This window comes from Neolamprologus brichardi, chromosome 9 (assembly GCF_056152115.1).
Source record: "Neolamprologus brichardi isolate AB-2024 chromosome 9, ASM5615211v1, whole genome shotgun sequence".
Classification (NCBI taxonomy): domain Eukaryota; kingdom Metazoa; phylum Chordata; class Actinopteri; order Cichliformes; family Cichlidae; genus Neolamprologus; species Neolamprologus brichardi.
The window spans coordinates 16,996,529-17,057,476 of NC_142112.1; the positions used below are offsets into that span (position 1 = coordinate 16,996,529).

Below are 60,948 nucleotides of genomic sequence, written 5' to 3' on the forward strand. Positions count from 1 at the left end.
TGACATGTGGGCTCTGGGACAGGACAACAGAGAAAAAAAACAGGAAAACAGTGGCAGCTGCTAAACACATGGAAATTTGTTCTCTCCATGCAGTATATTTCACACTTCTGGAACTGTGCACAAAAGCTCAGTTATATAGTGATAGTGATTATTAAAAGCGAACATAAAATTCATAAATAACAAATAAGCAAATAAGAAAAAAAATACACATTGTAGCTTATACTCATCTGATTCTTTCATGCAAATACTCTGAGTTAGGATATCAAGAGTTGTGCAAAATCATAAAAGAAGGGCAACACGGGTTAGTTCATTAAAAGAAAGCAAGAGAAAGAACCTCAAACGAATAAAAATGATGACAAAACCAATAAGTTAACATGGCATTTACTGTTCGAGATGCCTCATCTCTCCACACAACTTATTAGCATTATCTCAGCTATTCAGTGAAGCTGGAGAGAGTACTGTGAGTGTGTAATGAAGTTTCATCAGCTCCTTTCTGAAAAGTCCTACAATTATATGGCACCTCTTGATAATCCATAGAAATCAGCATTGTAAACCTGGATAATCAAAATCTCAGACATCTCATAGGTTCATAAACTGCGGTTCTCTCCCTTGAGTCGAGAAAAAGTTTGACTTTGCCACTAACATTCTTTTGTAATGAATTGGAAATGTGCACATTGGTTTAAACATCTCCAGAGTGACATTTGATGTCATTGATGTGATGATATTTGGACAAATCAGTTATTCTAGAGCATTATAGGCAAACTCTTACACTCTTATTTTCATGTATTCAACTAACTAGCAACAAATTTTCTCAAGATACCATTTATATTTGGGATTTTGTTTTCCTGGTTCATCACTTTAGTTAGGTGCCTTTTTGTGCTTCAGTCATTCAAGCATAAAAAAGGTGGCTTAACAAACAAAAAGCACATTTCTCTGAAAGTGGTCAGGTGCAATGACTGAAATGAAAATGAGTGATAAAGCAGCTGATGTCCAAAGAAAAGCTTTAAAAGACTTCATAAACTTCCTATCCTAACTTCCTAAACAAGTTAGGAATTGATGCTTTTGTTAAACCTCTGAGTTTAAAGCTGAAAGTCTGCACTTCAGTCGATTGTTTATTCACTGTGGTGGTGTACGGACGCAAAACTGTGTCACTGTCTAACCTACAGTAAATCTTTGCATTCTTTGGTAACCCCCAATGCAATGGACACCTGGCGAATGTCCATAGGTGGGAATGACAAAGTCACACCTGACTCATTCCTGCAGTTTATAATATTGTTGCTGAAGTCAAGTCATCAGGTCAAAACAACCCTTAGGCCACCAGGACCAGGACATGTAGCTTTAAGGATGTTTTGCACATTCACCTTAGAAAGACGCAGCGTTGGTTGTGTGGTTGGTTGCCAACTCATATACTTGTGACGCGAGCAGCGTGCCCCGAGCAACACACTGACATAATAATTTGCCACTAACTGAGCGATATCTCCTCTGTTAAACACGTTTTTATGGATATCATTTGCAGTGTTGTCAATTTCTTTGGTAACATCAGCCAGAAACACACTCACTTCTTTGGGGGTTATTTTTAGTCAAGAGTAGTTGATAGAAAAAAATTGCCATAACACAATGCTAGAAATTGACATCAACCTTGAAAAGCCACAGTTGCTTTGTGCAATGCCAGCATTTCACTCATCACAACAGCGCACGTCTGCTTGGAAGCACAGCCCTCTCACACTTCCTACATTGCTTTTGGTCAAAATCACAGGGTCAACCCACTTCCCAGTATTCTTCTGTCAACTCTGGGAAAAAGCTTTAATATCCTTCCTGCCTCCAAGACGTTGGCTGTCGAGGCCCTGTGAAAAGCCAGTCTTAAGGGCAACAGCACCGCGTCGCATCCCTTCACCGCGGAGTGAACCATTGTCTCCTCTGTCTGTAAACTCTGATGTTTTCAGAGAACAAGAAACAAGAAATTGTTGCTTCATTTCCTGGACAGTTTCAGATGGAGTAAATATTGACAGATATATTGGCATTTGTTTGCCTCGGGTGGAGTCAACAACGATACCATGATTGTTTTGTGGCCATTCTGTTAGTCGCAGCTAGTTTTCTGCATCACAGCCCTGCAAATAAAAGATTAGACTGAGTGTCGACAGCAATGTCAACATCACTGACCATTGCCCGGTGACAGCGATGACTGCATTGTTTGACTCGGAGTTTATTTACATGATGCAGTGGTAAGATTTGAAACCGCACGCCGGCTTTTCTTTGTATTGTTTCAGACGTTCGCTCATAGCAGACTGTCATGGATTCAGCTGTCTGGCTTTCTTCAATCAGTTGAGATAATATTGTTGTCTTAATAAAATAATAATAGGTCATTTTTGATGCACGTACACTCTGCTTCTGTAAACTTTCTTTGGGAACAAAATCAATGCCATGGATGGAAGAAGAAAATCTCTCTGGAAAAATAACACAATTGTTTTTCTGCTCTAAATTTGTGGCATTACGCTGTAGATGCTCTGAAGGCCCCACTTGTACACTGAATACAATAAAATTATTGTAAAGAGTAAGACATCCATGTTTACACTGCTTAAGGCTTGTTGGTGTCATGATTACTCACAGGGATGGTTAGAGGACAGCTAACTTCTACCCTGCTACAAGGAGGCCAATTATAGTCACATGAAAATGAAATTTCTCACAGGCCTCTATCCAGTCCCGAGAAAATCGAAGTACACCTTTATGGCTTCCACTGAAATTAAGTGCTGAACTTACTGTTTGATGATCAGCAAGTGTGAGCACCTCTACGAGCATTCAGGTGTATGTTAGCACTTCTTCCCAGGAGTGGACAACAACAACATTTCTGGAGAGTAAAGTGGAAATATTTGACCACGTTTCACAGCACCACCTTAGCAAAAACCAAACACAGTATCTCAACACAAGCACCTACCACATGCCAACTCACGGCCAAGCACAGTGGTGTAGGGATGATGATTTGGGCACTTTGCAGTCATCGTGTCAACCATGAACTCTACAGTATACCAAAGTATTCTAGAGTCAAATATAAGGCTGTCTGTCTGGCAACTAAAGCTTGGGTCATGCAACAGGATAATGATCTCAAGCACAAAAGCTGCAAAAGGATAAGAAGGTGTGACCGAGTCAAAGTTAAGTCAAGCTGACTGAAATGCTGTGGTGAGACCTTGAGAGAGCTGTGCATAAAAGAATGCACAGAAACCTCAATGAAGTGAAGCACAGTTGCAAAGAAGAGCGGGCCAAAATTCCAACAATGTGTGAGACTGATAAAGTCAGAGAGAAAGTGATTACGTCATATTATTGCTGTTAAAGATGGTTCTACAAAACACTGAATCACTGGGCAAACTTAGTTTTTAACAGGGCTGCATGAATTCAGAAATGCATGTTAAATTATCACCTTAATGGTAAGAAATTTTTAGTGTCATCTGGCTCTTCTGGTATGTGCATTACTTGCTGTGCACAGTATGAAACAATATACATAATACGGTGCACTAATGGGAAGATGAGACCCATCATTGATGTATCATACCAACCAACAGTAGTGGAAAAATTAAGTCAATGCAGAAAACTTACATTCTGTCTGAAGGCCATCAGATAGCAATAATTGTGGCTACTGAAATATTTACATTTCTATAGAAGTGTATTGAAGAGCCAATGAGCATGAAGCAGAGCTTATCACGTTTTTGGGGGGGGGTTTTGCAACCAAAATGGTGACATAGGAAACGCTCATCTCAAGTCTTCAAAACAGATCTTCATTAACCAGTGGGTGGCCTCACAGCAGCTACACCCATACCCACCCTAAAAGACAGATGGATGGATCGTGTGGTTCATGTGTTTCGTCCATATGTTGTCATTTTAATCAGACAAAATTATATCACTTTTATTTTAAAAGTGTATTTGTTTTGCCAGTTGTAAGTCTAAAATGTTTACAGTGGTAAAGCCGCTGCACACTGAAGTTAAGTGTACGGCTTAATGAACTTGCCAAAAAACTTAATTTCATGCCTCTATGGCTTAGAGCACTTTGGATAGAGATGGGATGTGTCAGCAGCTTAGGGAATTCATGTCAGTTTTTCTGTGGTCTGTACTCCAGCTCGCTGCATACTAAAACACCAGTGTGTTCAAAATTAGGAACATCAAACTGGGACAGCATCCAAAGTTCCTACTTTTACTGGAGTTTGTCTTTTTGACCTTGAAGTGTTCCTTTTATCCTAATTTCCAGTTCAATATTTTGATTCTTGGCCTCTAATGAAATTGCATGATTCGCAGTTCAAAATTCTCCTCATTTTTCTTATGGCGTGCCTTGGTGCAGCCTCTCAGTTCATTCTCCAGTCCTTTAAAGTCAATTTTCTTCTGATTGGCTGCTTCTCAGAGAGCGTAGATATAATCAGCAGGCAGGTGTCTTCTTATAGCTACACTATTTTTTCATTATTTGTCTCTGTCACCCTACAGAGCAGAGAGTAGAAAGAATTGCCAGAAGTTGTGTCAGAAAGTCCGAAACCTGAGCTTTGGACTCACAGCCATTACTTGTACATATGCTGAGCTCATTATTTTAAACTGCATACACACATTCAGATCATAGATGACACAAATATATATTTAAAAAAAGACGCATTAAATAATGAAGGCAGGTTTTATTTGGAATCTGGCGCCACACAGACGAGCGGAGCAGCCTCTGCTCAGACTGATGCAACTAAAGATGGATTTATTTCACAGGAGAAAATGTATGTGGACCATGGGATCATTGACAGTGAGAGCGTGTGAAGGTAAAGGGATAAAGATTGTTAAAACAGTCAATTAAAAGAAACATTTAGAGGAAAACTAAAGAGGGAAGATTTAGTCGTGAGGCTGAGGCTTCTTAGAAATCGACTTAAATGTTTGCACTGGGTTTTGTTGTGTTAAAATCATTAAATAGGCCTACACTTTGCACATCATATATTTAGGAAATAAAGACTTCAAAGTCTGGCTTTTTTAGCAGTCAATAAACCGAAAGCAACATAAGTTCACCTGTTCCATCACAAATGTTTTTTAAAAAGATCACACAATAAATGATGAACCAGTTTTCAAGAGAAATTTGAAATTTAATGAAGGGAAGTTTTTGTTTCCACAGACAACAGCTTCAGTGAGACACAGTGTGTAGGTGCTGGCAAAGAGATGCCGCTTTGAAGACAAATAAAACAAGCAGCGTTTTGCTCGGTTTGACTCGAGGCTGGTGAGGACTGTCCAAAAATAGGCAGGTGAAGCAGGTACATTAAATTAAACCCCTATCGAAAAGAATTTAATTCGACGCATCGGTGTGTATTTTCACCAGAGTTGAGCAACGATGGAGAGGAGATGCACATACAGTAGAGAGCACAGGCAGAGAGCATGACTATACAATAAGAGGTCTCAGCATCAGTCCATAGCTTGAGAACCCCTGTTTGTGAATAACAGCTGTATTTTATTCAACAGTATCTGATAAGTTACACTGTTTTAAAACAGTCTTTTAGGGCTCAGCTACACACACAAGAAATTCAAGTCCCACAGTGTCGCCTTCTCTTTGGGCAGTGTATCCTTTCCAGTGGTTAAAGTCCATTCAGATAGTCATCAACAAGCATAAACTTTGTATCTCTTGAAATGACAGTCTGGCCTTCTTCCTTTTTACCTCTTCCAACAAATCACACAGTATCATGTTAATATATTTAACAGCAATGTCCTTGGGGAGTCGTGCGTCCCACCAGTTCAGAGGTCAATCACTGACTTTGATGCTCGTTGGGTGTTTTGGCCTTCAAAAGTGATACAGTGCTGTAACAAGATCAAAAGTCTGGACCCATGAGGTTTAAGAATGCATCCAAGATTTGGTCATTTTTCCCGCTGGTCAAATTACCCCATGCGAACAAAATCCCCTGCATCTCAGAGGAACTGTTCAACGTTTTGGGGAAATGCTTATTTATGTTCTTGTCAAGAATCAGATGTGTTGTCTTAGAATAAAAAAGTTACAGCCATCTACTGGTTAGCTTAGCATAAATACAGGAAACACTCCACACGGATCCACACAAGAACTCTACTTACAAGGCCATGCATCACTCACTACCTCACACACTTCCTTAATCCAGGCAAACTCCAGTGTCAAAGTTGTGGTTTTATTAGGTTTAACTGAATAATATGGTGTTATGTATTAATCACAACTGGATTTTTTTTTCATCCATGTTTGAGCTACACTAAGGTAACCAGCATCCACCTGTACTCACCACGCAGACATGAGAGCGGTATTATCGTTCTCTGGAAGAAAGCAATAAAACACATCCCCTTCAGCTTCTACTCGATATGGACACATTCAACATTGAACAGTTGAATAATAGACGATCCAAAATGTGGGAAAAGTACATATAATATACAAAAATATTAAAGAAAACACTACTTTGCTCTACCATTGGTTCCTTCATTTCTACAACAAGTTGAGGTGGTTTGCAGTGCCACTTACAGGATAATTTGACCAACAGAAACAGTCCTCTGTGCGCTCCTGCGTTGTGTACAGTATTTATTTAGTGAAGAGACTGGGACGTTAAATTCAGTCCATTACTGACTTAAGCCAGGATGTCACTCCGCTTGCTGCACCAGACCACCAGGCCAATCATGGCCAAGGTGAGGAAAACGGGGATGAGGATGAGGATGGTGAGGGTGTCGTCCGGGGGATCCAACCACACCGGCTGGTCTATGGTGCAGTTGGAAAAAAAGTGCTTGTGTATGTGGATGATGTAGCGCTCCACCAGTGGATTGGGCCAGTAGCAGTCGACGATCTGGGACTTTGTCTCTGTGCAGAGGGTGAAGAGGTGGTACTCACTGAGGAGAAAGACAAGAGAAGGAAATGTAAAAGAGGAGGAGAAAGTCATGACTCTTAGTTATAAGCATTGAAATATTAAAAGACATAACACAGATGGCTTCCCTCCTTCCTATCATAGCTCAGAAGTACATTACTTATTCTACTGCTGTTACTCTTAGGAGCGCACCGGCATTTAAACCCTGCTGTGGTTTAGCTGGTAATAACCTGAGCATCAGCAATTTGGTATGTAATCCATCATAGTGATTGGGTACACGCTGCTTTTTCTGGCCCACTACCATCTCTATTTCACCAGCAGCTTTTTAAAAACCAGAGCTCTGCTTTGACGAATACATTGAGCCATTTCTAATCCCTCGTTCTCCATCCTGCATTCTCTATCAAAGAGGTCCAGCTTCTTTTCTCATGACACACTGAGAGCTGCTCCTATCCTCAGCAGGTGAACATTAAACCGAGCGACAGTATTCCCACGCTCCCTGCTGATCCGAAACTGATTTGTCATGTTTCGATGATGTGGATCTGTGGATATTAAAAGTTACAGACTAGCTGGTAAAAAAGACTGTGCAATGGTTCATGAACCAAGCACTATTGTTGTGGTTGCTTCTCAAAATACTGTACGAGCAACTGAGCTGTCATGTCATTAGCTACAGCAGTACCGCGAACAGTTTCATATTTTTGCTTCCTAATTGATGTCACTTTTATAACTATTTTCCACAAAACTTTGTTCTGTCGTTTTGGCACCACTTCTGCTTTGTTCAGATTTATTTTTAAACTGTATAATGCATTAATTATGGCGTCTTATGCAATATTAGCGTGGGACTTGTATAGCCTGGGGAATCATTTGAAATAACTGCACAGGTCATCAGCGATCCTAATGACGAAACTGCACTGCCAGTTACCCACTATATTAAGCTCGTGCTTAATTGTGGTTTTAATATAGAATCAGAATCTTGATGATTTAAGGACAAGTTTTTGTTTTTCATCTGATTTTCTGGGGCCACCAAAGTGTATATATACTCTACACTGCATGTATGTTTAAAGTTGCGAGGCAGCTGAGCTTTCTTTTTCTTGATGTGCAGTCCTGTGAAAAACTCATCGCAGCCATGACAAAGTAGTTTGTAAAGCCACCTTTAGCAGAAAGAAAATGAAGTAAGAGTTCTCCACCATGCTGACAGTCGGTATGAGGTGTCTGTGCTCATGTGTCTTCAGCTTGGTGTTCACCGACTGTGATGTTGGGCATTAGTGTCAAACATCTCCACTTTGGTTTTGTCTGTCCAAAGAACATTCTTCCAGAAGTCTTGCAGTTTGTTCAAATACAGCTTTGCAAACCTAAGCTGTGCTGCCATGGTCTCTTTAGAGGGACTCCTGGCACCCTTTCCAAATAAGCCATACTTTGTTCAGTCTTTTTCTGGTTGTGCTGTCATGAACTTTAACATTTAATATGCTGAGGACTGCAGTCTGAATTGTAGCTCTTGGGTTTTTTGCAATATCTCTGAACATTGCACAGTCTGACCTTTGGGTGAATTTGTTGAAACACTCAGTCCTGGGAAGATTGCACCGTTGCCAAAACATCTGCTCTCATAGAGGTGCTCACACTTGCTAATGATCACCTAATCAAGTGCATTTGATTAGCACCGACTAGCTGCTGCTTACCCTCATAGTTCCTGTGGAATCATGTAGTCACGTAGTGTCCAGTGAATGCTTAGTAGTGCATGTGTGAGTGTGAGTGCATGTGATTTGAGAACATTGAAAGTCCACTGACAAAAACCGAAACACATAAGCATTAGTGCTGACAGTAAATCTCTGAAATACAAGGTAACATCAGCAACATTATGTTAAACTGCTACACAGATTTACCAGCCTGCCATAGGACAACAGCCAAGAGCAGGAACAAGGGCTCATTAATGTGCTATCTAACATTTAGACCGCTTCACCCTGCTGCCCTGTTTATAGCACATATAAGTTCGGTTCTGACGTCAAGCTGCAGCCATTGTTTTCTGAATGCCCTTTGCTTAAGTGCCACAAATCAAATAAGCCCTGCTGTCTGTGTGTTTACACTGTGTATAGATGCATATAGTGCGCTGCACGCAGGGCAAGAAGGCACCACATGTCAGATAAGACGAGTGCCCTGTCAAATCTGAACTCAGCAGCAGTATATTATTGGAGGGCCATAAGCTCATATGTTATGTTTGAAAGTTACTAACTCTTTAGAAATATCTGCAGATGCAGTTATTGTGATTAATGTGGTAAGATACTGGGAGTCATTAAGGCTTACGAAACTGATGCTTTTAAAATAAAATGTGTTTTACGCCACTGGCAGAAGAACCTGAGAACGTGATGGCAAAGAAAAGGCTTTGATGACTGGAGAAAACACAAAGGCAGAGAGTACAAGAGCTATTAGACAGAAGTGATCGAAATGCAGACTGAAACCGTAGGGAACAGCAGACTTTTGAAACTGTTCCCAGATGTAACGCACAGCAACATGTTTTTAAACTCTCATCCACATGGGATCATCAGTTACGAGGGTAGAAAAAAGTTTCACAGCTGATGTCCCAATGATTGCATAACCATGGCGATGACTACACACAAATGTGAATAAACAACATAACCAAACACACTCACATGTGACGATACAGATAGTTGTATACCCACATAACAGTTTTGAGACTGCAGACAGATACTGAAATTGCTGGTAGTTGGTACCAGTTGGAGTATTTTAATGTCAAGACATAAAGCTTCACTAACTGTGTTATTCTAATTCTTTCCCTGAGATATTGTTAAGCCCCGAGAAAAATCCAGGCCCATAAATCAATTTGAGCGTTTAGCTCTGAAAGGCAATAGCTTGTAATTTGTTTAATAGTAAGGAGACTCCACATATTCACATTTCTAAATGTTGTTGCAGGGTTTTTTAATATATTTAATAGTGTGTATTATTACACTCAAGACAAGGAAAGGGAGGGAAAATAGCTTCCAGTAAGTTTTAAACCATTGTAAGTTTTAAGATTTCCTGCTAACTACTTCATCTTACTTTTTAAAACTTCAGGTAGTCTCCCCAAAGCTACACAGGCTGCCAGTTGTTTGACAAAATAAAAGGTATCTCTTACATAATAATGCAATAATTATTGTAGCTTCTAAATGTCCAAAGTGAGCAATAAGCGCGGCAGAGTACCTGCAAACTCTTCAATAAACATAGTTTGAGTCACACAGCTTTCCAGTTACTGGACTTATACAGTTGCTTAGATTTTTGTCACACTTACATTTTTCAGATCATCAAATACATTTTAATATTAGTCAAAGAAAACCTGAGTAAATAGAAAAAAGCAATCCAAAAACACCTGTCCTTGTGTGATCAACGGTGTGTGATTTTTTTTGGGAAAGGTGAGATCAACTGTCACAAGCTGCACGCAGCCCTGATTACTGTCAGACCTGCTGAATCAAGAAATCACTTGAAAACAACCTGTGTGACAAACTGAAGCAGGCTAAAAGCTCTTCAAAACTAAAAAAAATCTCACAAGACATCCAAAGAAACAGCTGTCAGTGACGTCTATCAGTCTGGAAAAGGTTACAAAGCCAATTTTAAGGTTTTGGGACTTTAGTGAACCACAGTGAGAGAAATTATCCACCAATGGAGAATACCCGGAACGATGGTGAACCTACTAACCTAATAAAATTACTTCAAGATCTCAACGACTCATCCAGGAGGGCACAAAGAACCTAGAACAACATCGAAAGAACTGCAAGCCTCACTTTCCTCAGTTAAGATCAGAGTCAGAATTATACAACAGTAAGGAAGAGACTGGGCACAAATGGCGTCAAGGAGAAAAACCACTGCTCACCAAAAAGAACCCAAACGCTCGTCTCACATTTGAAAAAAACATCTTGATGATTCCTCAAGATGTTGGGGGAAATATTGTGTGGACTGATGAGACTTAAGTTCAACTTTTTGGAAGTTTTGACTCCAGTTAAATCTGGAGTAAAACTAAAAGCATTTCAGAAAAGGAACATCATAATAACAGTCGAACATGGTGGCAGTAGCGTGATGGTCTGAGGCTTCTGTGCTGCTTCAGGACTTGGTTGACTTACTGTACTTGATGGAACCGTGAATTCTGCTCTCTGCCTGAAGGACAATGTCCGACTATTAGTTTGTGCAATGAAGCTCAAGCACACTTGGCTTATGCAGCAGGAAAATGATCAAAAACACACCAGCAAGTTGTCAAAGGACTTGCTGGACCTAAAGAGAAGGCTTTAGAGTGGTCCAGTCAAAGTCTGCACTTAAATCAAACTGAGATACTTTGACATCACCTTAAAGAGGCTGTTCAGTGTGGCTGAATTAAAAGAAATCTCCAATGAAGATTTGAATGAAGAAATTCCTCGACAGTGATGTGAAAGATTCATTCCCAGTTATTGCAACACTTAATCGCAGTTCTTGGTGCAAAGGTGGCACAACCCGGTGTTTTGACACAGCATCATGTAGGTTTGGGTAGTTTTTTGTTGTTTTTTTTCCTTAAATGAAATCATCATTTAAAAACAGCATCTTGCATTTACTCAGGTTATCTATGACGAATATTAAAAGGTATTTGATGATCTGAAACATTTAAATGTGACAAACATGAACAAAAGTAAGAAATTGTTTTTTTGTACTTTTTACCTCTCTGCACTTCACACACATATTTGGAGCATAAGAAAACTCTTAAAATATTGCCGTTAACTATTTGTGTAATAATTTTTTTTCTTCCAAATACTGGGATTTTATAATGAGGCATTTCCTTTTTCCAAAAAAAATCCCTAATATGAATTCTTTATTCCTCTGGCTCCATGAAGGATGACTCCTCTGATTAACAATAGCTCACCAGACAATGAAAGTTGACCTTCACCATTTATATGGTCAAATACATGTAATATATGGAAAGGACATCTTTAGGAAATTAATGTTTGATTTTTTTTCCAGAGCCATTTTGATAATATGAAAGGTATTATTATAACCTTCTGGCCAATGTCTTGTTAATAATACACAGCTACAACGACCGCGATTAAAACTTAATCAAGAACCTATTTTGTTGTTTATGCACTGCGAAGGATCCAAAGACTGTTATTAAAGACAGGTGACTGATTCATACTTGGACATTGTGTTGTACAAACATCTAATGCAATGCTGTTTCAACATTCGTAAAAAAAAAAAAAAATTACATTTTTACTGCTGAGTGGTGAATAGTTGCAGTTCTTTGGTGATTTCACAGGAGTGACAAGGTAGCTATTAAATTAAGCAAGAACTTAAAGTCTCAGTGAAACGACAGGCTTGTTCATTTTCTTCATTCAGATGTTTTTAAATCAGGAGAAAAGAGGGAAAAAAGGCAAATCATAGAAATATGACAGTTACATTATTCATGTTTGAACAAAAAGAAGTCTGCACCACCACCTACACATAAAAACACCCTTTTCAACTTAACAAGGTGCAGGAAAGGCTGTTGCTCTTTGTCCACGCTGCCTTACCACAGAGAGGTGGAGATGAGCTACTACTACCTCCACCCCCACCAAAGCCTTAATAAAGAGTCAACAATGAGCCGCCTTTGAAGTGCACAGCTGACACTTTTTCACCTGTCAAATTCATGGCAGATGTTAGAAAATGTGTTTTGTTTCCGTCTTAACACAACTTGACATTTGACTTACATTTTGTAACTTGAGAGCTTCTTTGGTCAAAGGCGAGAAACGATGTAACAATATTTAAACAGCTTCACCTTTTCATGGACTTCAAATAAGTTTAACCGTTCCCAGTCCTCTCTCTTCACTCTCCAGAAGGCTCACAGCTGTTGGTATCAGTGGTGTGTTATGACCACATAACCCACTTAGAATAAGGTTTCCTCATCTAAACGGTCTATCGCTTATCATTAGTAGCAGCCCGGGAAAAAAAGAAAACCTCTGATGACTTTAGAGCAGCATCTGTTCCATACAAAGACCAAACACAACGGTGAATTCATTATTAGAGGTCCAGACCATCACAACAGTAAGTCTTACAATACGGCTTCTCCTGGAGCCGTAAACTGCTCGGGGCAGAAAATTAATATGTTATTAAAAGTAAATGATTGAAGCGCATAAATGCACGCACAGTACACACAGCCTCTCAGTGGTCTATCCATGCCCTTCTCTGTGACCTGACAAGCTTGTGCTGTCTCATTTCAAACAATAACAGTTGTGCTGGCTGAGTGAGTGGCCAGCAGCAATCACTGCAGAGAGGCACGGCTCATTTGTCAAATGGAGGAAGCTCTGCAGGGGTCGCCGCTTGTTTAAACATGAGGCCACTCGCTCTCCGATCTCGATCCCTCTCGCCACTTTCTGGCTCCACTCGCGCTGTCCCTCTCTCCCTCTCTCGCTTTCTCTCTCATTCTTATCGCCTACTTCCAGGCTCCAAAGTACACTGCTGCTGAGAAAGTCATTTTATCCTTCACTGTCATGTAAATGAACTGCCGTACACAAATGAATCGTCTCGTGAAATGTGGACTCACACAGGAAAAGATTATGGAAAGGCGAAATAAGGCAAAGTGGTTTCATCTCTCTATCACTCTTATATGTCAGACATCACTGGCAGATCAGATTTAGGATTAAAGTGGCTTAGACTCTTAAAAAATCAATTTCTACATCCTTCAGTTTAAGTGAGTATGACTGGAACAGCAACGGGTGAGCAAAATAAGAAGAGACCAGACATTACGCCACCCATCCTGCACTTCAGATTTAAAATAGCACTTGAAAAAAAAAAAAAAAAAAAAAAAAAATAGCACTTGAAAGGATCTGCTAAAAAAACACTTTACTATTTAAGCTTTTTTTATTCAGAGACAACTTCCCTGATCAAAACACACAAGCTATTTATAACCTTTAAATAATGAATTTGGCTCGTTTTCAGCCTGTGTTGTATTGTGTCTGGTTTACAGTCAGGAGTTTTCATTGTGAAACCGGTCAGAGGGTTTTGACACTGAGCCAGGGGAGTTGTTAGCTTGACTCACCATTAGGACTTTAATTTAATGGATTTAGATGCAAATGATTATTTTGATCCATCCATTTCCTGCCATTTATGTGGGTTCAGGGTCGGGGGGCGGCAGCCTAAGCAGAGACCCCTAGACCTCCCTATTCCCAGCCACTTTCTCCAGCTCATCCAGGGAGACACCAAATCAAGCAGCTTTGTTGTCCTGGGTATTCACTAGGACTCCTGCCAGTAGTGGTAGAAACATCTTATCTAGGAGCCATCCTGGAAAGATGCCCGAAGCACCTTAGCTGGCTCTTTATTGTGTGGAGGAGTAGCAGCATGAATGATCAAGCTCCTCCCCATATCTCTAAGGAGGAGCCCATCACAGGAATCTAATTTCAGCTGCTTGTATCCAGTCTCCTTCTTTTGGTCACCACCCACAGCTTGTGACTGTGGGTGAGGGTAGGGTGTAGATCAACCTTCTCTTCACAACAACAGACACAACATGCACATTACTGCAGAGGCTTTACTATTCCTATTATCTCCCTTATTCACTCACTTGTAAACAAAACCTCGAGATACTTAAACTCCTCTACCTGGTGCAGCAACTCATTCCCAATAACAAGTGAGCAACAACAAAACCACATCATTGTAAAAAAGAAGAGAACAGATCCTCAACGCCTCAGCTGCACCTAGAAATTCTGTCCATAAAAGTTATGAACAAAATCAGTGACAAAGGGCAGCCTGACAGAGTCCAACACCCATCAAAAAATAGTGACTGAGAGTTATAGCTGGGATTTCAAACCAAGTTCTTGCTACAGTTTAAAAAGAACTAGATCATCTGCAACACACAAAACAGAACTGGTCCAGTGTTTGGGTCTCCCTGAAGTTACAACACACTCTACATGTTATCTTCTAGAACCACCACCCAAGTCTACTAGTCCAGAGGCACCACCCACAACTTCTGTAAGATGGTGCGACCAAGTCAGCCCCACGACATCCAGAGCCTTAAGAAACTCAGGATGAGTCTCGTAAACCCCCGGGGTTCGTTCAGGAGTTGTTTAACTGGGCCTAGACTCTGTTTTCTCTACAGAGGCTATATCAGTGGGAATAAGGAGATCATTAAGTCACCGCCTGGCTATGTCCTCAGGTTATGTCAGCAGCACTCTATCCCCACTGTAGTGTGAGCAAATTATTCATTTAAAATGTTTCTCTTGTTAAACCAGTAAATCCACAGTTTCTAAGTTCTAAATAAAATTAAATTAAATACAGTGTTGGTTTGTTGGTTTTGGTTCTTTAGCTACTAATGGCCACATTGGTATTAAGAACATCAGCAGTCATGTTTTGTCAGTCTGTTAACTGGTGCTGAGCAGTTTATGAGAGCCGCAGTAGTGAAGCTGAACAATAATGTGAAGGAAATCCAAAAGAAAAAGCCAAAACTCGCAGCAAAGCTGTCTGACTGAGGGACTGAAGAATCCAGTTATAAGTCTTTGTGGGAGGCTTCTTTCACAACTGTCTACAAGCTACTTGTACAGCCAATTTTAATTTAAGTTAAGTTGCTTTTTAAATTAATTTCTATGTCCAATCTTCAACATGAAAAAAAAGTCTTCAGCGGAGCACAATTTGACAAAGCCATCCTGATTTGTTAATCAGGACTCTGCAGCCAACAGCACAAATATATTTTGTTTCTGGAAATCACCATGAAGCTCTGACAAGTCTTCCAAGAAAAACAGAGAGAAAACGATTTAAAATGGAAAACACAGGATATGACCAGTTGGTGAAGGTGGTGGCCCTTATTCCCAGAAATCTTGCCTCATATCAGTGACTCAGACCATTATTTAGACTCCCGTGTGTGTGTGTTATTATGCAAGAAACCGGTCTTATAGCTGACTCCTGCGCCTTCAGCCTCTGCAGTTGTTGTAAAGGGAGTGGGGGGAGAGACTGCAAGAGGTCAAAGGTCAGAGAAAGGAATGAGATGGAAAAGCTGGATAAAGACAGATGCAGACGGGTGGTCAGGGCTTTTTCTTTTTTTTAAAAAAACACCCAAAAAAAACCCAGCTCCAGCTTTGGGAGGCATGCCTCCAACGGCTCTCCAACCCACAGACATTCAACCAGCTGCAGAAGGCCAAGATGGATTACAGTCTATCTGTCTGAGTGGGTTTGGTTTTTTGGAAATTGGCACCAATGCACAGCTAACAGCTCACCAACTGAAATTACAAGTATACAGCACTCTGACAGAAAGAGAACAATAGTGGAGAAAAAGAGGAATGATAAAGATAAAAGCTTTAAAATGTGGGTGTCCAGATGTATTTTATCATTAGCAGCTGCTTTGTGCAAAATGACAAATATCCTCTGGCATACCTTGTAAAAGCACATGTGCTATTTTTTCATTGTCAAATTAAGGTTGCGCTAATGTAAGGCGACACTTTCATTTACTCCAAAGATGTGCGTCCGTAGCAGAGAGTGTCCACTATTCTCAACTTCACCACTTCATTTTAGGCGAGCGGGAAGAATTTATGACCTCTGTCTTTAAAAAGAGGGAATCTTTCCTCTGTTAAGAGAAATGATAATTAATAAACAAATTTATAATAAAAAGCACAAATTTATATAAGAGGCCGGCAAACAGGTGCTGGGCTGAATCTCCTTGGGAACATATGGGAGGAGTACAAGTGCTTAGGATGAGCCATTTGGGGATTCTACAAAAACAGATCCAGCTGCGATAAATTCCTTAACCTGCGATTAAAACTGAACTTATACTGCGTGTGTCAAAATTAATGCCTGAGATACTTGATGCACATAAGTGCACGACTATGCAGAATGCTGAAGAAATACTGGCAGACATTAAACGTGCACGGATACCCAGCATTACCACCATCAACTCACTGATTACAGGTTGATTAATATAGTTTGACACAAATATTGCAGCTCTTTCTCACTTTTGCTTGCAGGTCTTCAAGCAAAAGTGTCCATAATTTCTTCTTTTATATCCTCCAGTCTTTGCAGGCTCTGATCGTTTTTTTTCCTGTAACCACACTAAACTGTAGGTCATTACTAGCTGGACGGACGCTGCACAGACGTTATCTTTACCTCAGCGATGACGGCTGCAGCCCGTCTAACTTATGTTACATAAATAAAACAACAGTAGAGCTTTTTAGATCCCTTGCAGATGGTTTTTGATGTACTTTATACACTTGTGACCCTTTTTTTGTTTGCTTGTTTTTACAATTTAATGGCAGTTTTGTATTAAATCAGCTTAACATCATCCAATGCTCCTCGCACAGCATATACACAACTTTGTTTTCGTTGCCAGCCTCAGATTTTATTCCCGCTAGGCTTATCAGTAGTTTCCCTTTTTCAACAGGAGTCCTTCATTGGGTCACAGCATAGGCATGTTTTTAATGGCCAGCAGGGGGCGACTTGTGCTACTGGAAAAATAAAAGAAGTCGAGCTCTAAAGAAATCTACGAGAAAATAATGGCTCTGCTCACTTGATTTATGACTTCAGTAAACATTTTCCTGATGAGTTTAGGGTTTTGTGATTAAATAAAACATTATGATCTTTTTTATAAATTATGACCCCTAATAGAGTAAAAGGGGTGATATCATTTAAGGTTTGACAAGTTTGACAAGTTATACATTCATTCAATTTACTGTGTGGTCCAACTATAAGTATAAAGTTTCTATATTTGAAGACTTTAAATTTGTAAAGTTAATTTATTTAGTCTTAATCTACTTTTATAAAGAATAAAATTGGGGCTACAGATATCTCTGTTCCATTTGTTTGTTGCTCTCACTGTTAACTGACTTCGCCTGCAACCTGCTAACAGCCTATCAGCGTCAGTCTTCAAATGCGGTGGTACCTGATGAAGTGTGTGAGGTTACACCAGTTCTGTGGATCTATGTGAGTCATGTCCTCCTTGAATCCCTCACCACAGACCTCCACCTCCCACTGCAGACGGGACTCGTTGCAGACTCTCCTCACCCGCGGGGGAGTGGGCTCTGTGCTGAAACTGTCGGAAGCTGAGAGGAAAGACAGCAGAAGACAAAAGTCCTGTTTTGTGTGCGTGACTTTGAAAAAACTGAACAATAACTGAGATGAAACATGGTAAAGATGGACGCTCATGCTTGTTTGGCTTGTGTTCATGTATCGTTTATGAGCTGTCTCATGTTCTGTCATGAAGCTGTATCTGTCATCAGCTGAACCATCACATTCAATATGTCTCATTTTAACTGTTTTTGCTGACGCAACTGTTACTGTCATTCTTACTGATGCATGAATAGATGCTTGGATGAATGGATGGATATTCTCACCTGACAGTCCTCTCATCATCCCGACATTGACTGTAAAGAAAACCAAACAAGAACACGATTAGAATACATTTATTTCTACACTCTCCCTGTTTTTTCTTTAACTATAACCTTTGACCTTCCCCGCTTGTTGTTCCATCTTCTGCATATGGTCACATATGTCATTGTTTTTGCTACAGAGCATGTGGCCCATGTCTGGACTCTATGATAAGGTCATCATAGCGCTTCTTAATATTCTGCCAAAGTGAACTGTGGCGCTTTTTAAGTAAAGGTGAATTACATTTTTACCGTTGAGCACTCAGCCTCAACTATTGTTGTTTCATTTTATTTCTTGAACGTTTTTTAGCACTTTTGAACCAGTCTCACCTTTTCAAAGTTTTGAAGGAAACATATTGAATGTCAGGACCAACTTATTTGAAGACGTGGTTGTACGAAGGGCTTGACTTTAACATCACACTCCTATAAGTGGCTATGTCCAAGGCAGAGGTCAGAGGTCAGCAGCTTTTACTATGAATAGAATTATTTTTAACCAAAGTTCTGCATTCATATATGAGGTATATCACACCATCGGCCCCTCTGGCCATCACCAGTAGGCGGTAGGTGAAGTGTCTTGCCCAAGGAGCTGGGGATCGAACCGGCAACCTTTCGGTTACGAGATGAGCTTCCCAACCCCTGAACCACGGTCGCCCGTTACAATAACAATAACAATAACACAATGTTTTCTTGCATTTATGGTAAAAAGTAAGAAAACTTCTCTTAGTTGCTCCTTTATTTGTAAGGCAATCGATTTCACACAGGTCTTTATACAAGACTGATGCAAGTCTCTCAGTTCGTGTTTCCTCACAGTCTTGAACTGGGAGTCTTTTGTGTGCTACACAAATATTTTAATCCCTATGCTACGGAAGTGCTACGATGACAGGCAGAGAAACAGGGGAAATAAATCTAATATGATGTGTAAGCCCGCTCTGAAACATGGTGGCTATAAAGGTGTGCAGGTCGTTGTGAGTACTAGCTGTACTTGTTAAACTGAGCATACTTTAGTAAAACATAGACGTTCAGTTCTGTAAACACAGAGATATCTCGCTGTTCTTGGAACATCTTTCCACATTTACTGCACATCAAGCATAACAGTAAGCCAGCAGTGTCGACAGTGAAAGCAAACAAATCTTCACACGCGCTCTTATTTTCTTAATTCTCCTCCACAATTGATTGTTTTCATATTTGTGCTCCAATGACTTTTCCTTAATTAAAGAAATCTATTATCATTTTCTAATCTTACCTAATGATCTTATACTCAACACACGTGGATATTATTTCGCTTTATTAGCAATGTTCCCTCTATCTTGGTATTTCCTTTAACATCTATTGCATGTTTCACTTTACATTGGATTAGCTGACTCAATTAACAGACTCGAGATCATCTCCATCCATCCACATTATCTTTTTTAAAGCCCAAACCAAGGTTTGGATGATATTCTACACTATTGTTTTTCTTTTTGGTGTTCTTCATATTTATTTTTTCTCAGTCTTTCAGTGAATTTCCAGAAGTCTTAAAGACAAAAGACAAAAACAAGCAGAGACAAATGCAAACTAACATCTGAAGCCAGGTATCTCAGTGACACCCTGCAGTACAATAGTGCACAAGGGATAAACTTCTATTTCCCTTCCTTCTTTTTTTCATCCTGTGACTTTCCGATTCAGAATCCTGCACAGGGCTGCCCATTTTTACTCCAGCAGCATGAGGAATGACCAAAGCTAAACATGCTGCTGCGCAGGAAGGCACAGCTCCCTTTGAAGTCTCCTGCTTACAAAGCAGTGGATCAGTTTAAGAGACACCCTGGGGGGAAAAGATTGTTACCAAGTTAGCATGCTAAATATAGAAACTGCTATGTTTGAGCATGTAAGGATATTCAGATTTGTGGGATTGTCAGGGTTTTTTTTTCCTAGTGTGTGTGTTCTTTTTAAGTACTGTGGTTAGTACCTGTAAATTGATACAGCTGCAGGGTCCAGTTAGCAGAATATTTAATGAAAATGTTTCTGCAGGTAGTTCTGAGCACACAGCAGTGTTTTATGGCAAATTCTCACATTACCGACACCTACAGGTTAAAGTTGAGCTGCACTGTCATGACACTTTTATGGCCGTATGAGGTGCACCCAACAGCAAGACTGGATTTTTTTTTAAACTGATTTATTAGTGCAGATTTGTTAGAGTAATACTTTTTTCTTTTTCTTTTTTTATAATCCATCAAAAATTGTTTAACATGTATGACCTACACTGCCAGGGTAATATTTTTCTTAACATTCTTCTCTGCTCCACTCCAGAGATTTCCCCAAAAGCCTTGAAAAGGTTTCAACACAAATGTTCAAAAAACAAAACTATGCCTCCTTTGGAGATGTTTCATTAACATAATAAGAGTAAAAGATGCAATAAAGACATTCAAGTCAAGATTTTTAAAGACGGAAAGATTCCCCACATCTGTGAAAAAGTGTGTGTGTGTGTGTGTGTGTGTGTGTGTGTGTGTGTGTGTGTGTGTGTGTGTGTGTTGGGGGGGGGGGCTCTAAATCATAACAGCTCACTGGACTGTCACTCCCAGATTTCTCAGACTGGATCCAAAGACAGCCACAGACTCTGGCCAACAATCCTCCAGCTAATGCTGGTCAAGTCCATCACTTTTATAACAAAATCAGAGAAGTGTACAGTTGCAAACAGAGACAGAAAATCATTTTTCATCATCCTCCAAGCCATCAGCTCACCAAGCAACTCCTTTATGTCTACAGATCAATACATCAAATCAAATAATATGTACAGAGCACGATAAAAACTCTTTGAAACTTCCCCTCTCTGATTTCAAAGCTTGGCTCTCAGCCCTGATGTTCCCACGGGTCTCCTCTTGCATTTCATTATTCCCACCATGCCGGCATATCCTAAAAATAACATTCTCTGTATAACACTCAACATAAATACATAAGTATTTATGTACATAATCTGCTGTGCAGCAAACTCAAGTATCCCTCGTAACACATATGAGCTTAAAACCACTCGGAAAGTTACATTTTCCAACATGCACAATAACATACACGTTATTGTGAAGCCTCAACCTGCTTAACTCAAACTTAATCAAGTTGCTTGGTGAATAAATCCAACCAGCGAGTGACAATGAAAGTGAAAACCAAGCAAAAACAGAACAAATAAGCGAAGACACAGAGCTCCAACACGGGGAGTAGAACTGCAAACAAACTGACTTACTCCTCCACTAACCCTCCGATCCCCATATCAATATCGACAATTACCCCATATTGTCACGGCTGCTGCTTCGAAGCCTGCCGTGCCTGCAGTGTGACAGAAGGGTAGTATTTGATTCTCTGGGATGAGAACACTTTGGAAACCAGTGCACTTCTGCATTAATCAATCTGCTTCAAATCCTCATACCTGAAGTGGATGGAAATTCTTTTACCATGTCTCTCTAATATTTAGCTCCTTACTATTTTTTATATTTTTATATTTTATTTTATTATATTTTATTATATTTTCTGTACTGTATCATGCTGCTGAGTGACTGCTGCTCGTCAAACACATTTCATTGCAATGTTGACCCTGTGCTAACTTGCATATGACAAATAAAACTTGAAACGGAAATTACTGGCAGAAGCCATGTAAATGGAAACAATGAGTATGTTTTGGTATACCACTGCTAATTTTACTCGCTTATTAATTGAGTAATAGTCGGTAATATTGTAAATCTGTGCAGTTTTACTCATTTGACTAGTCTGGTTTTTAATATAATGCCTCAAGCCACCTAAAGGAACTTTACTGTACTGTAAGATAAAGACCCCACAATATGAAAGTGAAAATGAGACAGAAACCTGGCTCAGGGAGGGGCAGCCATGTGAGCTGCTGGGGATGAGGTGAAAGAGAAGAAAAAAAGGAGACAGGACCAAATACACACTACAGGAGGCATCTGCTTCACTTAAGACTGCTTCAGTAGCTGGTATCAGTTTGCACACATGCAGGTGTTCTTCTCATTTCCATAATATCATTTGTACATGCCGCTGTCAAATAAGCCAAAGGGAAATCCAGAATAACTTCTGAGTTATTAAGGAATTCAAGCTGGATGGAGGATCTGACGAACCTGCAGCCAACAAGCTAACAGCAGGTCTCCCTCCAGTAAGCGCTCAGGGCAACAGCAGGAGAAGGTCTGAGAGTAAATCCCCTCTATCAGCTTTATGAACTGGAAACACAAGAGAATTGGCATCATGACTACATGTGTGCATGAGAGATTTGGATGTTATGTAATGATTCGTGATTATGAATTATAGCAGCTTAGTGAATTTCTCGTCCTGGCATTTGACAGAAAAACAAACTCAGTATTAGATTTAAAAGGCAGATGAAATACTGCCAGAGTGGCTTTGAGCAACCCTCCCAAGATTTTTATTACTTGTTTGGGAGCAACTTATTTGTAGCAAAACAGACCACAGAGCAACATTAGCTGCATTTAGGAGCCAGCTCATGAGTTTTAAAAAGTTCCTATTACATTTTAGGTAATAGGAATCAAGACTGCTGTCAGCTTTTTAGTTTAAGTAGAGCATAAACTAATAAGCTGCTTCTTATCTAAACCTAATATTTCTTCTTTTAGCAGCTTAATGCCCCATTTTATTCACCTGCTTGATGCGGGGCAGGCAGGTTGATGAGAGCGACTTTAGTGAACACAATAAGCTAACAGATGCTAAACTGAGCTGTAAAGCAGTGTCTCATTTTACCGCTAATTATTTAAGCCAACAACAGTGAATTTTTAAAGTTTGAATCCAGATGACTCTGTGGAGCAGTTGGGCACATGTGTAGAAAAGTGCAGACTTTGAAAAACAAATTGGAAGTGAAGCATACCAACGGGTTGTTCTCCACCTCTGCAGAGGGGATGAATAGCAGCAATGCAAAATACAAAATACTGTACTGGCTGTGAGATGTAGAGCGTGTGAAGTGTACACATGCCGAGATGAATTTCTTTTATGTGCAGACTTACTAAAGATTACTCTGACTCTGTCACTGTGTGAAACTGAAGGAGCTGAGCTGTGAACCTCGTATGTCTGACAGCCTGTGTTCATCATACATGCAAATGGAACATTTGAGCAGAAATCTAATTATCATTAATTCTTTTATTCACAGCCTCTCATTACAGACAATCGAATCGTTAAATGTCTCATCAGTCACACATGCAATGCTAGTAATGCATTCATTCACTCAACCAGCCGCTTGCCTGTTTTCACCCCATTCATCAACCCTTCAGGTTGCACTTCACTGAGGTTCACCGGGACTACGACTGCTGCTGATGAGCCAGCTTGTCAGGACAAGTGGCACACACACACTTGTATGCTAATGAGGCCTTTCCTGGTTGCTGTGGATGGAGCTGATCAAAGATCAGACACAGATCACCACATTATAATCAAATCAATGCGGTTATGAACAAAGTCAAAGAATTACAGAGTATAAAGCATTTGTCACAGTTGCAACTAAAATAGGCAGTTCCATCCTTAAAGGTACAGTAAGTCATTTTAAAGTTTCACTTCTACATCTTCCTACAAACTGATGCATTCTCATAAACATCGAATGAGTGCATTAAAAATACATAGGAGCAGGCGCCAGCTTGTGGAAGCTGTATTCCTAAAGCCGCCATCTTGAATACTAGGGGTGCAACGATACTCGTATCGATATTGAACCGTTCGATACAGTGCTTTCGGTTCGGTACGCATATGTATCGAACAATACAACATTTTTAATTTATTTTATCAACTTTCCTTCTGACGGTGCTTCTGTGTTGAGCGCTCAGTGGATCTGCGCTCGACAGTGCAGCCTAGGCGGAGTAGTCGAACACAGATTCACTGAGCGCAGGGCAAGCTAGCTAGACAGAAGTTAAGCTTGTTGCAACATGGCAAATTTAACCTCCCCCACCCTCATTCAGATCTGGCGTTTGGAACTATTTTGGTCTTCATGTGATGTATGACCCTGAAGGTAAGCGCGTCATGGACTAAAGTAAAACAGTATGTCAGATGTGCCACGCAATGCTCAATTACATGAGTGGGAACTAGTGTGTTAGCGCAGTTAGCTTGTTAACGTGTTGACGCTGTCCAGCCCCACACACGGGCGATCCGCGGTAGCTCGTTAACGGAGATTTGCCGTGTTGTGGCCTTAACCTCATTTCAGATTAAGGCTGACAGCACTAGTGGGAACACAACGAATATGACTGCACATTTACCCGATAGCATCCTAGTGCAAAGACAAGTGGAAGCAGACAAAAACAACAAGCACGCATACAAACTTTACCCGAGTCATTTAGACAGCCGTTAGCACATGATTCTCCTTATGGGGACCTGATATGTTTAATATGCTGCTGAGAATATAGCCCAGAAGAAGCGTATAGTAGAGCTTTTATTTTGGAAAGAGCCATTTCTCTGTAATAAACTCTCTTTTCCAAAGATGAGTGATTCCTCAATCAGATACAGGGCTCGCAAAATCACTAGCCCGACGTCCCGGGGCTAGCGATTTTTCCAGTCGGGCTGCCCTGCTCTGCTCGTCGGCCTATCGTAGGAAGGAAAAATATATGTCAATGTTTTTGCATTCTTTCGGAAATGTAGCTGGGTAATTATGTCATTGGCATCGGTGAGCCACTGTCAATATGTGACATATTGAAATCGCGTTTGAATTTGCGCTTGTTTTTTGCTTTCACTTTGCAATCGCGCGAACTGTGTATAGAGAGCGACAGCACTGATTGGTGAGTGATGATAATTTGCGCACCAATTCCTCTGACATCGTCTTATCAATCGTTAGCTTACTATGCAAACATGACAAGTGAAATCTCCCGCAGCAAGCTTAAACATGTGAGAGGTTGATCGCGCAGAGAATCGCTGAGTGTTATGTGAGTGCGTGTGTAAAAGCAGCAGGATATATATCTTAGTTCTGCTGAGCCAAATAAGACAGGTCAGGGTGAAGAAGTGACAGCCAAAGAAAAGCTTACCACAAAACGGAAAAGTTATGACAAATCAGACTATAAGGCAAAAAGAAAGTGCAGCTTTATGGTTTCATGGACAAAAGAATTTCTGTGGCTGCAATATGACGAACTAAATAACCAGGTCTACACATTAGTGGTCCACAGGTGCGCATTCGCTGTCAAAATAAAAAACGCGCACAAGATAAGAAGTTGCAACGCGTGTTTGCATACATAAGATTTTCAGGAGGAGGACAGACATTTGTTTAGAACTCTTAAAGATGTCGAAGAAGCTCCTTTAAGCAATTACTTTGATGTTCCTCCACCTCCAAAGAAATGTCAGGAGTCCGAACCACAAAAGAAGCGCGTATTCTCGGAAAAGTGTCTGCAGGAGGTGAGCTGGCTTCAAACAAATGATGAACGCACAGAGAGGTGGTGCAGAATGTACCGTGAAAATTTAATAAATGACAAATTAATAAAAAGGCATGAACATTTTGTGTATCGAAAAAATATCGAACCGTGACACCAAAGTATCGAACCGAACCGAACCGTGAATTTTGTGTATTGTTGCACCCCTATTGAATACAGAGCCCGAGGTGGACATCGCTGTTCTGTCTAATTGTGTTTTATCTATGTATCTAGTGTACGTGTAGTGTCTTTATAAATCATGTTTTCATTTCAAATCAAAGTATGACCATTTCACATTCATACATGTATATTTTCATCATCTCTTTCTTATTACGGCTTTTTCCCTTCTTCTGCCCCTTCCTTCAACACTGCTGTTGTTCCTCCCTGATGTCCACCTCATCCTCTTCCTCCTCTTCTATCTCAAGCTTCCTCTCCTGAACTGAAATCACAGCTTCACTGACTCGCAAGCTCGTATTGAACCCCTTTCACAAAGTTTTACAGCCTCCTCCAGAGTAAATAGATGTGCACACACATTGAGAGAGATGTAAACAACAGTGGACCAGAAGTCTACATTCACCACTAACAGTAAACTATGTGGAAAGCCACAAATTCATTCAACATTCAAGTAGTATACCTTTGTAGTATACCATCTTTGAGTGTTTCAACTGATTCAGCAACTCACACAATTCATTTCACCTGAATATTTTTTACATTTGTTCCTCACCTCATTTGCTTCATGTTTCTATTAACGTGACATGAATATGCTTTAAGCAATTAGCCTCATATCAGCAATTAATATCGGTCATGCATTTCTGTTGTTCACTACTTGAAAATAAATCTCTCCTCTCACTCATTACAGTGAGTCACTTCTTCACCTCTGGCATGTCTCTTCAAAGTCTTGCTCACGGTAGGCCTCAGACCCAGTTAGCTTCCAGCCAATCCACCCCAGCAGGTCACTGCATGCTTTATTCTTACTGGCTACAGTCAAGAGATGCTTTTAAGTCACAAGTGGACTAACAAACTAATGTGAAAATAAAGGCGTGGACACAGTTTCATTTACTGCCCCTTTAATTTGGAAATGCAGCAAAGCTGTTATTTATAGCTAATAATAACCGACTAGCTGAAAAGACACAGGCACCAAACATAAATGTAATAAAACTGGGATAATTAAGTCTGAGCATTTTCCTTGTTGTACAGCCAAAGGAATTAGCCATAAGGCAGAATATTCATTAAATTCTCCGCATGTGGGGGTTTAAATTAGCAAAATGCTAACAGGATGCAATTATTAGCTTTCCTTTCTTTAACTTAATGTTATAAACAATGATCATTAAATACTTGTTTTGCCATCACAGTTTCAACTGCTTTTATCCTTTTTTTTTTACCTCCTGCTCTCAAACCAAAAGGCAACTACATAAAAACAGCATTAAGAGAGTAAATTATGCAGGTAAAGCTGAGTTATTTTGAAGTGTGTGAGAAATAAATCGAAGTGTTAGCAGGTGGTGGTTGACAGCTGAGCATTGGTTGGCTCTGTCTATGCTGTCATCTACTATCTGTTAGATTAGATAAAAATAGGGGAGAAGAAATAGAAGATGAAATAAAGTAGATGAGCTGCCAAAACTGTCCAGAAAGATTGAAACCATAGCCGGAAGTGATAGGGATTAAATAAAAATCAGTCTTATTTTAGTTCCTCATCATCATTATCACTGGGACAGAAAGGTAATGAGTTTTTTTAAGAGATAATTAGGTTAATTTCATGACATGACAAAAAACCTTCTGTTAGTTTGAACACAAGGAAAGATTATATAATGCATCCTAAACAGGAAATTATGGAAGCCTTGTCTGACTCTGTATCTATGCCTGCAGCTATATTGTGTCCTGTTTTTTGTTTTTTTGTTTTTTTTATCTCATCAGAGAAATTTAAAAGGGAAACAAATCAAGTGTCCTCTTTGTCATGCTCTCTATCTACTGCAAGATGCCTCGCCTTTCTTTCCATGCAGCAGATAAATGGTTCGAGATGCTGAGGTTTGTAAAGATAGATGTAGAGGAAGAGGGAAAAGACAGGACAAAGAGTGACTAAGAGCGATGAAAAGAGAAGTGAAATGCGCCCTGGCCAACCAACGATGGGGATTTGTGCACAATTAACTTGGGGTAAACAAGATTGGACAGGAGTGTGCCGGTTTAGGTCAGTGGGATGAGCAGACAACTATATGCCGAATGACTGAGAGCAACCGGCCCGGGTTGGAGTTTGACTCCCAGTCCTTTGCTGCATGTCTTCCTTCACTTTTCTGTCAGTTTTCACTGTACCTGTCCAAAAGAGAAGAAGCCCCAAAATCTGTTTTTAAATAAGATTGGACAGAAGCACACAGCTGGAAGCATACTTGAAAGATTATATATGTATATGCTAATTATAATGGGCCTACAATAGAACCCTGAGGTACGCCCTTGAACAATAAACTAGATGTATTGATTTGCTGGCTAATCAATTCCCAACCTCCCTGCTTTAAACCAACCCAGCAAAAGATTTCAGACAAATTCACACCCAAACTCGTACAGTATTAAGTTGTTCAATTTAAAAGCTGCTTCTGGTGCTGAGTGCTGTAAAAAAAAACAGTGTTTCTGTGGAAAAAAACACTAAAGGCAGGTGAGGTGAACCAAGTAAAATTTGCGTGTCTGAATAATTTTGAGTCTTATTCTTATCTGCAAACACCATTTAGTATGCATGACTGAATGATGTTTGCACCCTCTCTACTCTTTGAAGAGACTTTGAAGATCTCTCACTTTTTGGCTTTTCAAGGCATGCCGCCCCCCTGTGTTCACCAGCTGCAGGAAAAACAACTGGTGCAAGCTAGATCAATGAGCACATAAGACTCAGAAGGAAAATGTCTGTTTAGTTTGCTGTGACTTCTAAGGAAGAAGCAAGAGGTTAGTGGATTTTTTTTAAAGCAAAAGCAGTAAAGCAGTAGTGTTTACCAAGATGGTCCAAAATTAAAGCCACCTGTTTTTGGGAAATCCTTCTTCCCTGTTTGGTCTTCCTTCTGTGCTAAGATCCAGGAGAGTTCACAGCTCCTCAAACAGTGACTGAGGTTATCGTGCCAAGGTCACCAAGACAGCTGTGGAGGTGATAGCTTTTCCTTCACTTAAATAGAAAGCTTTTTAACTACAGCAAAGGCAATCTTAAAGTGAAGGCCAGAAACGGAGCTGAGATTTGAGCAAACACTGAGGAAATGGATGGAACGGGGATTTCTGTCAAATGGGGAACAATTGGGAACAAACAGATTGAGATGATTAGTAGCCTCAAATGCAGTGCTAGCACAAGTGTTTGTGCCAAGAGGATGTTGCTACTTATCTCCAACCCTCTTTCCTGATTTAGTTTATTTTCTCTTTGACTCAGAAGGTTACCCACACATTGGTTGTTTCCCTTTGGTTTCCAGAAAGCTTCCCCCAACAACTGGCAGCGCTTTTCGACTGTGATAAAAAAATTTAAGATACTAAAGCCAATGTGCCAGAAGTACTTCTCCTTCTTCCTGAAATTAATGCTGACCTGTTCTCAGAGCAGAAACCAGAATTTGTAATCCATTAACACTGATTTCCCTAGCCCTTTCCAGCAGTAATAACTGTGACACACAGACAGACACGCTGTCAATCATTCCTATTATCACTGGAGCTGTGTGACCTTCTAACAGGCAGCTGGAGTGCAGTGGCAATTGTGGGGTACTGATCCAACAAAAAGGCAACGGGAGGATGTTGTTGTGATAGAAAGGCTGACCTGTTTGGGTCATGTGAAGTCACACCGCAAAAAACTCCAAAAGAAAAGGCCAAAAAGAAAAACTGTCCTGGTGAGTTTCTTTTGGTGCTCCATTGTGTGATCCCTGGGATAAACTGTGAGACAGTAAATCCTGTATCGATTTTGCTCAGTGCGTGCTGTGTCTGAGAAACTGGCCTTTTATAGCAGACACAGAGAGTTTATGCTCCCTGCACTGGCTTTGTTTTTTTCAGATTTTATTAATAAGTTCAGAGTACATATTTACTTGTAGTGAAAGTGCAGATTCAATTCTGTGCCAAGGTCCTTTTTTATTTGTCACTCACTTATTATACAATATTTCATTGTTAGCCTCCCAAATGCATTTTACTCTCGCCGATGGAAATTTCACAGACGGCGTTCTGCACCGGTGGTGACCTTCACACTAAAAGTGTGCTGGTATCGACTTGCTGATATTTCAAGTATTTCCACATTCATTTTCTGTTTAAAATTGACCCATATGAAAACAGGGGACTGTTTTCAAACATCTAATTTCTAATTAGAAAAAAAACTCACAATTGCCTCAAGGCAACAGTCGTAGTGATTTGGTGTTATATAAATAATAAAATTGATAAAACTGAAAAAGTTGAAGCTGCTGGCCAAACATCCATAGAGTTGACAGTGATAATTGTCTGTTGGTCTATTAATATTATACACAGTTTGAGCCACATGACCTGTTTGAGCTCTAAACATTATAATTACATGTTCTCTTAAAGGGAACTCAGAGGTTGCCAGTATAAACTCCTAACTCAAAAAATCAGCAGATGAGACTACCTGCCATATGTCTCTTAACTTTTTCTGCTTTAGGCTTCCGCTCTTCCTAATAACTTGAGCAATAACTTTGTTGCAGCTAGTTGGAAAATTCTTGTTTGCAATTATGAACTCATATCCATCAAATATTGGTCGCCATATTTGGAGACATCGCTCAAAGCACAACGTGGCATCTGTCAATGACAGGAGGGTTCCTGCTAAAGTAAAATAAATCTGGATTTCTCAGCAGTCAACCATAGAAGCCAGCTGCTGCTGCTGCTGCTGTTGCAGAAGGCTCAGAATTGATGAAAAGCTTCAGATGTTTATTGCAGATCTGAAAATGCCCTGGCAGACACACGTGACTTTTTTATGGATTCAGCTTTCTTTGGAAAGCCTTTTCTTTCCCAGTCAAAGGAAATCATTTTACACCGAGATGAGAGAAGTGAAATTGCAAAAACTGGTGATCAGTTTCTATTCTCACTCGGCCCCCATTGGAACAAGCCTTAGGGATTTATAGTGAGGCACAGCCAGAGTGACAGACTGCTGAGTGATTATTATGCACCTACCAGCTGAAGTGCCAGGTGAGGCAAACAGAAATTAATTCAGTGACTCTGTCAAGGAGACTAAACAATAGAAACATTGGCAGAAAAAACCACTGGGGAGTTTGAAAAGGAACAAATGAGGTAAATCTGAAGGGAGGTGATTGTTCAAATGTTGGCACCATTTCTTTCTGGATCCCAAACTGGTTTTTCATGGCTAAAATTAAACAAGAGCAAAGATTAGAAAGTAATACTGTTAGAGCCCATTTGGCTGATTTTATCGGCCAATAGTAGCTTTGCTGGTTCGGCATTTATAACAGACGTTAAATGAAAATGTAAAAATCAAAGAAGAGAATGGCTGTAAAAACAAAAATATGCATCAACAACACCTTTTACCACCAGAGTGCACTAAGCAACCTGTTGGAAACACGTATTTGGCACAAACAGGATAAACAGCTGATCCAAGCAGATTTTGGCGAAGCGCAAACCAGTGAATAAAAACATTATAAATGTTGAGAAAATCTGTTTATGTTTATTGTATATGACAAAAAAGAAAATATTGGTCAATATCTTGTAATATTAGATTTTTAAATCAACAAATATGGATATCAGTCTTAAAAATCACCTATCTTAGGCTATAACTGCTTCTTCACTTCAGTACAGATTAAACCCAGGGGGGGTTTCCGCTCTCCTAACGGGTCTGAACTGTTTCCCCTAACTGATGGAAATTGATGGAGTTATGAAAACTCCCATCCAAATATCCATCCATCATTTTTGTAACTTTCTGAAACTGACCCGTGATTCCCACCCACTTCAAGCCATGACTGGACAGCACTACATGGGTGAGAAAACAAGCCAGAATGCTTCCACTCTTGGTGAGACTGTTTACAGAAGGTATAAATAATTGGTCTGACAACACAAGCTGTTTCTCTGCTCCCACCATAACCGCGTCTAGGCTTGAGAAGGAGTGTCCAGGCTGTTTCTATCAAGAGTGAAGTCTTCCCTCTGAGGGGATCTGAGGGTCAAGCAGGAGGGAGAGGAAGACGAGACTGGAGAATGAGACAGATGTGCAAGACACAGAGGAACTCTGGGTACTTGGCAAACAAAAGCAGGAAGATGAGGAGGAGAAGAGGGGGACTACTGGATGGCCAGGACGGAGACAGACAGAAATAAAATACCAGCGGTGGAGAAGAGAGAAACCATGACAAGGGATTTTCTGCAGATAAATGCTCTTCTTACCCTTCCCATTATACTGTTTGTATAAATGTAGGGCACCAGCAGTTGAGGTGGTGGAGCAGCATGTCGTGGGTGAATGGGCTTCTGGGGTAACGGCTCTATATAAATGCAGTCCATTTACCATGTGGAGAGGAAAATTACAGCCAGGCTTCAGCAGAAAACGGGCCCCTATGGGGGCAATCTGTCGATGAGCTATCACGGCTTGTTTGTGGGAGCGCCGAGCATTCGACATTTCTGTCTGTCGGGGAATATCTAAATGAAGCACTTTCATTTAAAGTGGACCCACTGTTCCTCATTTTCTGCCATATATACAGTGTGACAATTGTGGATGCTCACATTAAACAAAGTTTCAAATAGTGAGGTCAGTGAATGAACGATAAATCCACTGAGCCGAACACTGAAGCTTCAGATGGATCTAAACACGCCACCGATCGACAGGTTATCCTCCTCTTTGATATCTGTGATGTCACTTATGATGAAGATATTCTTAATATGGTTGTCACACAGATCTGGAGTTTTTCCTTCACTCTGTCACTAAGTGCTTGCTCAGAGAGTGTAATTTGAATGTCGGAGGTTTTCTCTGTATTATTAAAACAGAACTCAATGAACTGTAAATCATACAAAGTTACTGTAACAGAGTCTAAGACTTATGCCCAAAGTGCTGAGTTTAGCTGTTTGATTACATAAAACGTTTCCATTTGATTTTCGTACATAAGTACGCTTTAAAATGTTACATTTTATGGAATCTAGTCAAATGAAATGTAATTGGTTAGTAATAAACTGAGTTTATATCAAGTGCGTTTTCCTTAATGATTTTTTTTTTTTGAGTTTATATAGTTCAGCTGCATTTTACTCAGAAGTATTGCTCCACGTGTGTTGAGGGTGAAGGATATTTTAGAGTGCAGATCTACTTCAAATGCTTTATTTTCAGCTTACATGAGCATTAAGAGTTGTGCCCTTACACAGATCATCAGTGCAAGCTGCTGGTTATGGATGGATGCTGACGGGAAGATGGATGTGATGATTAAAAAAATCTGGGAACACGCAGAAACAGCACAACTGCTCTTCTTCAATTGTAAAACCCACACTAGAATTCAGACTTCCATCTGTTTTTCCTCACTCTACAACCTCAGACAAGCATTTAATTTCAAAACTACAAAGATTCAAACAGCCTGAAGCCACTTTGTGTCTTCTTATTTGAAGAAAGACAAAACCAGCGTCACACCATCGGGACACATCAGCCACTTTCTGTCGGGTTTGAAACAAACGTCAAATGGCATGGAGACGGAAAACAGTTGCATAGATACAAAGAACAAGACAAAGCTGTAAATCCAGAGGTCTGCTGAAAAAAAGCACCTCTACTTCCCAAATAAAAGTCCAAAATTGGCTCAGTGACAAATCTGAGATCTCTGGCCCCATGATGAGATTCAAACAGGTACTCATGCTCGAGCTAACTGAGTGCTTTAAATTCAATTTTCTCTCCCTTTCAGTCAGAATGGAAAAAAAGTTGCACTTTTTCTCAAATGTCCAAAGTTGTTGAAGGACTGCAGCAGTAAACACACACACACACACACACACACACACACAGCAAAGATCTGTGGTAAACATGTCAACTTGTCCTGGCCATTAATTAGAGCCCTTTGGCACCGTCTTTGCAGTAAGAAGGCAGCACACAGCAGAGGACTGCATTACCACGGTGACTGTGGCCAAAATCTCATCCTGGATGTGATGGATATACAGCTGGACAGATAAATAGACATCTGACGTGAGGAAATTATGTGTACATCCAGACAAATCCCTTTATTAAATTCCTCCATCAATCCTTGTAATTTAGAAAATGCTGTGACACGGTGGTGAGCTATGTCAGCATCCAATCAGTGATTTACACAGTGCTGAAGAAAGCCAGATTAACATTTAGCCTCGTTCCCCACAGATTATATTAAAGGGCTGCAGCTGTAAAAAGCTCTGTTTCTGTCAGCTGGTTGTCCAGGACTGTGAGAGACCTCTGCCATGGACAGTGCCAAAAAATGCTCATCTGTCTGCCTGAGAGACAGGAGGGTGAAAGAGAACGGACATCAGAAGAGGCACAAAGGGGAAACACAGGCAGAGAGAAAGTTTGTCATGTGAAATCCAGAGTCTCTCTATCACAAATTTAAATTGAGAGGCTTAGTCAGAGGCTTCAGAGGGGCATTAATGAATCCAAGACCTTTAATGATCATCTTTCTTAGCGCCCGGTACCTCAGAGAGCGATGGCACGAGTGCAGGAGTCCTTCTGCAAAAGTGTTCAATTAAAAGTTAGCCGAATCAAATTCTGACTCATGCAAATACGGCTGGCCACTTAGCTTATAATAACCAATTATGTATTATGAATGAATATTAATGCAGTGGACTGCTGGGTGCTGAAAACACAGGAACGTTAAAACTGACTGCTGTGAATAATTATTTATTATATTTCCCATTGCATGTTACTTTACAAAAGAAAGCCTGATTGTTGCATGTGCTAAAGCCCCAGTGGCCACACATTACACCTGTATATGTTAGCTTTAGAAACACAACATTTAGACACATTTAGGCTCCAGCCATGCCATCTTTTCAGTGAAGCATACCAGTGTGTGGGTTAGTGAGCAGATTATTCAGGAGTCCTCTTGTTAGCTAAAAACCAAATATTTCTTAATATGTAGGAAATAGAAGGAAAGTCTAGAATTTAAAATTTACTAATGCCAACTGATGCCTGAAAAAATGAATCCCATCATTGTAGAGCATGACTAAAGCAAACTGACATGAGGAGCTGAACAAGGAGAGTGCAGAACTTCTACTTGAACTTTGCAATTAGATCAGTGAAATAATCTGCATACTTCAATACCTCAGTTAAGAAACTTTAAAAAGTCTTTAGATATACTGGGAGCACACGTAAGTTTTACTGGGGATGTACAGGTCACTGGGAAATCTGCACTGTAACTTTGTCATATCCGCAAACCCATCTGAAACCCTTAACCTTAACCTACAGCCTGGCCTTGACATGCACCTCTCAAGAAATGTGACTACACCTTAGGCCAGTGCAGCCACAGCTATCGTGATTAGTCAGTTCAGTTTCCTCCGGTGCATTTGTACAGCTTTTGTAGTTATCCATGAGAGAATAACAATCATCGTCTCAGTATGAGAAAATATAATCATAACATGAATATATGGACTTACAAATGCCAGGAAATTCCTGGAGGAAGATTGTTGAAGCTATTTCAATTGATGCTCAGTTCATCTCAGTACGGTTTTATTTATATAGTGCTAAATCACAACAACAGCCACTTTAATACAGAGAAAACCTTCAACAATCAAATGGCCACCCTTTAGCAAACAATTGGTGACAGTGGGAAGGAAAAACTCCCTTTTAACAGGAAGAACCTTGTCAGAACCAGATTAAGGGAGGTCCAGCCATCTGCCATGACCGGAAGAGAGGTTAGAATGAAAAGGACAAAAAGTTGCCTACAACAGCCTCCTAGGTTCCCAGTGAGTGGGGACCCAGGTGGGAAATAAAGAAATATATGTGGCTCGTGGCAAATAACATAAAATACAGCAGCACAAATGTAAATGTGAGCAACAATGTTAGCTGCTTGAGTAGGTTACATCATTGGCTCTGCAATGAGTCTAAATCAGTAACACTAGTGCAGAAGTAGTTTAAACCTGCATTCTGCCAAATGACCTGAAGGGGGCATCTCCTCTGATGTTCTTTTTAACTGACTACTGCTGAAAATTAGTTTGTGGTTTCAGTTAGAAGGTTCAGGTATTTAGGAGCGTGACAAGAAGGCGACTTGGGGTTTCACGGCTCATCGGAGGTTTGAAAGAGAAGAGACGCCATCCGTGTCCACTGTGAACAACCATCATTTAACAGAGGGGGTGACTTATGACACCAACTGTCAGTCACCTACAATGCAGTCATGTGCCTCAACCCCCACTCGCATTCCGGGTTAGGTAACCTCAACAGGTCACTTGACCTCTCAGATGAGAGATGAAGAACAGTATTGAGTTGATTTTGTAAAATTAAGGTCAAACAATAAAAAAAAAAAACCAATATCCTTTGTTTCTTAATAAGCAAATTTCGCGCAAAAATGACGACATTAAACGTCCTCGTTGAGCTTCAGAATGGGATTCAACAAATCATTACAGTGGTTACTTCTATCATTGATATACAGTCTACGACACAAATTGTATCAAATAATTAAGGAAAATGAAACATAAAGTATGAGCTTTTCCTTCATTTTGTGTGCCAGGTTTCTATTGGCCAATCGCGTCCTCATCACCGCCCGAGCGGCACAAACCATCGGGAATAACTTCAGAGGTCGTTGTCACATCCTGTCTGAAAGCCCTTTAAGGGACCGTGCAGACATTAAGCAGGTCTGAACATTAAAAGCAAAGCCCTCCCCAGCATTATTAATATTAATAAACTCCTCTTTACTACAAGAAAAACTCAGCTGTGGACTCCAGTAACTCAACAAGACTCCAAATGGAAAGGTCAGAATAGGGTTTTAAAATATGTCGGACAGAATCAGAGAAATCATCATTTTCATTTCACAATCTTCTTCCTTGTCAGAAGCTGACAGATAACCTCCCCCACACACATCGCTGCAAATAAGCCACAGGGGGCTCTGTTGCAGACTTGTGTTACGCAAGCCGGGGATAATTTATTCTCCAGGTTTTGCTTCAAGTAGAAATGAAATGAGGAGGGAGATGAAGAGGTCTTGTGAGGTTTCTTGGCTCTACGTCTACAAGGTTTATTTCTTCTCCTTTTTTTGGCCATTTTGAAACTCATTCTGATTCAAGTGGCAGCACTCAAGGGGTTTCGTCAGACTTCTTTCACGTGTCCAGTTCTCTCTGCAACAACTGAAGCTGACTTTGATAACTTTGACTGAAATCTTTCCCTGTACATAGTTTAATGGCAGTAGCCAAAATGATCACAAATAGAACAAAACTACTATAAGACAAAGTTTGATTGACCTTAAAACTTTACCCAATCCCTGGTCAAGGCCCTCTTCCTCTATATCATTTCTAAACTGTCTCACATCGCAGACCTTGCAGGCCTTGTGGATGATCCCTTCTCACAGCTGCTGCAAACCCCTTTCTGTGCTGAAGAAATCTAAACAAACAGCATCGACACAAGCAAACAGCCATTCTTCCTTTCAGGCTCTGGTGAACTGTCCTAAAGATGTACAGTTATGGTTGGAGATAAGCTTCCTCAATGTGAACAAAACCAACAGAGAAATTATTTACTTCCAGCAATCCAGCCTGTTAGATGGGTATGACAGCTAAGACAGGCCTCTCAGCCTGTTACTGTCACATGTCACTGGTGTGATTTTTCACTGTGCTTTAAAATCTGATGAACAGATTAGATCTGTTGTTAAGACAAGTGTATTTCAAAGGCTCTTCTGTAAGGTGAGGTACGCCTCCAAGCAACATGACTTTGAGAGACTAATTCATGCTTTTATTACCTCTTGATTAGACTATTGTGATCCTTTAGATGTTGGCTCAGTTGTAACTTTGTCAACTGCATGATATAAAGAGCACTGAGGTCTACGACCAGCTGGTCTAAAATATTCCTAGATCCAAGCTTAAAAGCAGAGGCGACAGAGGCTTTTCTGGTGTCACATAAGAGCTGCTCTGTCTCTCAATCACTTTAAAACACTGTTAAAAACCAGTTTACAGGTTCTAGTTCAGCAGTCTTGCTCTATTTGATTTTTACTCTATATTTCTTGTCGGTTTAGTGACTGTAATGCGTAGTGTATGTTTTGTACAACTTGTACAGAACAACGTGCTATAGAAATAAACTGTATGTATTTTTACTAAGTGACTGGGCGACTGAAAATATTTTGTCCTCTGTGGATAAAATGGCACATTGTCATTAAGCGTGGCTTCAGTAACTGGTGTCGGTCTATCATTACACATCCAGCTTACTTCCCATTTCCAGTCGAGCTCATTAGAGCCGGATCTGCAGACGGAAACCTTCCCTCTGTCCGGTCTCCAGGTAACTCTGCTCTCTTGCTGTGTAGCTGTGAAACAAGCAGCAATGACGGCTGCTGTAAATATTAGCTAATGAGCTGCTGGTTTGCAGTGTTCTCATATTATTTGACCTGCAGGAGCTTTTGTGCCTCAAAGAGCACAACGAGCTTTTCTTCATCTCCATTAAGCTTCAATCCTCAATCGAGCAGTTTTCCCTGTGGGGCTGCATCATTTAGATCAGTGAGAAGGAAAACATTTCAGCATTTTTACTACATGATAACCTTTATGTTTACTTGTTTCATCTATGAATCACTAATGCACATAACGTTAAAATTATCCACATTTTTGTTGTTGTTAAATGCACATGTAAATAGGTTTTTTGAGTGAAAAACCTTAAGAGACAGACATGACTAATGGGTCCATCACCAACACTGCACAGTAGCCCGGACTCAGGAAGACCTCGGCATTAGACTTTGATATGAGCAGGATGAGCGGGGCGACAAAGTTCAAGCCACTCATGGTGCATGAAACTTTAACAGGCATCTGAAAGATTAATAACACTCTAAACACGCTGTCACCGCTGTTACAGCTGAGCAGTAACAGCGACAGCGGATCAGCGACTCGTTCACGAGCAAAACTGAAAGCTTTCTCACACCATCGGTTTTCACTCAAACGTGCCCTTTCCTGAGTATAATGACGCAATAATGCAGTGTCAGACAGTCTTATGACACTTCACCTGTGGGAACAGGTGGGGTGTCTCACCATTGTAACTGATATTTTTCTTAACAAATCTCATAAAAAGATGAAAACTAGCAGCGTGTTACTGTAAAGCTTGAGGCCATTCATCTCTGCTAAGGACACGGGATTACTTTTAAATTGACTGGATCTTGTGAAAAGCATATATTTCAAAACATGTTTTTTTTCACAACCTTGTTTCAAGGCAATACCATAATATCAAATAAGCCAGTGAGCTTTTAATAGCCACACTTAGCTTCAGAAATAAGAGGTTGGATTTTTTTAGTAAACGGACTGGTTCTTATATAGGGCTTTTCTACTCTGTATGCAACATGCCTCATTCATGAAAGCACATAGAGTACTTTTCTAAGTGTAAGAGCTCTCTGCCTTATAGTCATGCACATCAAATGTTTCAGTATCTTCCCCATGTAGACTACAGAGCCAGGGATCTAACTACCAACCTTCCAATTACTTTACAACTTGCTCACCCCATTCATACTTTCTCACTGCGAAGGAAAACACCTCAGAGCTCCCCTTCTCCTGAACCACCCACAATCTTGTAGCACCTGGTATCCCCAGGCTGTCTCCCATCCCAGTACTAACCAGGCGCAACACTGCTTAGCTTCTGGGACCACCATGGTGACATCATTTTCAAAATCAGTTAAGTCAACTCAAATCCAACAGCTGGCTTTGGCTTTTTGTGGAATATGTTGACAAGAAAACAAAAAAAAGCTTTTTTTATTCACCCCAGGGATGAAACAAATATTCCAGCCTAAGCCTGGTCTAAGCTGAGTTTGGCTTTGCTGACTGCTATCACCCTTGATGACACTGACCAGTGGCAGTGGCATTTATTTGTTCTGTCACGTCAGTTTTGCACTAAAATGTTCAAAGATAGTGTGAGCTAGAGCTGAGGGAGCCTGTAAAAACATGGTTATTGTTGGTTCCCTGACAGTGAATGGTGAGAAAATACTGTAATGAAAATATGCTTCTTCTTTTTTTGCCTTAAGTTGCATTTTCCTTTATTCCTTATTTACTCCAACTTCAGCAGTCAGCATTAAACAAATGACTTCTCTTGATTCCTAAACAGCAGTGAATGTCTGCCTCGTCTAGATGATAAGACAGCAGCCGCATGCATTAAAAAAGAGCTCCATGCTATAACCTCCCAGCAGGTCTATGAATAGCATTTTAAAAGAGCTTTAAAACACATCTTCACAGCATTTTTTTCTTCGTTTCTTCTTCTTCACATGGTGCTGAAACAGAGGGGCCCCGGGGCTTTTTCCCCTCACTGTCAGAAAGTACGAATAACTGTTTACTGGGCTTAGCAGATGCCTCACAGTCAGGGGGAATCACTCTCTTTCTGCAGCACAGATGGGGACCCTCTTGTCTACTTTCGGCTGCACCCAATATGCCAGACCTCCACTAAAAGAAAACAATTTGTGGCGACTCAGTGCAGTGTGTTCGGGTTTTCTTTGAACGCACGGCATCTGCTTTCTCTCCCTAATAGGGAGCTTGATGGGAAAATCTTTTGGTGCAGACAAGAGCTGTCACAGGAAACCGCTGCTGTGCGTCCTTACATCATGGGAATATAACTTGTTGTAGCAGCATCTGCGGCTATTCCGCCATCTCTCCAGTCTGAGTGCATGCATAATAATATTTATTTTTCTTTGGCTTTTTATTGCAGCAGACTGGGAATTTTGGAAGGATAATCTTGTCAGAAAATGTCCATCTAAGTTTTTCTTGGCCTTACAGCGCTGACAGCTGTTACATGGCAGAGGTCCAAGGGACTGTGGGCTGAAGGTCCTGGCAAGACACTGACCACATCCTTCAGCATACAGCAAGCTTAACTGGCATCAAAATGTCATTAAAAAAGAACTTTCTGCAGTGTGTTAGACACAGCTTTTTTCTTTTATCCACCTCAGGTGTACAGAGGTAGCTACTAGAAAAGAAGTCCTTAAAAATCAAAACCTGGGTAAGCTGGGTATTTTCAGTGAGTGTCAAGATGGTGCCGAAACAATATAACAGCTCAATAGATCGTGGAAAGAGTCTCTGCAACTGAACTCCTCTTCATCACCGAGTCATTATGTGGATTACACCTCCCTGATTTTGATTGTTATAGGTTATAGGCTGTCAAAGGGGCTCCGTCACAACAGCAGGTTATTGGGGTTCACATTATAACTGATGGCAGCCACCACTGAGCACTCTGTCAATACAGAGCAAAACGCAACCCATCCATCAGAACATCTACATTTGGCACCCCACGGAAACCTGATTTCATACATGATTTTACCCTTGTACCAGAAAAAGAAATTAAAAAAAAAAACACTGGCCCTGATATATAGGTCAGGTTTGTCCACTGGGGCATGATGCCGTGATGCAACTGCTTATCCTCCCTTCAGTGCATGAGTTATGAGATATGATAGATGTTCCTGACACTTCCTAGAGAACACGACTGTGTGCGCTCTGCAGCTGGGCAGTGCAGAGGAGCGCATTAATATAACAGACCAACGCAGGGGTATTTGCATTTGCAGGTGTAAATGTGCAACATGGAATCAGAGAATAGCATCCTGCTCCAGTGCGCATATATGGAGATACATGGAAAACAACTCTGGCTGCAAAGAGCTGTTTTTATGTGAAGCAATTTCTGTTACAGCTCAGATAGAACGAGGAGGAGATTTCAATGATAGTTAAATAAAAACAGTTAATCAAATACTCACTTAAAACCCCAACAACAAAAAGTTTCAGCACCGCGAACTCATTTATATCCATCACGCTGCGAGAATCCAGTCAGACTTGAACGAAAGATCAGCTGCAGCTCCGCGAAAATGTACATTTGAAGCGATCCATACTTGAAATTATCCCAAAAGAGCGAGTTCCTTCATGCTGTCAGAGAAGAAGGGTGTTTTTTTAAGGGGGGAAGAAAAGGCGCCAGAAAAAAAGAAGAAAAAGAAAGAAATTAAAAGAAAGAAATCGGATGCCAGAGCGCGATTATGGACTGTCCTCGTGATGATCGCGGAGCTTCTCTGTGCCGTCAGGAGTCACAGCTCAGGACCGTAAACCCGTCCTGCATCCTCGGGAGAGAGGGGAGGGGCGCAGTCACACACAGTTCGGATCACACAGTGGTTACCAATTAATTCTCAGCAGGCGACTGGAGACATTTAAAAGTGAGACGCGGAATTGTAGTTGATATGTAAATGACATAAGGATTCATCAGGAGCAAATAAAAACAGGTCACCTCCCCACCACCACCTCTCCAATAATAGGCCTATTCTGTATTTGAACACGTGCTCACATAATGCGGCTTAAAAGAGCTTTCATAGTCTTTTCAAATGAAATGAAATCGTTATATTTGTACGTTTTAATTATCGTGTAGTTCCGATGGTCTAAATGTTGCTCCACTTTAGGTCACAACGACCCAAACTTTTTTTCGATGAAGCAATACTGACCTCGTGTGGTTTCTTTTCACACTGCACTCTCAATCAGTCTGCCTGGATTAAAAACAGAAAATGATTAAAGCCTTGTGTAACATTAAGATTACGCAACAGCCGAGCGCACTCAAATTCAAATTAAACATGTCCTGATTGTGTTTGGATTTAAAGGATTTTGATGGAAAGCCCTTTTGCCTCCCCCCATTTAGTCTATTTAACAAAGTGGATCAGCCAGTTTAATTAGAATAGAGAATTGGCATTGCTCTGTAGTTAACTGTTAAAGCCTAACAGTAGCTCTGTTTTGCAAGCTTAAGGTGCAGTAAATTATTTTTTTAGACTATAAAAAATTGTTATTGCACTCATAAATATACCCTGATTACTGTCTTCTGACAAACTGATGGATTGTCAAAAGCTTATTATTAATCCATTGAAAATACATAGAAGTAGGCACGGTTTGTCGATGCCATGTTGAATATAGTGGTCAAAATGGATGTCTGCTTATTTGTGTGTGTTATGTATGCAGCTAGAGACTGGCGACCAATATCCTCCTTATTGTGTCATTTATAAATACACATATGGTTATCCATCTATTACTGTTACACCGTGAGCAGCTGCTGCTACGTCACTGAGAGCAACAATCATAGTCAGAATTTTGGTATTTATGAAGGAAGATTAATGCTATAACAATGATGAATTAAGTACTTATTAATGCCTTATTAATACCCTAAAGCTGAATAGTGTGACATTATTATAAACGCCTACCCAGTTTGATTTAATTCTCACATCAAATGAGAGTTTCTTTGCTACGTGCCCAACAACGGTAGCTCTATTTCAAATAAAATTTGTGCTGGATAAAAGCAGCTAGCAGAGGCTAACAGCTGCAAAAATATCAGTTTTGACCTACAGAAAAATGTAGGATATCCTCAACAGCTCACCTCACTGCTGCTGTCATTGCATAGAAGTGAGCTTCACTGACTCATCAACTGGGACTCCTTTCACAAAGATTTACAGCCTCCTCCAGAGTAAATAGACGTGGGCAAATACTGCGAGCTGAGGTAAACAGCAGACTGACAACCTAACTCACTACAGATGAATGGCAGCCAGTTATTTGTCCTACAGCAACTACTGTAGATAGGATTATGCACTTGGCAGGGGTAAGAAAAAAGAACTTAGCTGACAGTGAACTACTGACATCTAGTGGTGAGATTTTTCACATTGCACCTTTAATTTATACTGAAACTGGTTCTACTCTTTTGAGGTTTTAGCCCACTAACCAGACCTTTTGCAGCTTATTTTCATATTCTGCTTTTGGTTTTATGTTGATTGACACCAGTAAAGTTATATTTTCACTTTGATCCATGTACAAACAACAGCCTCCTGCATTCCTTCTCACATGGACAACAAAATGTTGCAACAATAGTGTGGCAGAGCAGGAAGATGGTGCTGTTATCCATGCAGAAACTCTTTCTGGCAGTTGGTGTGAAAGCTGTGAGCCTGAAAGGATGAACAATGAATCAACAACAAAAAAAACAGAAAAGCCACATGTGAAATGATTTTGCATAGAAATGGAAAGAGAAAACTGTTGTCAGGTGAGAGAACAAATAACCCAGAACACCTCTTTGGAAAAAACCCAAGGACTGACTGCAACAGGAAAATGACTGCAATACTATTTTTCAAAGAAATTGAAAGAATAAACCTAAGTGTGTGTTTTTGTATCATAAATAACCTCAAATGGAGAGTTAGGCATTGATAGGCATTGTTCGGCACTGATCCGATATCAAGTGAATACAAGGCCAGAATTCTCAGAGATACCAAACCCTTTACCCTATAAAGCCTGCTCATAGGGGAGAGCAATGTGTCAGGATTTTTGGATTGAATCATCATCAGTTTGCAAATTTCTGAACACATTTTACCGACCACAAAATCACTGTTGCTTTTACTTCTCACAACAATTAGTTAAGCACACCTTTTAGCTTTTCATGTATTTTGAAACTTGTTAATTAAATGTGCTATAGGCTATATATACAATAGATGTGACATCACACAATAGTGTCTGTTTGAAGTATATTTTCTTAATTTCCAAAAAAAACCTATTTAATGTAACACAGTTCAGTGGGCTACATACTGGGCTTAGAAACAATGAATCAATCCTATCTGATACCAATACCAGGTTAGTAACAATGCTGTCATATCTGGATCAATCTGCTCCACCTCTACCACATAGCACAAGGTCTGCAGAATGCAGGGGTGCGTTCAGGAGTTTGGGCATGGGGGGGCTCCACCTTAGATTAGTTTGAAGACATTTTTATGGACATTTGTAATGTTAGGCCAATTAAGCAGGATTATGGCTTTCACTTAAGTAAAAGTTAAATTTTGCCAACCAATTTTTCTACTGTACACTCTTTTTCTGATCAGCTATTCAGATTTCTCTTTCGTCTTTGTTCTGTCTCCTCATTAAAAAAAAAATCCTGCAAACGCTCCTGACAGAGGGCCTTGTAAAAGTACTTTCCTTCTTTGTTCAAAGGTGTGCCTCCAGGGCATGCTGCCAGAAAGCATTAATGGCAGTTTTTTCCTCAAAGTGACCAGAAAAGGAAATGATCCAAGTGGGTGACGTTTCTAGATAAGAGCCTCAGCAGCAGGCCTGTTGGCCCGGGCTCATTTGCCCGCCGCTCACCTGTCCGTCACGGGAAGAGTTGACCTTTAACCAGCAGTGAGTGGTTCTCCCGGTCACGGGTACCTGGGCTGTTCTCAAGGGAAATTTGGACTAAATTCCGGACCAAATTTTTAAGATGTTCTCTAAATCCAGTATGAATGTTGAAGGCTTACTTAACCGGTTAAAATAGGATGTCAACAAGTGACGCAGGAGAGCTCAGAGTTGTAGGAGGAGAGACGGCTACGCCTCTGTACGGGACACCACCAGCAGCAGCAGCAACAAGGACACGGACTATAACTGCAAGGTAGGTGGAAAGCTCCCGAAAGTCAACTTTACCAACCACTTTGTGTTTATCTAGTATTTATGAGGCTTTTAAAACGACATGTTAGCCTCTCCTGTACGCCGTGTTAGCCTCGTTTTGCCTTTTTAAATGCGAAGCGAGAGGAAAGAGAAGCCTCCGTGCCAAACCGCGTTTAAAAAACATCAATTTTTACAGAAGCAGCGGTGTGCTTGAAACGCACAAACACCTCACAGCCGAGAGAAACGTTGTGAACATTTATCACATTATTGCATCGTATTCGGCACTGAGATATTTCACTCATTTCGCCATTTATACGTGGTTTACAGCTGCTTCGCGCCCACCTGCTGCTTTAAACAGAGTAAAGAGGCGGGTGGAACTTTTTGAAGAGAAGTAATATCAGTGATTAATGTGTGTTATGTGCTGTTCTGTATAAATGACGACTTCATATTGATGTAACGACCGTGTAAAGCTCAGTTAGGGTGGTTGGATGCAGGGTTTGAACAGGGTTTGGTTGGTGACACGCTCTATTTCTTACTCATGAAACGTGACACGACTGGGCTCAAGCATATTTCTAAAGACTGAGTGCAGAATGTAATGAAAGGAGCTTTTGAGCATAGGATTTATGCTTCTTCCTTTTTTTACTGAATGCATTTATGAATTCACTGTGTTATCAAGCTGTGCTGCCTTTTATATCGTGTGTGGGTGCATGCCTTTGTCATTGACTAAACTAAACCACACACTGTGGCATCATCAGTGTTGTACTTCTGTGCAGCTCAGCTTCTCAGTCTTAACAGGCGAGCTCATACATGCAAACCCAGGCCCAGAGTTCACTCTGAGGCACACACACTCCTGCTGCCTGTGCATGTCCACGGCTCTGCCTCAGTTTATCTCCACATCCTCCTGCTAATTCCTCCTAAGTCTATCCACTCTGTTCCTACCTATGGGCTGAAAAATAAACAACACCACTGGGAATCTGACAGGTACTCGAGGCGTGGCAGCAAAAGAACAAGTCTCACTTTGTCTCGGCCAACTTTGCATGCAGGCAAAGTGATTAAGTTGTCTTTAGGTGAACCTGAAATAGAAGTTTGAGGTGTAAATCATTTGCCGGAGTTGGAGCATCACATGTGATTGTCAGTGCTGAGTTCACACCCACACTTGGATCCTTGCGGTTATGTAAGTGTTAGTTGGCAGATATGGACACACACCCACAGCAAAGCTGACCTAAAGTGAAGGAAACACACCAACATAATTTTACGAGCGTCTCTGTGCACAACACTGTGGCTCAAAGAGTCTCTCACGGATTACAATTGCATTACTCATCAGCTCGCAAAGCCATCAAAACAAACAGAGTCCCAATTCACAGCACGGGGTAGCATGAGCATTGTGCATCTGCAGACAGGGGATCAGAGGTCGCTGATGCCTACACATGAGGTTATAGATTTATTATTTCATGCATTTACAAGGTCATCCTGGACAGTTTATAACAACTCAGCTAAACTGAAAAAGAAATTGCTAATTTGTCTTCTTGTTAGCAAAAAAAAAAATACACCATCTGTAAGTTGAATAAGCAATTTGAATAATTGCAATTGAAAACAACTTCAGTTATTCAACATGGATTCAAATCCATCGGGTTTTTAACCAGAGCATGCTACCAAGATTTAGTTCAGTAAAGACATTTTCAAGTCATATTTTCAAAAGTACCAATACTAAGCATTTGGCATTTCTTCCATCTCGAGTTGTTCACATTTGGAGCGTTTCGTGGCTGAACAAAACTACCCAGTGACAGCTGGGGATGTGTGAAGACTTGCCACAGTTTTTTTTTTTTAATTATTCAAAGACAATAATGTAGGAATGCACAAATTGTGAAATTCTGAGGCAGTACGTGTTTTTTGTAGGACAGCCAATATCTGATGCCAATAGCAATAATTTTTCCAGTCATTTAATTTTATGAAAAACAAAGAAATTGTGAAAAAATAAAATAAAATTCACAGCTGAAATACAAGTCGAGATGATTGGGATTTCTGAATAGGACGCCTCAGGGATGCCTCGGAGGTGAGGTATTTCAGCACATATTCTTGTATCAATCAGCAGCCGGGCCGATTTTAGCCAGAACTGATATCCAGGACGCGCTCAATTAACAAAGGAAATAACTACCTTAGTGTTGAGCTATTACATGGCAGCAATTCCATCTACTGAAAGGGAACAGTGAAAATTTAGCCCGTGACAACGCCATGTCTAACCCTACTGTATCCCTGGCTAATCAGATTATGTAATTTATGTTTTTATTGAATTTATTGAATTGTTCTCCTAAGTCAGGGGTGTCAAACATAAGGCCCAGGGGCCGAGCAATGACTCAAATTTGTCCCACAGAAAAGCTTTAAAAACATTTCTGTTATTTATTTATTTACATTGGGTTAAAAAAAAAATTTTCAGTGATTCACAAACATTTTCTTTTTTATAATTATATATATTTTTATTATAATTATAATTGCAATTTTATACATTTGTTTACAATTTAAGCACCAAAGAATCATGCTGACAGAGTTCTTTCATTTATTACATCACCATTTCTCAAAATTTTATTTATTTTTCCTATATTATCTTATGTTTTATATTTTAATATAAAGGACCTTGGTGTAACTGTTGCTGTGAATAATTTGTGAATAAGTCCGACCCATTTAAGATCAATGTAGGCTGTATGCGATGATGAGTTTGATGTCCTTGTCCTAACTCTTGGCCATCAAGGAACAAACAAAATATCCATTCAAAGCGGCACCAAAGTCCACGTACATCATTTTTAAGTTTGTTTCAGTTAATGGAGCTACGTGGTGGTAGTGGTCTGGAGGCACCGCAGTGCGCGATCGATTTCATGATCACTTCAGCAGTTTGTGTGACTGCAGCCGTCAGGCTGTACCTTCGTCCTCAGGTGGACAAATCATCACATGTTTATGTAACCACGGCGCTAGTGATGCAGATAATGATTAAAAGAAAAGCCATATACCTTTCACTAGTCACATAAATGAAAAATATACTTTCTAAATTGGGTCTTGTGCTTGTGATCACTGATCACAGACCTGTCGCTTATCAAACAGGGCTCTTACAGGTTGATAAGCACTGACACAGCCGTGATGTGGGAAGAGTTCTGCAGCTGGTTGGGGTTCACTGAAGGTGTGTTATCTTTGGCTCTGAAATGCTGTAGAAGAGCGCGAAGATCTCCTTCCCTGCCTCTTCTCTTTTCTCTCCGCTCCTCTCTCATGTCATGTCGTGGCAGGCTTTTATAATCACCTCCCAGTACTCTAATGAGGCCAATGAGTGGCCCCTGAAGGCAAGGTGGATAGTGAGAGCTACAGCTTTCTATGATGTGCCATGTTATTACAAAAAAAAAAATCAAAGGGCTTCATTTTGTGATCACAAAAAGCACCACAGGTTAGATAAAGACTCCTAAGCAACAATTTCCATCCACTTCCAAACACCTGAATGCAATAAAAATAGAGAAAGTGATCCCAGCATGTCCTTTAAGAGATAATTGTTGCCATTTCGTTTGTTCTGTTTACCGAACAAAGGTTGCAGCGACACGTACATTTCTGTTTCAGTAACCGCCTCATCTTTGTTCTGGTGTCATCATCGTGATCGGTAGTTGGCACGCCAGCGTGGGTTCAGCGTTGGGTTGCGGCAGTAAATGTGCATATGCATGTTTGAGTGAGTGGGTGTGTTAGCTCTGTACCCTGGTTGTAACAGAAAGTGTGGAACGAGATGCCGAATAGTTATATAACCACTGCTTATCGGTCCAGCACTGCCGGAATGATGAGATGAGAGAAGCATGGCTGCTTGAATTTCCTTCAGTTCTCTGTTTGATTTCATGCTGCGGAAACTGGATTACAGCGGACCAAACAATGATAATAATACGGCTCTTTTTGAGTTTTAGACTTTTGAGTGGACAGGAAAAGATGTTGTAGATTGAACTACACACTGACAGTAACGATCTCTTTTTGCATAAAAAAATAAAGGACATAATTTGCACTTGGAAATAGGTGATAAATCATCATTGGAATGCTAAGCAAATCGCAAATTGTTAAAAGAAATTGCAATAATATCATAACGTTGGTAAAAAATATTGCAGTATTACTGGTTCTGGTGATGCTGCTTTTAGTCATCATCATACTAAAGGGGGAATCACATCGCTTCTTTATTTTTGAGTATGTACGTAGTTTTAGGGTTTTGTGTTAAATCCAGTTTAGGATAAATTCTTCTTAACTTCCTGTGACTGCTGGTGGGTAGATATGAAACCACTGATGGAGCTGTTGAAAAAAAGTACTTAGTTATCTTTATCTTTTTTTTGAAGCAGAACAAGGAAGGCTGTCTTTGCTGCAGAGCCCGTTCTCGGTGTCACAGAGATGAACAGACATTATTACTAAAAAATGTTTCAAAGTGTTGAGTTTGCGCTGAGAGAAAATGCTCAACGCAAACATTGAATAATCGAGTTCAAGTTTAGTTATTTTGCATCAAGTTTTTATTTGTTCATTTATTTATTTATTTATTTTTAGAGAACAACAAGATGAAACATTTGGTGAAACATTCAAGCAGGAGGAACGCCATGGTGACAAACGCCCAGCTGAGCAGTTCTCTCACCAATCAGCAATCACACAGAAGGAAACACACAAAGGTGAAACGTTCATCTGACACTCCATACGCACATTTAAGATATAGCTCTTAAAAAGTTAAGTCAAGAATCTCTTCTGTTTTGGGTTTCAGCTGTAAACACCTCATAATCACTGAGTTCTGAATGTGTTGCAGCACTAAGAAAGGACCAAACGTCTTTCTGTGGTGATGCAGACATCCAGTTCCAGCAGTCCAGCTTCATCTCCTGCCACGTCCTCAGACTCTCCACTAATCCAGGCATAAAACACAGCAAGAGTTTATACAGGTAAGCAAGGGAAGGGATACATTTACTGACTGGCCTTGATTACAGATTCATTTAGACACTTTGTTTCTGGAGCGCACGTCAGTGAACAGTCTGTTCTGCTCTGGCATTCAAGACGGCATCGCATAATCAAGTTACTCCCCATCTGTCTGTATGATAGGGCTGCAACAATTTGTCACTATAATTGATGACGTCGGTTATAAAAATTTATCTGGACAAAATCTTATTGTCGACACATCATACACAAATACCTTCTAAATGTGTTTTTGTAACGAGCTCCCTGGAGCTATGACATCAACTATGAATGGTTCAGCTTTAGAAAGCTAATTTAGTGTGTCGCATTTATAGCTTGTTTATGTAAATGATTGTTCAGTAGTGTTTATGTTAGCCTACCTAAATGGTCTGTATTTGTATAGCGCTTTACTTGGTCCTAAGGACCCCAAAGCGCTTTACACTACACACAATCATCCACACATTCACACACTGGTGATGGCAAGCTACAGTGTAGCCACAGCCACCCTGGGGCGCACTGACAGAGGCGAGGCTGCCGAACACTGGCGCCACCGGGCCCTCTGACCACCACCAGTAGGCAATGGGTGAAGTGTCTTGCCCAAGGACACAACGACCGAGACTGTCCCAGCCGGGGCTCGAACCAGCAACCTTCAGATTACAAGGCAAACTCCCAAGCCACGATCGTCCCCTGTCAGAAACTTCCCATGGATGATGCTTGCCAAGTGAACACAGTTTTTCAGTTTTGTTAGCTAATGAGTGAAATGTGATAGTAAAGCATTAAACAGGATTAGTTACTCTGCCTCCTAGTTTGTTTGTTTGTTTTCTCAAATTAAAATAAGCATTTATTCTGGATAGTAAACCTCTTCCATCTAACGTTAGGTAGTTAATCTGTGGGTTGGACCGTATCAGTAATTAATTATACATATAATCAGTAAAGAGTTTAAATGGCTTCGAACACTACACAATCTGAGACACTATGCTATGTAACCAAATTATTAGTTATTATTAATTAGTGATTTCTAATTCTGTATTGTTCTGTTTTACTAGTATTAAGCAAAGGTTTATAGATGAGTTTGTCCTGTAAAGAGGCTCCCTGCACCTCTGGCTGAAGTCTTGACAGAGAGTATCTTTAGCATGGTTAGCATGGGACGAGACAACAGGATGATCTCACAGGTGGACAGACTTGAGCAGGTGAGGTACTAGAACCTAGAACAGGAAGTTTGCCAACATGAAGGGGAGAAAAGAGTTATTGAAATAATCACTGACTAATCAAAGAAAAATTAGCAGATTAGTTGACTACCAAAATAATCTTTAGTTGGAGCCCCACTGTATGACATTAACAAGTGTGGAAAACTGGTGTAGAAACCACAATTTTCAAGCTCATACACAGCCCTGCGTCCTGTTGTAGATTTATTATGTGAAAAGTGCAGCTGCACAAGAATTTAAACAGTATTGTGATGGATAGTTGTTTTGCAACGTGGCAACATTTTTTTTACTTAAGTAAAAGCTATATAACTTGATCTATAATGCAATATTACACAAATATAGATTTCCTGTAAATACTTAAATGAAGCAAAAGTGTTTCAGGGAGGGACTAGTGCCACCCTATTGTAGACACACCCATGGGCAGAGCCTTCAGAGTTTGAAATGACTGAGACATATCCGAGAACCCTGGGATTTGATTCCTTGTGTGTTTTGAGGTGTATCGCTGCTGAACTGATCTTCCCTACATTCTTTTTCCAAGTGTGTCTCCTAATAAGCGGTAAATCTACATCCCACAAACTGTTTCTGAGGTCTGCAAATAGGAACGCCTGCCACTGATCACATTTTAATCACTCGATTTACAACATCCTGTCAATCAGTAAACGAGCTGTGTCTGCATTCTTCAGTCTGTGACAAAGGACCTGAAAGAGTCAAGTGTTTGCATAAACGCGGACGTACGCTTAATAAAGTGTGTTAGCTTATGTCTCAGTAGTACGAATGCATTGTTTTTCTTGTTTTAAAATATTTTAAACAGTGTTTCCTCTGGAATTTGGAAGAAGAGAAGATGTGAAGCTCTTGCAATCCTATGTGTGGAAGTCTGTATTTACATTCTCAAAGTCAATGGGACATGTGATATTAATCATCTACCTGTGGTTTCATTTGTTATACAGAGAAACTTCCTTAAATCAGTCATGCAGGAGAATCTGAGGTTATTTTAGGTGAAACTTGTTGCCTTGGTTTTGCCTCAGGAAAATATTTACCCTTTCTGTAGGTTAATCTAACATTATATAATAGCTGCTTGTAACATTGCGTCAGAGGTTTTTATTAAAATAAGATAAGAGCCTGTCAGCAGAGGTCTCAGATCAAACACGCTTTATTGGTTATGTCAAAGCCACGCCCCCTTTCACCGTGTGCTAGTTACCTGCGTTCATGTCAGTCCAACATGGCCTTATATAGACAACTTGTGTGTGAACTGTACTTGTACAACGTGTTCCACATCAATTTAAAAAAGTAAGTGTTTGCATGATTGCTTAGTAGGTGTGACTTTAGTTTACATCTGCCTGTGAGAAAGTTGTGTTTAAAGACGGTGATTGATGTGAGGAATGTGAACGTTCCCGTCGATCGGCATTGCTGTGGCAAATTCTAGATTTAATCCCTCTAATGTTTCACTCAAAACAGTTGGACCGTCTGACATTCAGAAATGACACTTGTAGCAGTTGTGAGTGTTTAATGCTGAGACATCTCATTAGTTCCCACATTTTTTCTTTATCCCACCAAAAAAATTAAGTTTACACTGCCCATTCACCACTAACAAAATCAAAGACTGCCCCAATTGTGTGTGTCTTTGTATGCAACAAAATTTGCACTGCAGAACTAAAAAAGTGCATTATTTTAGAAAGTTGTGACAATGTCTCAGTTTCCTTTTTCACAGAAATGTCGCAGCTGCACCAAGAAATCTAATACACTGTGTCTTCTCTTTGTATCAACAGATTGATTGAACCACAGCAAGTTGAGATCAAGGACAGCAGTTTTCAGGTAAAGACCACAGTCTAATAGAATCAAGCACATTACACACACGCACAGTGTAAACCTGATATAGAGCAAATGTGAAATTGCAAACTTTACTCCCACTGATCCAGAATCGAATCAAAAGTACAGATCAGAAGTTTAAAGTGTTTAAAAATCTATGAAAAGTCACATAAAGCAATGGTGACACCACATTAAAAATATGGTTTTAGATTAATTATTATTTTAACAGTTATAAGTGACAGGGTGTGTTTGTGTTCCTTGTGTGTGTGTTTCCCTGCTAATCTTTCATGTCTGTCAAGATAACCTGTTTGTCAAGGATCTCTTAAATAACTACTGCATGGGAACAGACACTCAAGAAAAGCTTGGGCCTCAGTGCAGGCAATTTAAAATTCTGAAAAGCCGCTACCATTGCTTACTAGCTGTCAAAGTTAGAAAGCTTTTTACATTCCTGTGCACAGAATTTGCATTGGTATAATATGATAAGCCCAAGTTTACTGTGAATATGAAAATCATTGGACTTTAATGATACAGCTAAGCAAATGCAAATATATGTTATTGAATATCCTAGGATGGGTCATAGGAATTGTTTTGTAGAACTTTTATATTTATATTATAAATATTATAAATCATAAAGTATTACGATTTTAATTGTTGGTGATGGCAGGTGTTCAGAAAATTGTAATTTAGTATGCAAAAAGTGGGTCCTGTCAGTAAACGTTTTTATTTTAACAGATTAATGGAAGAACGTCTGCATCACAAACCTCTATAGAGGCACCCAGCATCTATCGATTGTCAGAGGTACTACCATTTCCAGCCAAGGAGAAAGACAAGGTCATCTCTTCTGATTGCAATGAACTGGAGATTACCAGGGACTTGAGCAGAACTCAGGCTTGTTCAAATAGTGACTTTGGGACACATAAGCTTAATGCCTTGCACAGACTTTCATTTGGATCACAACCAAGGACTTACACTGGATCTCTAACTCGAGCTGAATCAGAGGGAAATATACAGGACCGTACAAAAGGTCTTGCAGACCGTCTTCAGGAATTAGCCGACCCGCCCAGAACTATGTTGTCTTCCTCCATGGTCACGGTTCTCGCTCCTCACTGGAGTGGCCGACTGCGACGTTCCAAAAAATTTGATGGAACCGGCAGCTCTGAAGCCCAGGGAAATACACAAGATGTGACAGGTGCTGCAGCAAACCGTGGTTTTCAGCAGACTCGGAGCCAACATGGTGTGGAGAGGGGGTTTACAGGTGGACTGGGAACCCAACTGAGGCCTCCATTTTCAGATCTCAGGAGGAACACAGTGGACTGGTCAACTAAAAGTGATCCTTTGAGCTTGGAGTCTAAAAGGGAAATGATTAAAACTGTTTCTTTGGACGTGAACTCTGGAAGGATGGACAATAGAAAAATAGACAGAGGTTCTTTAAGCGCTTTAGCTACCAGTGCCTCTGTATCGCAGAGCCAAAATGAACAAAGGCAAAATCCACAAACTGTCCATCAAGGCGCACACTCATCTTCAAGCTCCAAACCAACAACCAGCAATGTACTTCTTTCTTTAAGGAGAGGCAACATTGGTGGCAAGAATCTCAATGCAACCTCCCCTCTGAGCAGTTTTCCAAGTGATCAGAATGGAAAATTATTCACAACACCCCTCTCACAGAGCTTTCTCAATAATAATGAACAAGAGAGGCCAAAACCACTCCTCTCTCCATCATCTATTTCTTACAGGACAACTGAAACTAGCCCTGTCCTTTCCCCATCACCCTCCAGCCTGAGAGAGCAGAGCACCTCTGACAGGTTCATCTTTGCACCTTTAGCAGTGGACAAAAATGCAGACGGCAAACCCTTTGTCCAACAGTCTCAGACAATAAATAGGATTCAGTCCAGTCTCACATCCTCACAGACATTTTTAGGTAAAGGACCATCAGAAAGTCAACAGAACTACAGGGACAGAAGTAAAACTCTATTTTCAGAGACCCCAGTCTCCTTGTCCAGACAGCCCGCATTTGACTCTTCAGCCCAAGTGAAAACCCATTCCTTTCCTAAAAGGACCACGCTGAAACAAACTTCCTGGTGGAAGCAAGTTACCCAGGAAAGCAGTTTCCCTTTCACCCCAAAAGACACAGCCAACAACAAAGACAAGCCAAACACAACCTTAATTCCACCCTCCAATAATAATAGTGACATGACATCTCCAAGTCAGCCTGATAACAAAAGCAGGGGTAGTCCGGTCAACAACAACAGAGACAACAATAACACAGCAGAGTCAGTTTGCACAGGTAATATGAACCTTTTTATGAGGGCACAGGGAGGAACTCACCATCTCGGACAAAGAAATGCTGGGAATTCACCTGACCGTGATTTGCACCAGTATAGCTCAAATGTAAACAACAGAGAATACCCAAAGCCGCACAGTGTGCCAGATGTTTTGTCTAGTTCTAAAATTAGCAGAGCTACAGCACAAACAACACTGTGTCAACCTAAAGATCCAGGCAAATATGATTTAACCGATAGTTCATATAAAGCAAATATGTCTGAGTTACCATCTGCTTTGCAAAATCCCAGGAGCTCAGATACACCCACAGAGAGCAGCAGCAAGTACAAAAATAATTATTTCCCACCCAAACCCAACAACACCCCCATGCCTCCTCACAGCGTAGACTCACAGAGGTTTATCAGCACACCGCTCTCTCTTGATTTCACCAGTACTGTCAATGGTAAAGTTCATACATGTCAAAATGCCTCTGGTCCCCAAACCTCAAAAATGAAAAGTAGTCCTTCCTACCATTCTCAGTCAGTTCCTTCTCAGACCAATATTCATACCTCGGCATATACAACCTCCACTGGCTCTTTGTCCCAGAAAACAAAATTTACCAACAATTCCTCTGTCACACCTCTTGGATTTGAAAGAAGTTATGCTTCCATTCCTAAACCTTTCCACCCTAAAAGTATGTCCAGTCTGATTTCCACAGTCGGTTCTGTCTCCAAAAAAGACTATAGCGCCACTGCTTCCAACTCTTCTTCCTCTGCCACTGGCAGCCACCCTGTAGCCACCACTGCCTCAAGTTCTTCCCTTCTCAGTCCTGCTGTCACCTCTGCCATTACCTCTCCTACCTCTGCCGCTTTCTCCACTCTCCTAACGCCTCCTGCAACCCCAGTTATTACCAACCCCACTTCAGAAACTTCAAGCCCTAAAAAAGAGGGGAAATATTCCAGCAGCTCAGAGAAAGAGCCAAAGAAACTTGAGAAAAAGAAAGTGAGAAGAGTGACATGGGATGACTCGGTGGATCTGCAACAGTCAGAGTCCATCGCTGTGGAGAAGCCAGAGTCGTCAGAAGTCCAAGCGACCCCTCAAGCTACATCTAAGCACCTGCGAAATGCTCCATCCATCTTCTCCTTTCTGAGATTGAGCAGTTCAACAAGTTCTTCTGTTTGTCCCCCTAAACCCAAGACCTCCAGCATTGAGGTGGAAAAACCAGGAAAGTATAGATCCTTATCATCTGACTCGGCTGATTTAGCATTCAGGGAGTTTGAGCGAAGCAAGCAAAGAGCTGGTGATACAATGATTTTTTACCAGGGAAGACAGGACTTGCCCACACCAAGGCATGAAAGGACACTATCAGTGGAATCTGGCACAGTTCAGTGCCGTACTTCAGCTCCTCTCTCCCTCCCTCCTGACTTTTCAAATGGCTATAAGGTTCGTTATAGCTCTCCTCCTTACTCCACGCTCATGTCTGCAAGGATGACACAAGGGGAGAGAAAGACGAGAACAACCAGACCAACCCTCTTCTCACAACCCTCCCAGTCAAATTACACTCCACATCTCTCTGTAAATACTGACCCAGTTTCAGTCATGACCTTATCCACATCCAAACCTCCTATGTCACCTCCCAGACCCTCCCTTTCCCTGTCCTTACCCCTCCAAAAGAAACCTCCCAAACAAGAAAGTCCAAATGTTGAGGTTTCAGAAGCTGATCGAGCAAGCAACAATAACAGTGGAGATAAAGGCCAAGAGCGAAAGCTATTACTTGTAGACAACAGAATTCACATCAGACCTTCCTCCCTGCAAGGTGATAAGGCAGACGGCTCCACATATGTAACTGAGACACTGGTTTACAGCCTTAAATCCACAGTAGATGCATCGACAGCCCCAAAAAACACCACACCTAATGCTTTACAGCATATCAATAACACACCGGTTTCCATGGAGACCAAATTTAGTCAACAGTCCCTGACAGGGCAGACTAAAGGAGCAGCAGGTGAACCATGTCGTCATTCAGGTCAGAGCTCCAACAGCAGCAGCTCAACAGAGAGTCAGTCCCGGGAGACAGAAGACTCCAGCAAAAGCATGAAGGAGACTATAATGGGGAAAAGCAGGTTTTTCTCAGTAGACGTTAATAATGAACAAAACACAAAGAGAAGCCGATTTGCACTGAAGAAGAGCGTCAGTACACCAAACTCCAGTTTGACAAGGTCAGAGTCAGACAAGGTCAAGAGTAACAACAAAGTAGACCAAGTCTTTAGCAAACTAAAGCAAAAATTAAGCACAAGATGGTCAACCTCACAAGCACCTTCTGTTAGCGGATCGAGCGATGTGAGCGATGTGAGTGTTGAGAGTAGCAAAATTCCAGAGGAAACAGTGCCAGAGAAAGTAATGGTGCTGAACAACAATCAGGAAACAGAGGCTTCGAACAAGTGGATGCAAGATAGATACATTCTGATACCGTCCTCGGCTGCTGGAAACACAAAAGTTGGAAATCAGCATTCCAGCTGGACCGAAAAATCTCTAGAAACGGGCCGTGACATGCAACAGGCTTGTGCAGAACAAATTTCTGAAAAGAAAGGCCCAGTTTATCTGATGGTCCACGGTCCAACAGTTGACCAGTTAGACCTTGAACAAGACCAAGTAGATTATAAAGCAACAAGCCTCTCTTCCAGAGATCCAAGTCCCAGTAGAAGTCCAGCTTTTCCAGCTTCATTCAGGAGATCCACACCTAGCCCCAGGAGTCCATTCTCTCCCTTCTCCTCTCTTTCACCAATGTCCCCATTTTCCTCGTCTGATGTAACAGACGACAGCGTCTTCTACAGCCCAAAGCTGCACCGCCGCAGGGAATCCTCCTCTCCGTGCGAGCAAGGAGAAGGGATCAGCTTGGGAGTTCCGAGAAAAAGCCGGGCATCCGTAGGTCCTCCATGTGTGAGCCCAGGACATGACAAGGAAAACTTGGCATCCTCTTATGCAGACTTAAAGTATGGCATTGAGCCTGGGAAGTCCTTTTCTGTGAGTTCTGTTCTCTCCAGTCGACCCTCTGGACCAGGACGTATTTCCACAGGATCCAGATTCATGAGTGTGGGTGACCTCTCTCAGTCTGCCTTCTCTTGTGGAGGTAATAGTGGAGATTTGGATCCGTGGTCTGTCAAATCTGATTGGAGCACAGTGTATGACTTCCAGGCTTCTGAGGATGGTCGAAAATCATATTTCCCAAGTGATCCTGGTAAAATGCGATCAAGATCTTTGCCTCGATCGCTGACCAGGTGCTTGGCAAACTGGAGCTCTGGAGACTCTCCTCAACATGTAAATGCTACAGCTTCCAAGCCTGCTCACCTCCGGAGTCCAAACATGAACATTTGCCAGTTTGTGTGGGATGCAGAGGCCCCGCCCACTCCTCCTCCAACACCTCCTCTGTCACCAGTGTCCAGGCGCATGTCCAAACCACCCAGCCTTTCCTCTCCGACCTTTCCTAGCTCGCCAGGAGTACTACATCCAGGGGACAGCCAGTCCAGGGGGCATTTGCCCTCCAGAGGTTATGTATCCAGCCTTAGCACCTTTGATGAGTCATCAGACAGCAGCTCGGACACAACAACTGATGACGAATACTACTTAGAAACAGATGATGAGGGTGAAAAAGAGACAGAACTGTAAAAGCAGAACAAGTGCTTTAAAAATGCAAGTTTCTGAAACATCCAGGAGGGAGGGGATAAAGGAGGTGCTGTAATCTTTTGGTGTGTAATGACATCTGCATCTCTCCTGCTTTTCTTTTTTTGTTTTGTTTTTTTCACTCTGTTGAGACCTGAGCTCAGTCGGGACACCAGGTATCCTGCATGATTTGGTTTTCGGAAGTGGTTGTTGTGGTCAGGGTAAAAATATACACAATACAAGTAAGCATGGATTATCAGCATAAGTTTAAATACGTTTTAAGTATGTACCATATGTTGTATTTGAATGCAGACCTGTAATTCCTGGATAACAAATAGACATTTATAGTTTGAGTGTCGCATGGCATTAGTGAGGTATATGCTGTATCTTTGTAGTTGTTTCAAAGAACAAACTACTCTGTAAGCTTGGGCTTTTTGCACAAGTCTTTAGGTTTGCATTTCATCCTGGTAGGTAGCAATAAGTACTGAGGTAATGTGGATAAATGTGCTGTCATATGATATTCCATCATCTCTGTTCTGCTATGTTTAAGAAATGAAATTAGTTTTTGGTAAATGTTCTAATCGTAAAGCTGATATTTTCTTAGCACTTGTTTTGTTTTGTTTTTCAAAACAGGCAGAGTTTTGGTTTAAAATAATTTTTTTTGTACTTAGGGATGAAATATAATCTTGATATGATTAACATTTGTTTTCACCCTTATAAAGTGCTCTATACGGTGCCTGCTCTTATTTGCACAGTGATAAATTCTTAATATATCTATTTTATAAATAAATGTAATATTTCTAACAAGACCTGATGTTTTGGGGATTTCTCATCACCTTGGTTACACTTTTGTTGTTATGTCAGATCATATAACCATCATCGGCATGATTTGTCCTTGAGTCATTAGTTTTGTCCACTGCAGTGCTCGCATGCTTTAAGTGAAAAGGTATGTTGATAATTAGCATGACAAAAGATTTGGTTCTGAATTCCAGTCTGTAGAGAATGTCAGTGATCAAATCAATCACAGCGCTTTGGTGGATGCTAATTTCTTAAAATAATGTGTGCTCTAGGTGGGGCCGTTCAACAGTCACACATTGTTCAAGCGGGTGTTTCCTTTTGTTGTCAACACACTGTGTGTTGATCATTAGATAAAACATCCATTAGAGTTCTTGCTGGCAGTGTACTTGTATCCCAGACTTCCTCTCCCATGCATGTCAAATTTTTCCCAGAGAGACTCTCACTAAGATGCCACAATCTGCTTTGTGTTATTAGCCATGACATCACCAGGGAAGGGCATGGCTGCTTCACGTTGTGTGTCATACTTTTCAGAGCAGTTGAATGTGGTTTTCCATCTTATGTCATAAAAGGGGAAAGTGTAAAAAGGAGGTGAAACGCCTTTTTCAGACAATGGCCTCGCCCAGAGCAAAGTCAGACCTAGAACTCTCTGATAAAGACACAGATAGGAGTCTAACTGATAAAGTTTAAATTAGTATTAAAGCGCTGAATCAGGCTGTTGCACATGGGAGTGCACCAGAGGAAGTGTAATTGTACACCAAAGGTGTAAAGGGTCAGTATCTACATCAATCAATGTTTTCGTTTTTTAGATGTTCAGTACAGGGGGCTGTATTTATATTGGACTTCCTTAGCCTCACAGGGCACACAAAGACTTTTAGACTACAAGCCAAACATTAACCCCCTCAGACACATTTATAAAGGCACATTGTTCTATACACTTAACTTCCCACCTATGACCAACTTAGAACCACTGGTTAACCTAATATGCACATTTTGGACTGTGGAAAGAGAGCACCCCAAGGAAGCCCACACAGGTACAGAGAGAAACCACTGCACCGCCATTTTGAAGTTTACGCCCCCAATGTAGGCCCGCATGAAAGTCTGGGATCTGCAACGGAAAAACGGAGATCTGAGTCACTGTAGGCATCTCGACACTCAGAGTGCCTGCCGGCTGTTTGGTATGAGAGCTGCAGATCACACGTGAGAGCAGTATTAGGTTGCACCTGACCATAAACAAACATGTTTTGGTCTCTTTAATATGGAGCTCCAGCATGGACGCAGCCGTGTTGGCATCAAACAGGAGAATGTTTTGTTACTGCAGGTGCAGCTATTCAGCAGAGGTTAACAAACGAGAAGGACCGCTTTGGAAACGGTTTCAGTTACAATA

At 40.7% G+C, this 60,948-nt stretch overlaps 2 protein-coding genes across 2 annotated transcripts; one reads left to right on the top strand and one right to left on the bottom strand.

Annotated features, from left to right (window-relative positions):
- Positions 1–4,943: 4,943 nt before the first annotated feature.
- Positions 4,944–41,552, bottom strand: LOC102784053 (receptor activity-modifying protein 3). Its single transcript, XM_006809417.3, has 4 exons — positions 41,238–41,552; positions 18,095–18,124; positions 17,644–17,803; positions 4,944–6,834 (listed from the first exon to the last, which is right to left on the bottom strand). Exons 1-4 carry the CDS (start codon positions 41,287–41,289, stop codon positions 6,579–6,581), a joined length of 498 nt encoding a protein of 165 aa, XP_006809480.1. The 5' UTR covers positions 41,290–41,552; the 3' UTR covers positions 4,944–6,578.
- Positions 41,553–44,608: 3,056 nt separating this feature from the next.
- Positions 44,609–59,569, top strand: zmp:0000000991 (uncharacterized). Its single transcript, XM_006809416.3, has 5 exons — positions 44,609–44,905; positions 49,447–49,565; positions 49,697–49,826; positions 52,808–52,853; positions 53,580–59,569. Exons 1-5 carry the CDS (start codon positions 44,793–44,795, stop codon positions 58,770–58,772), a joined length of 5,601 nt encoding a protein of 1,866 aa, XP_006809479.2. The 5' UTR covers positions 44,609–44,792; the 3' UTR covers positions 58,773–59,569.
- Positions 59,570–60,948: the final 1,379 nt, after the last annotated feature.

Coding starts and splice junctions, on each gene's coding strand:
- LOC102784053 (XM_006809417.3), bottom strand. CDS start 41,289: ATGGATATAAATGAGTTCGCGGTGCTGAAACTTTTTGTTGTTGGGGTT. Junction 17,804..18,094: donor GATGATGAGAGGACTGTCAG/GTGAGAATATCC, acceptor CTTTCCTCTCAG/CTTCCGACAGTTTCAGCACA. Junction 6,835..17,643: donor AACCTCACACACTTCATCAG/GTACCACCGCAT, acceptor CTTTCTCCTCAG/TGAGTACCACCTCTTCACCC.
- zmp:0000000991 (XM_006809416.3), top strand. CDS start 44,793: ATGTCAACAAGTGACGCAGGAGAGCTCAGAGTTGTAGGAGGAGAGACG. Junction 49,566..49,696: donor ACAGAAGGAAACACACAAAG/GTGAAACGTTCA, acceptor AATGTGTTGCAG/CACTAAGAAAGGACCAAACG. Junction 49,827..52,807: donor CACAGCAAGAGTTTATACAG/GTAAGCAAGGGA, acceptor TTGTATCAACAG/ATTGATTGAACCACAGCAAG.